Source organism: Sorghum bicolor, chromosome 10 (assembly GCF_000003195.3).
Source record: "Sorghum bicolor cultivar BTx623 chromosome 10, Sorghum_bicolor_NCBIv3, whole genome shotgun sequence".
Taxonomy (NCBI): domain Eukaryota; kingdom Viridiplantae; phylum Streptophyta; class Magnoliopsida; order Poales; family Poaceae; genus Sorghum; species Sorghum bicolor.
The window spans coordinates 12,166,285-12,238,028 of NC_012879.2; the positions used below are offsets into that span (position 1 = coordinate 12,166,285).

Genomic DNA, 71,744 nt, shown 5'->3' on the forward strand with positions numbered 1-71,744 from the left:
ACAAACACGATGCACAACCGCTAAGAAAGGAAAGCTTCCACAAGGTGATACTGTACCATCACTCTTCAAGTAAGGTAACATCTTAAGGTACGTGACTAACACTTTTATAAGCTCCTCCTTGGTTCTGGCGTTCACATAAATAAAGAGACAAACATGTATGATTTATAACTCCAAATTAACCAACTCAATTAATTCAACATGTTTAGTCCTTTAATCTTTGTTCTTAGTACTACCTTCATGACCCCACACTCCTAATCATATAAGCTAAAGTATTGCACATGCAATCTTTGGAAGATATAAACAAAACATAAATATAGATAGATTATCTTTCCATTAGGTTGAGCCATCTGATCTGACAAATGCTACACTCATGATCCTATCAACTTTGTCTTGCTCACTATGCTTAAGGTTAGAGAAGAACAAATACACTTTTGGTTCTGTTGGTGTTTTCCACCAACAGAGCCCATGCACTTGATCTCTACCTTGTCTCTATGAGCAGGAACACTTCGAGCATAATATGAAGGAGTTTTACAACTCCCAGATTCCACCAAGTGAAGAACCGGGATCTACGAGCACAAAACACAATGGAGATCGGACACTTAGTTTTCCAAAGGAAATATTGAAGAACCTCTGTGTCCGAGTTGGTACCTTGTACGCTCCAGCAAACTTCGTGGTGATAGAGACTGGTACTGAGGAGAGGACACCCATCATCTTAGGGAGGCCATTCCTAAACACTAGAGCTGTCATCTACGCTAATGCTGCCAAGATCAGTCTCTACATCAAGGGGAAGAAGGAGACTTTCCTTCAAGAACAAGACTACACAAACTTCAGAGCAACCCCGACATCAACCAAGGAAGAGGACCAACAGGAGGAACAGGAACAAGCAAATGTGGACCGAGTCAGCTAAGATGGTCACTGCAGCTCAAGGAGGTCAAGATCGTCGACTCAAGTCACCTTTCTTGATCAAAAAGGACGACCCTGGTGTTCCAAGAATCGAATGCACAAACAATAGATACTCTTTTCCGAAGACACTCTACGACACCGGATCTGACGTCAACATAATGGCCGTAGTCACTTATCAGCTCCTGCATGAAACCATGCCCCTACAACCAAGATACATTCAGCTTCAAACAATTTTCAGGTCATTAACATGGGAGAAGACAAGTATGATCCATCCACCATCCTTGGAAGACCGTTTCTAAACACTATCAAAGCCATTATCTATATTGGAACCGGAGAAGTCCACATGCGCTTCCCCTCTGAGAAAGGTACGCCACTACTTTAATGATTATATAGTTGAAGATTCTAAGCAGGTCAGGACAAGAAGAAGACAACGCAACCGCAACCAGAGGAGGCAAATCATCAAGGACGGACGGGTAGACTACGAAGGAGAAGTGATAAGGACTGAAGACATACAGCTTGAACAGAACTATCCTGAGGAGACCGTAGCACCGAGTCACATGTGGAAAGAGAAGATAGTTATACACAAAGAGGAGGCGCCGCCGGAATCACCGACTACGCCATCCAGCGAATCCCAGGACGACTGAGAAAATGGAGAGTCCCGTTCGGAGGACTTAAAACACCGAACGCCTTGCCAAGAGGTAAACTTGGTAGTTATCCTTTCCCTTTTAATTATTTCAAATAGTTTATTTAGTTAATCATGTTCGTATTATCCTAGAAAGAAAATAAAAATGTAAGCCCCATGTGAGTAGACGAGTGGCATGAAACCTATAAGTACATTCACTATGGTGGCATAAAAATAAAATAAATATTTTTCTGCTTTATAAAAACAAAAATATAAAAACAGGGAGTAGTATTTATTAAGGAGTCTCAACATGATAAAGGCTAGATATTTATGCTAACACTTAACCAGTTCCACAAAGCTTTGTTGTCTATTTGAGCTCCACAGAATTCAATGATCAAAGAACACTAGCAGACGGAGGACATCCTAATCGCTGTCACGGTGCTGCCAACGTTCCAAAAACACCTCCATCACCTGCTAGCTACATCAGAAGAAATTACGTCAAAATTCAGCTTGGGGGAGAGCACCCCCATTTATCCAGCTAAGTGTTTCTACTCGCGTTTATACTTTACTCAAATAATAAAAGATGCATAATCATGAAAACACAAATAAAGATTTTGTGCTTTTATATATTTTTGCTGAGTTTGCTAAATAAATAAATAAATAAAGTTTGCTATGAACCCTCATGATAAACTCTCACATGGAAATGATGAATAGTTGCTCTACCATGACTAGTTCTTAAAATTGAAATCTCTCTCAAGTTTAGGCATGACTGTTATGAAGTAAGATTTGCTCTACACCTGAACTTGTGGGAAGAGTACTTGATCTAAAGTCTAAGTCGTTAACGGATATGATATGGGAAGGTTGAGCTGCTGTTTATCTGTTCCTAGAGATGCTAGAATTCTGGAGAATTTTATCTTTGAAAAAATCTTTAAAATAACACATGATGAGTTCCTATATGATGAGAGTTTAAATTCCTACCACAGCCATATATACATGCTTATTAGACTGTGAACCATATATTTACTTTTTACTGCTTATGAGCATTGAGTGTGGTCAAGCTGTGTAGACCCTTAGGAGCTTGTCATGTGGTTAAAATCAAGATTCACTTGCACGTTCACTCATACATGCTACTTCTACTCCGGAAGTACCATCCACATATATCCACTCATTTCCATCTCCAGATTCACCCAAAATTATTCTACTCCTAATCCAGGAGAGAATAGCCAAAAATATTTTCCTATCTATGTTATTCCCTGTGAAATAAATGCTCGAGTTATCTTGGTTACTACCACTTGCTACATTCTTTCAGGAGATGAGTGCTCTAAAAAAAGAAAAAAAATAATAATACGAGGAAAAATACGAGGAAATAAAAAGGGGCAAGTGCCCGGAACCTCGAAAGAAAAGAAAAAGTGAGACGAGAGGTAAAAATGGACAAGTGTCCGGCAGTAAAATTAGGGGTACAAGATACCCACCTGAGAGGAAAGAAAAAGAAAATATAGAGCATCTCATTCTCCCCAAAAAAGCTTCAAAGTGCAAGAAAGGTATGTATCCCCTCAAAAGAGCAAAAGTAGAATTAGACTTTCACCATCATTATCACCATCATCACCATACACCATTCATTCGCCACACATGCACATCTTGATTTGACTTATTGACTTGTTTCTCTGGATCCATGGTTTGACTATGCAATAAATGTCTTGTAAGTATGTATTAGCTGTCTCCCACCTATGAGCTCCACATATCAGAACCTTATTAGAGTAGGGTGAGAGAGAAGGCAATATCACTATGCATTATACCAAAAATACCACATACTTTGAGAGAAGGCATATACCATTACTGCCTTGGTAAGGATCCAGAAATACCACAAAAGAGAGATTTGAGAGAATCATATAAGGAAACTCTGAGTTTTATTTGAAAATCTGCAAAAACTCCAGAGCTATAGCTGATCAAGAATAAGAGACATGGCGCTTGACTTGACCGTTCTATCTTTCAACTGCTCAAGACACAAGTGACGGTTACAAGCCCCATGGTGAAAGGTAAAGTAAGTAAGTTTTAAGTCTTGACAGTTTACTCTAACTCAGAGATGAGACCTCATTTAAAAGCATGTGTACCATCAATTTTTAAAGATATTGCAACAACTTATGATCCATAGCTGAGTCTATCCTTGCTCAGGGACGAGCAAGAGGTAAGCTTGGGGGAGTTTGTTGACGGTCCTTAAGTATCAAATTTAATTATCAAATAAACAAAGAAAAGGATCCAAATGAAATCAACATCGAGACTTAGGGTTTTATCTGACAGAATTCCACGAGTTTTGGTGTTTGTTTATTTCTGCAGGGGGTTATCAGGAAATAAGGAAGAAAGGCCCACATGTCAGGATTACATAGAGATATCAACCCACCGCGCAATTTTCTACCATCTAGAAGACTCCAGAAGCCACGGGAAGGAAGCGGAGCCCGAAAGGGGCCAGGCCCAGGGCGCCCGCCCTGAGGACCTGGGCGCCCGCCCCCCTCTGGACTCCGTTCCGGACTCTCTTCGCACACGACGTTCCACCGACCTATTGGATCCAGAATAACATAGTACCACCTCGCCTATCGACCCAAAAATGCATAGAAGGGGAGGACTATATAAGGAGACCCCCTCTGGCCCTGGAGGAGACAAGAAATTATCATAGAGATTGAGGGGTGCCCTCGAAGGAAAACCTCTTCTCTAAATAATATTTCTTTTTAGGCTTAGCATCCAATGTAAAGTAGAAATAGATCTTCTAGTTTCTACTAGATTGAGAGAGATAGAGTGGAGGTGTGGATCGGAGGAAGGCCGGCCTGTCGGTGTCTACTCCGAGTTGTACCTACGGGATCAAGTCTCCTAACCCGAGGCTTGCTTCTAAGATTCTTCAGTAATTCGACTTCTAATACTAGTAAGTTCTTGTTTTATTGTTCTTTGGTTTATGAGTTTACTTTAATCCTCTTCCGGTTGAGTATTAGAGTAATCACTTGTTAGCGTAAACGTGGTGTTTAGGCTAGGGTACTCATAGATATCCCCTGACTAGCTGGACCGTGGTAGTAGCGAGGAACGTGACATTTCCGAGTTACCTTTGTAGATCACATCTCGTTAGCAGGACGGGTAGGTTTATAGGTGCGGGTCGAACATCCTTTGTGTTGTCTAGATTCCGTGAGCCTCCCCAATAGAACAATAGATCATCCTTACCAAGGTTAGAACGAGACTACGGTTGCAGTCTTCTTTATACATCACTCACATCGAGAGACATTCTTTGTAGCCTAAAGGGGTAGTAGCAATAGATTTGGTTAGTCAGATGCACCCTTTCTCCCAGTGGTAAAAATATAAATACGATAACTCTGGATAACCTCCCGGGTGAAATGCTCACCGATATCCGTGCGCTTGCGGATCATTTCCTTATTGCGTTACCAAATATCAACAGACGGCACCTATCGATCAAAGCTGTCAATGCCGCTGGGTTGAAAGGTGGAGTACCGCGACGGCACACACGAGCGACTGCAGCAAGGTTGGCCCTCTTCAAAAGGGGCGTGTACCTCTCGTCGTACACCATGCTTGTAGCAGCCTCGTGGGTCATGGGTCTCAAACAGTGGAGCACCTGCAATGAAAACAACAAACAGAAACATACGAAAGTTATTCAAATGAAAAATGGATCAAAACAAGTAATAAGTAATACAAGTAATACAAGTGGTAAAAGAAGGGTACCTCTCCATCCTCGATCCTCCGAGCTCGATGTTTCTCATCGAACCTCGAGTCAAGCAGGGTTCGATCCATACTGTAACATAAGTGAGAACAAAAAGTTAGTATGAAAGTAACATTACATAAATAAGACATATTATGTAAATTAAAAAAAGGAAACCTAAACAATTGTATAACACATGTAAAAGTACCTCCTCTCTTATCAATTGTGGACATTTCCTTCTATTATGACCCGGCTTGTGGCACTTAGAGCAATGAGATTTTTGGGTGTCTTCTACAAAATGAGTGCCAACCTTACTACTAGTGGACCGACCTTTGGTAGCTCGGTCCATGTCCATCTTAAACCGCTTCCGTCTCCTCGGGCCTCTACTCTTCCATAGTAACCCTAAATCAGCCACGTACTTGGGTCCATCATAAGTGGGCCATTGGCTCTCGTCTAGAAATGGCTCAAATTGAGGGTGCCATGTACTTCTTAGATTTGTCAATGAGAACTCCACGGCCATACGGGGAGGAATCTCAGCGTCGACATGCCTAAGACGACAAGCTGTGATCATATGAGAGCAAGGCCTGTGGTATATTCTTGGTTTCCCATAGGTGCATCTATTTTCATTGATTATGACCTTATGTTTTCGAGCGCCTCGATCCTCTCCACCAATGTTGGTTCCTCCTCCCTTAAGAATCTCATAGCCATGTCTTATTGGATCAAAACATGAACCCTTCTATCGCTTTGATTTTCTCTTAGAGAAAGCTAGTTGCTCGGTGGCTAGAAGTGGCCAAGTTTTCCCTTGCAACCATAGGGATCTAGCATGTTTCTTCCACACAACGAACCGAGAGTTGAGCTTGTACAAAGTGAATGAGGCAATAGCGGTAACAAGCAGCCCACGACAACCTCTAAGAAGACTATTAAACATCTCTGCCATGTTACTTGTCATGAAACCCCATCTCCAACCACATGTGTCGTATGCTAAGGTCCATTTCTCCTTTGAAGGCATCAAGTCACTCAAAAATTGTCTACCATCATCATTTGTAGCTAACTTAAGAGCTTCTAGCTTCTCATTGAATAGCTTAACCTCTTGCTGCCTACAAACCTCCTCGAATAACTTGAAGTTGTCTTTTGTGTGGTCACATCGTATAAGATTCTGAGCAAGGTGTCTTGTGCACCAACGATGATGTATTTGCCCATAACCAGGGATCACCTCGTCTACAGCATTCAGAATCCCAGCATGTCTGTCGGATATCACTCAAACATCACGTCCAGGGCCGATTACAACTTGTCTAACGAGTCTAAGGAACCAGCACCAACTATCGGTGTCCTCCTTCCGAACAATGGCAAAGGCTAACGGCACAAGCTGGTCTTCGGCATCTGTCCCAATACATATAAGCATTGTGCCCTCGAACTTCCCTGTAAGAAATGTGCCATCAATTGATACAACGGGCCTACAATGCTTGAATGCTTCAATGCTCTGACCGAAAACCTAGAAAGCCCTACCAAACACCTCCCAGCCGTTCCTTGTTTCACCTTCCTTAGGCACATACTCAAAGTGTGTCCCGGGATTTGCCGCTTTCATTGCGTTCAACATTACCGGTAGGCGCTCATACGCTTCTTCCCAATTACCAAATATTATTTCCAATGCACGCTGCTTTGCTCTCCATGCTTTTCCATACTTCATGTAGTAGTTGTATAGTTGGAAGATTGTCTCAACCAACGCGGACACTGTTATGGTTGGCATATGCTTCACAATAGGGCACAATTGCCTTGCAGTGAACCTAGAGTTGAGCTGCAAATGAGTGTCTTCTGCGTCAGCACTAGCACAAGTATGTGGTTGATTAACTGAGGTAATCTTCCATTTGCCTGCCCTTGTTTTCCTAGCACATACTCTCCATTGACACAATTGTTCCTCACAAGCCACGGTGTACCTCTTCTCCTTATATGAATTGATCACCCGAAATGGACGGTGGTGGAGAATTGAGTACTCTTGCAACCATGATTTCAACTCATCCATTGTGGCAAACAATAAACCCTTGCGTATGATGGGACAAACACTAACATCAGGGATGCTGCTCTCGTTTAGCCCACCATCAGCAAAAGCCCTATGAGCATGGCTAAGGTCCTCGAAATCACCAATTGAAGGCTCTCTATCAGGCAACACCCTGCTCAAAATCTCTATTTCCCTTTCAGTGAGACGACGAATGGGGCGATCGTCATCGGAGTCAACATCCGCCACATCCTCAAATATCTCATCATCTCCATCTACTTCGATATCTAATCGATTGGTGGACCGAGCATCGCCAAATTCTTCTTCACCACTAAGATCATCCTCATCACTAAGGTCATCATCAATGGAATCATCACCACTAGTGTCATCTAAACCCTTTTCTAAGTCACCTATTACATATGAGTCATCATTGTCCTCATTGTCAGTGTTGCCCTGGACATCTCTATGCTCCATTGTATTGTCTTCAGCATATCTATCGTCCTCAGCCCATCCAACACCATGCTCGGGAAAACCTAGCCCTTCAGCACCACCATATTCATCATGCTCCTGTGATACTAACACTTGGCTATCACCATAGCATGGTTGTGTGACAAATAATTCCTCTTCCAAAGAAGGACCGACATCTACACGAGCGGGGGACGGTCGGCATTCTACTCTTACAGATTATTCCTTGCTAACAACTAAATCCAAAGAACGCACTTCAGAGGCCAAAACAACCGCCTTGTAATGAGTCCATTCTAAGTCACTTGATATTGGCAACAAACGCTTGATACGTGGACCATTTGCCGACCCAACATCTATCACGCCTTGAATCTGAACAAAATCCACATCATTCCAACCTAACTTTATTTTCACTTCCTCTAACAATAGGGTCAATGTGGGCGATTCACCAAAAATCAACAATTGCTCACTCATTTTATCTAATTTGACACTATCATCTCTTGTCCCAACAACACGGCCTCCATGATGCAACCTCACTAATTTATCCATCTAAAACCATCACACATCGAAATATTGTCATATATATATATCATCATATAAATATCTACATTAAAAACATATATCAAAAAGTAAGAAACCCTAACACTACGCTATAAGCCATACCAATTAAGATTTCAACATAACAATATACTAATTAATGTTCTCCACAACACCAAAACATGTACATTTCAATCAAACTCATACAAGAAGGAGGAATGACCAAATGAACAAAAACCACCTTCATCCTAGGGTTTCCAACGAAAACAAGCAATGCAGCAAAATCTAAACGGATAGAATGAAAGAGGGGAAGGAGTATTACCTCGGGAGCAAGTTGAAGGGGTTGATTTGCGCCCCTAGCCACTCCCTAGTGGCTAGGGTTTGAAGGGGCGGCGGGGTAAGGAGAGAGAGAGAGGCGCTGGGAGGAGGGAAAGACTGATTGGAGGGAGGAGGAAGAAGGCCGCGCGTGGTCTGTATAGCCCAGACCTCGGCGTCACACGACTCAACGCCGAGGTCTGGGGCTCGGCGGTAAAGGGTAGCGCGCCGAGGTTTGCGGCTTGGCTTCAGCTCATTTGACGCCGAGGTCCTAGCCACGTGTATCCGACGACAGTGGCGGAGGAAGGAATTGAATTGAGGTGTGGCGGAAAGCCAAACTATAGAATAACGCTACTTAGGTAGCCTAAGATTAATACTAATATTGCTTTATATACATGTAAAATTTAACGATTTTCATTCATCTAAGCAAGAATTATACAAAATATATATATATATATAATATATAGAAGAAATATAAGATCAAAGAAGAATACTAAAATTTACAAGTGAAATGAAGAAACAAACCGAGTGAGAATGAAGCTTTAGTTGCGCCTTGGAGATATAGGTAATTGCACTTTCCTATCTTTCTTCTTCTGGAATGCTTTCTTAATTTTGTCGAGTTCAATTCCTTTAAATATCTCTCGCTCGATGTAGCACACCATTAAATCATTAAGCCAAGCATCAGACATCTTGTTCCGTAATTCCGTTTTGATAATCTTCATTGCTGAAAATGCCCTTTCAACCGATGTTGTCGACACTGGTAGTAGCAATCCTAGTTCAATTAGACGATAAACCAATGGAAATATAGTATGCCTATCAAGTTCAACCATTTTTTCTGCTAGGCTTGCAAGATCTTGACAATCTCTAAATTCCTCGATTCTTCTCACATGCATAATAAATTGTTCAAGTTGTTCTTTTATATCATCCGGATTTGAAGAGGAGAAATCATCACTATATAGCTCTGTAAGCCGAGCAAGCTTGTCCACATCAAATTTAGAGAAGGAGTCTCTTGGGTCAAGACAAGAAAAGCAAACCAATAATTCTGAAGACACCTCATTAAACCGATGATCAAACTCAGTGGTAATTGAATCTATAGCAGCATAGAAGGTATCAACTCGGAAGTAATGATCTGAAGTGATGTTGTTTCACCCCCCTTTTCTTGATCTACCAAACCTTGGTACTGAACCATTCATATTTGGTACTGGAATATCATTTTCATTACAAAATTTTGTGACTTCTTCGAATAATGGCTCCCATCCATTGTTCCTCAAATTTATCAAACGAGTTTTGACATCTATAAGCAAAGACATTGCCTGAACAATATTTTGATCCTTCCTTTGCAGGATAATAGATAGATCATTTGTGATGCGTAGAATTTTCAACATCATCTTCATCGTGAACACAAAGCTAAAAGACTCCATAATTTCCACTAAACCTCTTGCTCGACTTGGATTACGCCCCTCTTCATGAACAATTTCTAGAACTTCAATGATTGGATCCCACATTGACTCGATACGAAGTAAAGTCTTGTAATGAAAACCCCATCTTGTATCTCTAGGTCTAGCCAGAGATGTTTCCTGATGCTTACCCCTTCCCGAGGAAATCTGCCTGCTATTTAATTTATCCAAAAGAATCTTGCGCTGCTTATCTAGCAATAAATCCTTCCTCTTGCAAGATGTAGTGGTGTTGTTCACAATCAAGGCAACATAATCAAAGAAATCCTCAAGAGATCCACAACATCTTACGACAGAAACAACTACCAATTGCAATTGATGTGCAAAGCAATGGATATAATAAGCAGATGGGTTCTCATCACGAATCAACTTTTGAAGGCCATTAAATTCTCCTCTCATATTAGAAGCCCCATCATACCCCTGTCCTCTTAGGTTTTTGACATATAGCCCATGATCACCAAGAACTTCAACCAATGCTACCTTTAATGCTTCCGAGGATGTCTCCTTGACATGTTTGATTCCCAAAAATCTTTCGGTTACTTTTCCTTTTTTGTTCACAAACCTAGAACACAAAGGATAGTATGATATAATTAGTTAATTAGATCACTGGTAAATTTGTCAATAAAATATGATAAATAAAATAATCTTAGATAATTAATTACTTACCTCACAATCACGGCCATCTGTTCTTTTACAGATATATCACGAGATTCATCAATAAGAACGGTGAAGAGACAACCTGACATCTCTTCCTTTATTGCTTTGCTGACTTCCGCTGCACAACATTCTGCAAGTTCTTTCTGAATTGTTGGAGAAGTCATTTGGGCATTTTTAGGACATGCCTCATCAAATGCAAGCTTCACTTCTTCATTTCTATCTTTGTACCATTCAAGAAACTCACAAAAATTGCCCCTATTTAAAGAAGTACATGACTCATCGTGTCCACGAAATGGTTCACCTTGCAATGTGAGCCAACTCACAATTCTTAAAGATGTATCCAGACGAGTTTCATACTTCTTTTGTGCATCTTTTGTATAGGTTGCAACCTTATGCTTTACACTAGTTCTTTGATTATCAAAATCAAAATATACCGTCCTACATTGATTATGGATTCTTCCATCATGTTTTGGAAGTGCCAAGTATGCATTTTTCCAAGTGTCAAACCCAAATGTTGTAAAGGCATCATAACCAAATTTGTCATCCATGCGATCTTGCTTAAAAAGATAGCAATAAAAACAATAAGCCTTATCCTTTTCCACACTGTATGCAAGCCAAGGATGCTTCTTGGACCAATTTTGGTGAAAGCGTCTATTTTCACTTGTTTTAGGGAAATTAAAACCAATTGGTTGAGTTGGCCCCTTTGCTATGTAAGCCCTCCTAACATCACTTCTAATGTCCACATGAAATTGATCAATTGGTATACGAAGTCCCGGATCAGTGATAATATGATCTGGGTTGAACTCAGTTATAATACCTTCAGGCTGTGCATCAGATTCCACCATCTCAGCTTCTATTTGATTTTCAATCTCCTCTTCTGATTGTACGGTTGCCCCACCCCTATTATTTTCCATCTCGTCTTCCATTGCATACACAGCTCGTTCAAACTCATCATCAGAGCCATAGTCATCTGCCCCTTCTCCTTGGTCTTAGACATTTTGAATATTTGGCGCTGCAGCTTCACAGGTATAAAAGCAACCCAGATCTGCATTCGATCACACCAATCGGCAATCATCACCCAGACTAAAATCTCCTCAAATTTGCAGTATAGCATATAGTATGTACATGTACCTTTTGTTTTGAGCCTTTTGTTATTGCCTTTGCCTTTTCCTTTTCGATCCATCCTTAAATAATCAAGGAGCAGGACGTGCAACGCAGGAGGCCAGGACGCCGGCGGCCGGCGGGTGGAGCGCAGAGCAATCAAGGCAGGCAAAGACTAGGGCGGAGGGCCTGGCGATGCGATGGCGGCCGGGAATAGGAAACGTTTGGAATTGCATCTGATCTGCTCCCCGTCCTAGTTACTGGGTGCTTGTACGCCATGTTAATTGGGCCATACCCAAGCCACGTAAGCCCACGGGCCTTCTGGCTGCAGCCTAGATATATATAAAATGAAGACATCGGTTCAGTTTTTAAGTACTGTTCTTCTTCTTCAGACAACAGAACAGCAGTTCACGAACTCTTCCAAGCATAGATGGTAGAAGGTGTGATTTGGAGGTATGAGTTCCAGGAAAATTGAGGTATGGCAAGCGCCATACCTTGCCATATGGGAAGCTCCGCCCCTGTTCGACGACCATGGTCGTCGATGACGTGTCACTACCTAGGCGTCAAATGATAAAACGCCGACATGCGGACCCTGGGCGCGCTGTTACATGACGCCGAAAATCGGTCTATTTTTAAAAATTGTTTCGCCAAAGGTCTTTTTGTAAAAAATATTTCGAAAAAGGGCTAAAATGCAAAAATTTCACACTCGCCGGAGCTCGCATGTAGTGTTGGCCGCGCGCGGCTGGAACTGCAGTGGCGCTCAGGTATCCTGGCATTCGCGAGCGGCGAGCCCAAGCACCCCGGCACCCGCGTGGCCCACGTCCATGTCGGCCGCACGCATGGCTCCATGGAACCGCCCTGGAGCGGTGCTCCGGCGTTTCGGCGGTTGCGAGCGGCAAGTTCAAGTGCCATGGTGCCTGCGTGGCCCGTGTCCGCGTTGGCCGCAAAACAGTCAAAAATGTTTTTTGCATAATAAAAAATCATATAAATGAAAATAAAATTGTTCTTCAAAAACATCCAGAACTTTTTGTGGGTGAAGAACAACTTAAATACAATCTAATTTAACTTATTTCACTTAAAAATAATTCTGAAAATGATAGTTGAGGGCAAAGAACCAGAATCATGTGAAACCAATTAACCTTGCTAGGCATAAAACAAGAAACAATTTTAGTGATTTCCGAATGAAATGCTTTTCTTTTTTTTACCTATTTGAAGTGAATCTACTCATTCTCAAGAGAAAATTTCAAATGCACTTTTGCTACAATGCCAGTGGTTTTGTATTTTTCAAAGAACTAGAATCTATTTTGTATTTTTCTTTTTTACTTATTTTGGCGGAATCTTTGAAAAATCATAGTAAATCACAGAAAAATTATAGTAAATCTCAGAAAAATCATAAAATGGAAAATCTAATTTTGTTGGACTCCACATGAGTAGATCTACACAATAAACATATAATATGATATGCTTTAGTACAAAATTTTTTCTTTGAAGGTTTTATCTTTTTCCCTTTTTTTAAATTTATTTGGCAGATTCTTTGAAGAAATCATAGAAAATAGAATAATTTAATTTGTTGGACTCTACATGAGTAGTATACACAGTGAACATATAATAAGGTATGCTTTAGTCCAATAAAATAATTATAGAAGTTACACCTATGAATTATTTCAATTGATTATAGAACAAGCTACAGCAAAAAATTTATACTAAAGCATACCATATTATATGTTCACTTTGTAGATATGTTCATGCAGAGTCTAAAAAAATTGATTTTCTATTTTTTGATTTTTCTGTAATTTACTATAATTTTTCATAAATTTAGCCAAAATAAATAAAAAAGAAAAGACAAAACCTTCATAACAAAAAATTTGTACCAAAGCATACCATATTATATGTTCACTATATAGATCTACTCATGTGGAGTCCAACAAAATTAGATTTTCCATTTTATGATTTTTTTGATTTACTATGATTTTTTAAAGACTTAGCCAAAATAAGTAAAAAAAAAAAGAAAAAAGATAAAACCATCATCACTGCAGCAAAACCACTATTCACTGTAGCAAAACCGCCTTTAAAACCGCTTCAGGGAGGTAAAATACACGTTTTGAAAAGTTGAAGGAGGTGGTTTTGTCCGGTTTCAAAGTTAAAGAAAAAAAAGGCGGACTGTTGCGAAAGTTAGGGGAGAAAAAGTAGATTTTTTCCTTGTCAAAAAGGAAAAAGTCTACTTTCCCTCATAGAATTTTCACCAAAGTCTGTTTTTCCTTCTTCAAAGGCAAACCACCTCTCTCAACTATGCTTTTACCTCACTAGAGTGGTTTTAAAGGCGGTTTAATACAGTGAATGATTATTTTTTTGCTACAGCGACAGTGGTTTTGTCTTTTTTATTTATTTATTTTAGCTAAATCTTTGAAAAATCGTAGAAAATCATAGAAGAATCATAAAATAGAAATCTATTTTTGTTAGACTCTACATGAGTAGATCTATATAGTGAACATATAATATGGTATGTTTCAGTACAAATTTTTTGTTGTGAAGGTTTTGTCTTTTCTTTTTTATTTATTTCAGATAAATCTTTGAAAAATCATGGTAAATTGTAGGAAAATTATAAAATATAAAATCTAATTTTGTTAAACTCCACATGAGCATTTTTACACAGTGAATATATAATATGGTATACTTTAGTATAATTTTTTATTGTAGTATTAGATCTATGCTTTTCTGTAATTAATTAAAATAATTTATAGCTGCAGCTTCTACAATTATTTTATTGGACTAAAGCATACAATATTATATATTTATTGTATATATCTACTCATGTGAAGTCCAAAAAATTAAACTTTCTATTTTATAATTTTTCTGTGATTTACTATGATTTTTTAAAAAATTCATCCAAATAAATTAAAAAGAAAAATACAAAACCTTCATAACTAAAGCATACCAAATTATATGTTCACTGTGTAGATCTATTCATGTGAAGTCTAAAAAATTAGATTTTCTATTTTACCATCTTTTAGCGATTTACTATGATTTTTAAAGTTTCAGCCAAAATAATTTAAAAAAGAAAAAGACAAAACCACCGTCACTGTAGCAAAACCACCCTTCACTAGCAAAACTGTCTTCAAAATCACTTCATGACATAAAATGGAATGTTTGAAAAGTTGAGGAATATAATTTTTTGTCCAATTTTTTATACATGGCCGCCCGCGGCTCATTGTCCGGCCCATGGTCCAGTGATTTGACTCAGTCTGAGCACGTTATGATGGGTCGTGTCTGGGCCGCCACCCAGCCACACGATACAACACAAGCATAGCCGTTCCAATGGTTGGCCCGGTAAATATGAATAGTTGGTGTAGTTATGACTTGTATATATGTGCTGTCAATTTTTATACTCGTGAAAATGATAAACAATTGATGAAATTGATGAAATGTTTCAGCATTTGATGAAACTATTGATGAAAATGCCATTTGTCGGCTTAATGGGCTATGGCCCGATACGATACTGCGTGCTTGACAAGCCAGCACGGCACAAAAATTAGCTCACGGGCTGTGCCTTGGGCCGAATGTCACGCACGAAGTCCGTAGAGGCACGACCTGCTAGACACGATGGCCCGTAATGGCCCGACGACCTGTGACACGGCACAGTCCGTTGGACATATATACTGGTTTTGGAGTTGAAAGAGAAAAACAGACTTTCGTGAAAGTTAGGAAGGAAAAGTAAACTTTTTGTTTCAAAAAATCAGACATGTTTTTGCCAAACGGAAAGGCCCCCAGCCCACTGGCAACAGCGGCCCATAGCCCGTGTCGCACCACACCTAGTAGACCCTATTAAATGGTTCTTTATTAAAAAAAAAAAAGCTAGAGCCTAAAAATCAGCGACGCCGAGCGGATCTGCAGCCACCTCAGTCACCGGCGGCGATGGCGAGTTCCAACTCCGGCATCCCTATCAAGGTAAGTGACAATCCCTCCGCTAATCGGTGAGCTTAAACCCTGATTTCACCAGAACGAGAGCTCTCATGTGCCAAGGTTAGATATGGGCTCGCCTCCTGTAGTGCCCGGACGTCCATGTCTGCACCGTGTCCGGCATGCCGCAGGTCATAGACCACGCGCTCCCTCGCTAGGACTCTAGAGTTGTAAGGAATTGGATTATGCTTGGGTGTAGGGCTCGGATTTGAATTTGTGGGGATCAAACTCATGAATAGGAGAGAGAAATTTGAGAGGGTGGCTGACCGGAATGAAGTTTGTGCATCCAGAATGCTCTCACCGTCATGCCCAACTGCAAGAGAGACCAGAGTAGGAGATGGGCTGGGAGGGTGCTTTTGATATATTTGCCCTCTGGTTCTTCCCCTTGAGATTGTGCTCATTTCAGCTCTTGTCAATTGCAGGCAGAACAAGATTCGGATGGCTCGGCACAAAGCACAGCTGATATGACTGCTTTTGTAAGTAGCAACTATTACCCCGCTGTTTGCATCTGGTTGTCTTGATTACATTGGACTATATATTTCCTCTGTTGAACCTACTGTGCACTTATGGCTAATGGTTTATCCATGCCCACTGTTTTCAGGTGCAAAACCTTCTAGTGCAGATGGTAAGTTCCTAGTTTTATTTGGCGTCAGTCTTGTGCATGCCCCTCTCTCTTCGGGGGAAAAAAATTTGAATCTGATTACCTTGCAGCAAACCAGGTTCCAAACTATGTCGGAGAACATCATTTCAAAGAATATCCTCAAATCATTTCTCTTGCTCATTTACTTCTTTTATGTATTCAAGATTTTTAATATGCAAAGTATTTGGCATTCTAACTATTTTATTTTAGGTTCTAGAAATATCAATATTATTAACAGTGTCACTGCAGCTTTTACCATAGTATGCCAATATGTTTTTGTGTGAATGATAATAGTGCCAAACTGCTAGTTAAAAGTTCAGAGGTTTGGGAGTTGCAAAAAGAAGATTGATTAGGGAAGTTTCCACTCTGATGGAAGTACTTGTGTACGAACTGTTTAATGTTTGTAAGGGTCTGGAAAGTAATGTTACACATAACCTGGCAGTTGCGATTTCACCACCAGCCTGGATTTCTTGGTTTGCCTTGGAAAGTATCATAAGCTTGATATGGTACTTCTCTGTTGTTCGGCAGATAGGCAGAATCAGGAAATACAGAGGTCCAGTTTGGTCCTACTAGGGACCAAACCATCTCCATTAACAGTTATCATCATTTACATCATTTGTCTAGCTTCAAAAGACCCTCTTATTCATATTTCCCTGGGGTACTGTCTGCATATCTGTCTCACCTTTGTTGTAAATACAAATCCTTAACAAACGTTCACTAGATGAAATGGGTGCTAGAATTGATGAATTGGAACAGAGTATCAATGACCTCAAGGCTGAGATGGGCAATGAAGGCATGGCGACGCCATCTAAGATAAAGGAAGAGTCAAAACCTTCAGACAGCTCTGCATGAGTGCAGCAAAAACAGCATGATTCATTTGAGACATCATTGCTGTATCTTGGGCGTTCATCACTAACAAATATACCCTGTTATGAGGTTTCATTTGAGCAAAGATTGTAACTCATGCTACTAGTGTTTTGCTGAATGGTTTGCTATAAATTGTATCCGTCTTCGTTCTCTGTAGACATACTTGTGCTTATGAGCAGAGCATGTACATTCGTGTCATGACAGCTGCTAGAGTGCTAGCACGTAGAGATCTAATCTGGCATCTGTGAATGATCACCGCAATTTTTCTTTTGTCTGACATCAGATCAATAGTAGAATGAGATTTTTGCAATTTTGTATCTGGAAGAGCGCACCAAGGTACTAAGAAATCAGGTTCGCAAGCATAATTTACTTTGCTTCTGTGTTAGTTTTATCACTTTTTCGTAGCAGTGTACAGGTTTAATTGCTTTACCTATGTTTTAGTATTTGCTTGCTCATTGGAAAGGTTTACGTATTAAAATTTGGTATGGAGCCTCTCCAAAGCGGTTAGACCATTTGATTTAAATAGTTCTGACAAGGAACCAAATCAGTTTTTCCTGTGACCCTTTGAAACAGCTTGAGAAACTGTACCGTTGAGCTTGTGGCTCTTGCGTTTCAGCAGCCAAGCATAGCGTAGCTTAATCTCCAGGGTTTGTTTGGGTGTGTATGTATCTACTTAATTCATGTGTGTTTGACACATATTTAAATTTTACACCAAATCACTTCAAACATAGATATATAGGCATCCAAACAAGACGAGTTGTTAAAGTAGGGAACAAGGGGACAATGCATGATGGTTGATGGCAGAAAGTATCCATCTGCTCGTACACCGCAGTCAAGGTAATATTTTCTAGAGTAAAATACACTGACGGTCCTTTAGCTTGTAACTTGTCAGTCTGTGCCACTTTGGTCCATGAACTTGCAAACCCGAAAAAGTGACCTCTAAACTTGTCCGCCTGTGCCACTTTGGTCTATGAACTTGCAAACGCAAAACAGTGGCCCCTGAACTTGTCGGAACTTGTCGGCCTGTGCCACTTTGGTCCATGCGTGTAAAGGCTCTTTCAATGCGTCAACAAATATTTGTTTATTTCATAACTAATTATTAGTGAAATGCTAAATTCATGAAATGTTTTGTGTAGCCTCTTCATGATGTACTTTGCCTAGGAAAAATATGAAACATAGAAAACGAATAATTTTTTCTTATTTTAAAATTATCTCTTTTAATTAATAAATGCAACGAATTGATATATTATTTGATATATTTGAGGCTATGAATAAAAATATATCAATTTCGTAAATTTAAAAAGAAATGCTGACATCATCGCTGATGTCAACACCATAAACGGTGCCATGCATGGCCTATCAGAGGCGGCCACGTGGCAGAACAGTGCCATGCAGTTGGTGTTATTTTCGTATTTACATGTTCATGGACCAAGGTGGCATAGGTCGACAAGTTCAGGGGGCACTTTTTCGCGTTTGCAAGTTCATGGACCAAAATGGCACAAGCAGACAAGTTCAGGGATCACTTTTTCGGGTTTGCAAGTTCATGGACCAAAGTGACACAAGCTGACAAATTAAAGGGCCGCCAGTGTATTTTACTCTATTTTCTACATGTAATTAGGTATTGTTTTGTTACACCTAAAATTCAAAAACTTTTCAAGATTCTCCGTCACGTCGAATCTTGCGGCACATGCATGAAGTATTAAATATAGATAAAAATGACTAATTGTATAATTTACATGTAATTTGCAAGACGAATATTTTGAGTCTAGGTAGTTCATGATTGGATAATAATTACAAAATACAAACAAAAGTACTACAGTAGCAAAAAACTTTTCACCTAGAAACTAAACAAGGCCTTAGTAGTTTTGTTTTTCCTTTGTTGACATGTGTCGTCCCTGCCATCCGGTTCGGTGCTCATGTTATTAGTGGCTGCTCTTGGGTGCAATTCACCGCCTTGAGTGTGTTGGTTTGCAGTCTATCTTCGTTGATATAGAGATTAAAGTTTAAAAGATGTCACATCAGATGTCATATCTTATATAGGATATATAAAAAAACAAACTACCGATTCTATCAGTAATCTACGAGACAAATTTACGTCATTAATCCGCAGGACAAATTTATTAAGACTAATTAATTTATCATTAGCATATGTTTAATTTAGCAATCATAGATTAATCTATTAGTAATTATAGACTAATTAGGTTTAAAAATTCGTCTCGTAAATTAGTTTTAATTTATATTAATTTTACAATTAGTCTAAATACTTCACACATGTATCTAAACATGACAGCGATTAAACTTTAAGCGGTGGAAACCAAATGGGCCGTTCGCCGTCGGTTTTTGCCTGGGTGTCCAGCGCACCCTCCTTTTTGCCTACTGCATCCTCAAGCTGTCGCTGTTTATAAGTTTATTTCAAGGTCTTCAACGCCATCGCTCAGGTTATCGTTTATCAACGCGAGCACCTTCCATTTCTCACTCTCATATGCACTTCGCTTGCATCCTCATAAAAAACTTCCGACAAAGGTGATGGGCTACGCTAATGACTCAATCCCACCCTTAAAGTATCTCCAACAATTTAATAAATTTTATTTCCTATATTATAAAGTTTGCCAATTTCCAAATTAATCTGTTTAGGTGAACAGCTTAGCAAATTTTATTTCCTATATCCACCAGTTACCACCACAGTGGAAGCCCAACCTGCCAAACACCACCGGCGGCAATTCCTACGGCACAAAGCTCGGTGACCTCGACACAGTCATTTAGTCTGTTTAGGCGAACAGTGGTTAGTGTTGGTTGTATGGTATTGCTTAGTATATCTGTATTATACCCTTTTTTCAAAGGTGTTCTTGTACCTTTTCCTTTATAAATATAATCAAATATTTTTAGGTTTCTTTCAAAAAAACCATGGTAGCACGACAACCTATGTAGCCGGAGGCACTTGGATTAATGATTTTCCCTATACAAAGTTGAGACAATACAAGCCTAGTATCGCCACCTTATCTTTTATATACATGAGCTTAAGGTACCGTCCAATAAAAAATACAATTCTATCTTAAGTTTAACCTGTTAAAAATAAAAATATCAAAATTTATGATATTAAATAAATATTATTGAATTAGTTACGAAATGTATTTTTATAATAAATTAATTTACAGTCATAAATATAAATATTATTTACTATAAATTTAGTTAAATTTGAATCACTTTAATTAGCACACAACTCTCTTTAATAAACATGAATCACTTTAATTAGCACGCAACTCTGTTCGCTTGAGTTTATCAGCCGAATCTAGCAGCAATTCAGCAGTGTTTTTCTCTCACAATAAATCAGCCAACAATTCACCATAGCCAAACGAACAATAAAGTGTTTGAGAGTGTTTCATGAGTAACAGGTACTATGCAAGTTTGGTTTAATTTAATACACGAAAGTTATATAAAATTTCTTCACCAAACAACGTTTTTTCAGGTTATTTTTTTTCCAACGGTTATTGTTTTTGTGAATATTTTTTTTTGGTTTAGCTAATGCATTTATTTTATTTTTATTCATCGTAGCAATTTATATATTAGTATGCAACAAGAATTTTTTTTCATTTACCAAAATCTGTACTGATGTCAGTAAAGTTGCGTTGTTGAGGTCAGCAAAGCCTCCTCGTCTGGAATCTTCTGGAGGGATCCATCAAACGCCAAAAGCCCAAAACCACCCTGAGCTGAGCCGCCTGAGCAGTTGCAATTTCGCGCGCCCGGGAAAACGCGAGGCCTACTCCAAACCTAAAATCGAATTCGAGTCGGAGTCGCTAGCGTAACTGCGTTCGAGAGCCACGCCACCGCCCACCGCCATCGCAGCTGTCCGATCGCGATCCCCTTCCCTCTCCTTCAATATCTAGTTCAATTGGCTTCTCCCAATCGCATCTTTCCATCTCGACTCGCAATTCGCACTCTCCAATCGTGTTTCCATCCCGCCTCCTCGCGTCCAGATTCCCCACCGCCTCTCCAATCTCGAGTTCAGATTCGCTCTCGCTGCTCTCAGCTCGTGTTTCGATCCCGTTTCCACGCGCCCAGATTGCAGGCACTCGCTTTTTTCTCTCTCCCAATCTCGAGCTCACCATGTCTTCGGCGGCGGCGGCGGTGGTGGCGCCGGCGGCCCGCAAGCGTCCGGCACCGGACCAAGAACCGCGCGCCGGTGACGCGAAAAAACGGCCGCGGTGCAAAAATTTCAGGAGCATCGAAGAGTTCGAGGTATTGGAGGTGCTCGGGGAGGGCGCCGAGGGCGTCGTGAGCAGGGCGCGCGACCGCCGCACCGGCAAGGAGGTCGCCCTCAAGTGGATCCGCGGCGATGGGCCCGACGGCCACGGGCCTCCCGACCGCCGCGCGCTCGCCATGGAGGCCGGCTGCCTCCGCGCCTGCCGCGGCCACCCGTCGATCATCGGGATCCATGGCGTCGCCGCCGACCCCAAGACTGGAGACGTGCATCTCATCCTCGAGTTGATCGAGGGCGGGTTGAGCCTCCGCGACTCCTTCTGGGAGACTTTGTCGGAGGATGCCATCCGCGGGATGATGAGGCAGCTTATCGGCGCTGCGAAGAAGGTACACGATCTCGACTTCATCCATCGTGATATAAAATCTGAAAACATACTTGTCTGCCCTTTGGGCGAGCTCAAATTGTGTGATTTTGGATCGGCGACGCGGAAGAAGTCTAATGGGAAGCCGCATCAGCCCTGTCCCGTCGGGACGCTGCAGTACAACGCGCCGGAGCTACTCGACGGCAATTGGTATTATGGCTCGGCTATTGACATGTGGGGGCTCGGGTGCGTTATGGCAGAGCTTCTCAGTGGTGAGAGACTGTTCCAGGCGGAGAGCGAGTATGAGATGACTGCTGAAATGTCTGAGTTGCGAGATAGGATGATTTCTGCTGCAGGAAAGCTTGATCCAGAGTGTCTAAAGGATTTGTCGGAGGATGGGCATGATCTGCTTAGAGGCCTGTTGACCTTCTGCCCGGAAAAGAGGCTAACCGCTGAGGAGGCGCTTGAGCATCGGTGGTTCAACAAGGAAGTCTTCAATTGATGATTTTGCTTCGCTAGTAGCTGATTCTTTATCTTTTATGACATTATTAGAGAAACTTAAGTACATCTGTTGTAGCCTAAATCATCTGCATGGTATTGTGTCTCCTTTGATCCACAGGGATGGAGAGTATGATTTTTAATAGGCATGGGTCATCGTGGCACTCTCGCTGCCCCAGTCAAGCAAACAAGTATACATGTTACTTCTGCTAGTTAGACCATGTTAAGATCATAATACTACATACACATTACAGCTTAATTTACATCATGAGCCAGGTTTAACATATCATAATACTTAGCACATGTTTTTGTTGGTTCTACCTTTCTTACGAGTCATCTAGGTATCTTAATCTAAAAACCAATTGCAAAATCCTGATACTTTTTTATTTTGATCGCTAGAGAAAAGATGGCTTACTGGAAGCAGCGAGGCGAAATAAGAGCAATTAAAGAAGGTGATGCTAATACAAAATTATTCCATGCTCTGATGCTCATGCCTTGATCAAGTATAGGTCCAGTCAGATCAAAGAAATTGAAGTGGACTGTGCAGTTGTCAGTGATCATGCTGCTAAGACCCAAGGTTTCGCCTCCTTGTACACTGAGCTGCTTGGTGCAGTAGTGGATACAAGATGGGATTTCAGTTTACAGGAAGTCTGTGGTGACCAAGCCCCTGTTGATGACTCCACCTTGTCAGCTCCCATCACAATCCAGGAGATCTGTGTTGTGTGGCATGGGCAGGAATAGCGCTTGACAGGTTTGGTGCTTCCTTCTATACTGCTGCTTGGGACTTTATCAAGCCAGAATTGGAACAACTTCTGTGTGCCCTCAACAACAATGAGGCAGAAATGGGGAGGATAAATAGAGCCTACATTGTGCTGCTGCCCAAAAAAGCCAGGTGTGATCTCACCTACATTGTCCTGCTGCCAAAAAAGCCAGGTGTGATCTCACCTGCAAAATCAAATTCAAAGTCTGGTAGCTCTTGACCAAACTGTATTTATGAAAGGGAGATCGATCTCTGAAAGTTTCATTCTTGCCACAGAACTGGTTCAGTGCTGCTATAAGAGGAAAATTCCTACCTTGGTAATTAAACTAGATTTTGTGAAGGCTTATGACTCAGTGAACTGGCAGAGCCTCATGGTGATTATATGGAGTGTTGAGGATTCTCAAAAAAATGGTGTTTGTGGATCAGGTCGCTTCTCAGGACGTCCATGTCAGCAGTATTAGTAAACGGAGTGCAAGGACCCACTGTGACGGGGGGACCTCATTTCCCTGTTCTTGCTTGTGGCTGATGTGCAAGGCTCTGATCAATCATGACGGCTCTATCTCCCATCCTCTTGCACCGGATAGGAGCTGCCCCATTCTTGTGGATGACACACTGCTACTTATCCCTGCAGAGCTAGCTGCAGTTCAGACACTCAAATCCCTCCTGGACCAATTCTCAGTTGCTGCAGGCCTGATGAAGATCAACTAACACAAAAGCACCTTGGTGCCACTGCACAGTTCTGAAGCAGAGTGCAGCCAGTTCAAAGCAGTTCTGCAGTGCAAAGTTGACAGTTTGCCTCATGTGTACCTGGGGCTCCCCCTGTCTGATGTCAAGCTCAATTTGCCAGCATTTACTCCATTGATTGCAAGAGCAGATAAACAGCTCGCGGGATGGCAAACAGTGTTCCTGAACCCCAAAGCAAGACAAGTTCTTGTTGTGGACAGTGCCATCTCTTACCTCATGGCTGTTATGCTTCTTCCTGCAGAAACTATTGAATCCTTAGACCAGAAAAGAAGAGCCTTTATTTGGTCAGGGAAGGACCACACCAATGGGGCTAGATGCATAGTTGCATGGAATCAGGTGTGCATGCCGAAAGAAAAAGGGGGGCTCAGAGTGAAGGACGTTGCCGTTCAAAACCAATGCTTGCTGCTGAAACTTCTCCATAGGCTGCATCACTCTGCCAACTCTGCTTGGGCTCAGTGGGCACGTGAAGAAATGGATTTGAGCATTTTGAAAGGTAAAAATGCTGTTGGTCCTCATTGGGAGGCGCTGTGATGGCCGAGCAACAGACTTTTGGAATGACTGCTGGACAGGGAAGGTGCCGCTACCTGCTTGCTCCTCTAACCTCTTCAGTCATGCAAAGGTTAAAGAAATTCAGCTTCTTTTTGAACATAAAGAAGAAGAAAAGAAATTCAGCTTCAAAAAGTGGTAGATAATGGAATTCATGAATTCTTGGTACCATGCCTTTCGAGAATGACTGCAGGAGAGTTGGAACAGGTGTTAGGTACTATCACTGAGATAGTGCTTGAAGACAGTCTGCCCATTTACTGCTGCTGATGGTGTGCTTCAGGCTGGACCTGTATACAAAGCTATCAAAACACATGGCATCAGCCAGAGCCTTCTCTTGCTAGCTTGGTCCAATTGTGCCCCCCCTCGGGTCCAGTTCTTTGCCTGGCTTTTGATCCAAGAAAGAATGCAGTGCTGAGCAAACCTGAAGAAGAAATCAATTGTAGAAGATGACAACTGCGAGCTGTGCAAGCAAGCATCAGAAAGTGTAGATCCCTTGATATTTAGGTGTCCCTTTGCTACAAATGTCTGGACAAAAATGGGGTTTTTCAGTGTTCAACACCTTGGTAGGACTAAGATGTGAGAAGACCAGAATCTATTCCTGTCAAACAGTATCATGTGTTTTTGCTGCTGCTGTCCTGGAAGATCTGGAGCATAGAAATGATCTGGTTTTTCAACATATGGAGCCATCCTTTGCTCGCCTTGGTGCGGCATTGAAAGAAGCTGCTGCCCTGTGGCAATTTCGCTTTCCTAGTGGTGATAGATATGTAGTCACATATTGGTGTAACACCTTTGTTTCCTTATGGCTTGAATCTGTTGAATATGTAATTCCTCCATGTAAAACCTCCTATCATGTTTGAACAGAAAGTGCTTTGCTGTTCCAGAGCAATATAGTAGGTGGGGAATAATCTTTTCCCTCTGCTTTCATTTTTTTTAAAAAGTCGCAGAACAATGCCCTTGGTGAGCCTCTTCACTCTTCAGATTGGGAGGGGGGCCAACTAGATTGTTTCATCAGGTTATTTCCTCAAGGTTTGTCCGGTAGGCTCCAGCTGAAAAAGAAAACTGAAAGCAGAGGATGATATTGTTCTTGCACATTTCACCTTGTTGGGATGGTGTTGCTTGTGTTTGCGTAAGTACTGGTAAATTCTAGGGGAGTGGGATGAAGATTCTGCTTATGTACTCAAATTAGCTTTTAGGTTTGTTGAAACATTATGATCAACTTTGTCTCATGCTTGCCGAGTTGATGTTATTCTTTTTTAGGATTACTTGATTGATGTTATTGATGGATTTCGATATCAAAACAGTATCAGATAGACTAGGCCCCTTGTATCAGACTATTATCTTATTTAATTAATGATAATTATTTTTGACCTTGTCATGCTATAAAATTTCGTGTGGAACTTGTACCTGGTTTCATAGCTATAATACTTCTCTTTGCCTCTAGAAGTCGAATTGCTTGCTATAGCAGTTGAAATACCTGTGGCAATGAAAAAAAATACTTATGAGAACGATGATTTTAGCAGACTGAATTTAAGTTTGTAGACTTGCACAAGCCAATGTGTTGGCATAGCCCTGACTGAATTCAGACATGTGAAGGCTGAAGCCGCAAGGCCTCTGAAATCAGAAGGTGAAGGAGTTGTCACTCCACATCTCACATATACTGCACTGGATATATGTGTTCCATTTGGATTCGAATATGTCATTGGACAGCTTCAGCTTCAGTGTTAGTTTCAGTTTTAAGTTCAAGTTTAAGACTAGGCTTTTGCTTCCTTTTCCTTTTCCTTTTTCTTTGTAATCTGTATTACTTTACTTGATCTTTAATAATTACTGCAGGGGTTTTTAACCCCTCCAGATTCTTCAAAAAAAAAAAAAATTCCGCACCCAGGAACTGCCCCAGGAAGACACAGCCAACTGGACGCCGCATGCCTGGTTTCAATTTGTCCTGAAACAGCATCGCTCAAGAAGGGGTGAGCCTTGAGGCTCTCGTTTTTTTTTTTTTTTGACGAAACGGCTCTCGTCTTTTTCCAAGTACTAAACTACTGTTTGCTAGATGCATTTTAAGGCTGGTTTAAAATGTTGGAATCCCTGATGAATAGCTTATGCTATCTATATTTCATTTAATTTATAGCGCACGGAGGTCCTGATGAAATTAGTTTAGTTATCACACTTTGCAATTGCAGAAATCTGTCTAGGGTGTACATGCATACGAGTAATTGTTCTATAGGAGAAGGTGTTTTTGGAATTGTACTACAATAAAAACTGCTTTTGAGTAAAAGCACATGTGGCTTTTGAGCCTTTTGGTTGACTTTTGGCTTTTGCAAAAGCAAAAGCATGTTAGAAAGTCCAGCTAAAGAGACCCTTTATAGGGCGAGGTCGTGATGAAAGTAGTTGCTTAGGGCGTCCGCAATGGTATTCAATTGCTAGCTATTTGATCTCTAGGAAGAATGTTATTGGCTCTCAATGACAATTTGCAAATAGCTAGCTTAGGCAGTCACTAGCTATTAGGAAGTTACTAGCTATTGTGGAGAGTATTGTGAGAGAGTTATTTCTAGAAGATCGTGCTAGATTAGTTATTTATGAGTCGCTAGCTATTAGGAAGTCGCTAGCTATTTGATCTCTCTCCTCGATAGCCAATGAGAGTGCTACTTTTTTATTATTTTTATACATCATCTCGCTAGCTATTTGTAAAGTGCTATTGAGAGCCAATAGAATTCCTTCTAGCTAGCTATTTGATAACCATTGGGGATGACCTTAGAGTAAATCTGTCTAGAGTGTGTGTGTGCATAAGAGAGTGTGGTAGAGCATAAATAGCATTCACAAGGGCTGCAAACAGAAAAAAAAAAGGAGAGGAAAACACTTGAATCGAAGCAATTCGTAAGTTTTGAAAGTCACGTGGTATTGATCAATGCAGAAGCTGGGATATTAGCATCCTTTGTTTAAAGAGAACATATGAATAGCATTGGGACTAAGCAAGGGTATACGATCAGGTCGAGGGAAGTCTATTGTATCTCTATCTATAGATACCTAATAATATTATTAAAGAGTCAAATTTTCATCCTATGTTTTTTATCCACCTCTCTAATTACCCAGACAGTGATTAGTTTCTTTTTTTCCTGGTTTTTTTTATTTGACTCATATTTATGACTCATACACAAATAAGTTAGAACAAGTAGTATCTAGCAATGATTGATACACGGTCTAATTCCAATTCAGATTGGATCGTAATCTCCATATCTCATACGCAACGCAAACTCATGACTCATTAGCTAATTATAACCAAACGTCCGTGGTGAGGAAGATGACATGGTGTCTCATTTTTATTTTTATTTTATAATGAGAACCTAAATCATTCAGAATCGGGAAACAGTTGTCAATAGATCAAAAACCAAGGATGTCGACATGAAGACTTTAAGATCCCTTTTCTGTTCCATAAATCAGCTAGCATTGCGGATACCATCAACATGGAAGTGAGGGATGGTCAAATTGTGGAGCTACATGATTTTCCTCTTTCACCAGACACCAGGAGTTAACTAACTAAAGGCCCAATTGCCTCGTATCCTAGGTCATATACTCATATACCACTTTTTTTTTCAAATCAATCCTAAAGCCAATTGATCAAATTTTGCTTCACCAGCACTTTGAATAACCAAAAGACCAAAAGACTAACTCCATCTAATTTGCCTAGCTTCAAGCGTGCCAACCTGTGTCCACCAGGCAAACATTCCATAAATAACATCTCAGTTGGCCACTGGAGCTTAACTAGTCCATACATGAATAAACTGATGAATAAAGCCAAGGAAACAAGGCCCCTCCGGAGAAATTCAACGTCAAGAACACCTGAAGCTGGGAATTCTTCAGGCATGAATACCCAACATCACCATACCCAATACAACAAAGACACATCTTGTAGATTTTAAATACAAAGAACATAAAGAAACCTACACTAACAAAACCTCACAACACCAGCTTCAGAGATGTATCAGGTTTTGCACCAATAAACATATAACAAGCATGAAAACCAGTACACAGCAATGCCTACAAGACTCGCTAACTAATATGAAATATATATCCCAAAAGATGCATAACGGGATCCCAATCATGTTAACTCTTCACCTCCTCAAAACCTGTTCAACAGCTGACCTCTGTGAATCCGATAGGCCCTGCAAAGGATTTATTAGAGGACAATGTTTATGTGGATCTGTTCATTTTACCTAGGCCATATTCACATCTGTTGAACGATTGATAATGCAGAGAAACCAGTCAAATGACATTTTACCTGGCAAAGATATTCAAACATTGGTCGATCATTCTCCCACAAGTTGGCAAAGATGTTTGTCAGGAAGTCCGCTAACTTCACCTGCACAGGAGATGGATTATTTGACTTTGACATCATCTAATTCAAATCGAAGATCTTTTCTGCAGTGAAAACAAACCTCATTAAGAGGATCGGTTTTTGTCAGATCATCATCATAACTATCATCATCATCCTGTAGTACAACTCCAGGTAAGTATGGCATAAATATGACAGAACTACCAAAGGAGCAAACCTGGTTGCTAACAAACCTCATCAAAAACTTTCGCCATTGCATTTAAATGTTCAACTGATGGATTAGCGATTGAAGGAACAGATGCTGAATGTATGATATCATCTGATATACTAGCGTCACCATTCTGCACTTCTTCCCAGTCACTATCCTAAAAGACAAAAAAAGTTGGAACTTTCGGATCAAACAAGCAGTGCAGTTAATAGTTTGAAATGACAAGATGTGTAGAAACCTCTTCGCAGTCATCGTCATCACCAGCACCAATTTGTTCCTGAATTTCAGCTAAAGTATCTGCTAGCAATGAGAAGATCTGCATAATACAAATTCAAGAATATTAAGCAGCAATAACTAAGAAAAGGCTACTTGATGATTGGTGTCACATTAAACATTAGTTAACACTGTTAACAGAATATATTAGACATATATTGGCTATTTGTTTGTATACTAACAAGGTTGTTATCATGTTTCACATTCTTGCCACACTTGTTTCAAATTAAGCGACTTTGGCTACCTCAAGAGAATCCTGCCACATTTTTCTATTTTGCTGGGTGCTGAACAAGAATCTTGTCACATGTGTGGAAAAATTGGGCAATGCATGGCTACATACCAAATACAGAGTGCTTCCCACCTAGATTTGAAACGTTGAGGGGAATGGAAATGTGAATAATCAACTGTTACCTTAGCTGGAAGTGGAATCTTGGTCCATTGATCAGGAGTCACTCGAGCTTTTGAACGTGTCGTTATACCTGCACTAGTCTGCTGTTTCTGGGTCAGGCTCCGATTAAACTTTTATCAGGCAAGATACTAGCTGTAGAACACCAAGTCTTACCAACAGTACCTTAATAAGATGCCCTTGAACTTCAACCTTGGATAGCTCAGGATGACGAGTTGATATGAGAAGAGCTAATGCAGTCGTTGTTACCTTTATCTGGTAGGCTCCCTGAATTTCACCTATAAAGGATATTTAACATGGAAGCATATTCAGTGAAACAGGTGAGAAGGCAAATTAATTTCAGAATTCAATATATGATGATATGATCCTGTCAACACTTGCCTTGTAGTTGTGACCATTCTGACATAATATAAACAAGTGAATTGCCATACCCCTGTGCAGGGATAGAAAGCAATAGATTGATGAACCCATCAACATTTGGTGCACTCATATGTACCTGCAGGCAGAGTGAACTGAGGACACATCTTGGACAAGCTCAAGTAATTAGAGTAATCTTTCACCACAAATGCCAGAGAGTTAACAGTTAAGACACCTTAGGAGAGAGAGAGAGAGAGAGAGAGAGAGAGAGAGAGAGAGAGAGAGACTTACTAATCTGGCTATTATAACAATAAGCGAGCTTTTCAATCCTGTGATGCTGCTTGTTTGCATACGTCTCACAATAGCAGCAATAAGATCCGGTATGTGGGGAGACAGGTGTAGAGGTATTTGTAAAATGAGTTGCAAGACAAAGCTTCCAACAAAGAGTGATACTGAACTTTCTAGCGCTGGATCTAAAAGCCTGCACAACCATTAAGAACCATGAAAGCAGTAAACAGACAAAAAAAGAACACTTAGAACATCTGGATAAGGTGTAGGCTGGTCCATTGTATAGAAGAAATGTACTCCATTCCAAATTGTAAGTTGTTGTCTTTTCAAGATATACATAGCTTTACTAGTTGTGTGGCAAAAATTATGTACCTAGAAAAGCCAAAACAACTACAATTTGGAATGGAAGGAGTATTTAAACACAGAAGGCACAGAGGATGTGCAGATTCTGGTGGATCTTTTTAATCCACCACAAAGCATTATTCTTCAGTTTCAACAGAAAATACCATTTCAATAATATAGTTTGCTGTTGCAATTAGATTTACACTGCAGACGAAACAGATATGAGTTCCCAGCATTGAATCAAGATGGGTCCAGCATTGTGTTCCTTTTGGATATTTCTCAGGTCACTAAGATGGTCATCTAGGATTGGAGGTACTGTGGTATCTTCTATAAGACTGATTCTGACATTACCTTGAAGCTGCATCAAGTAGCATCTTGAGTGTGTGTCCTTGTTCACCACCCCAGACAAGCAACTCCTGCTGGCCACCTGATATGAATGCTGCCAAGCATTCTGTCGCATTCTAGTTAAGAATAGCTACTATTAGGGATACATTTCAAAACAAAGTAGGTTAGCAACACCCTCTGTTTCACAATTTTCATCTGGTACATACACCTAGAGGCTAGAGGTAACAGCTGAGTAAAACTTTACAGAATTGGATCATTCTTGACCTTATAGATATGCGCATACAAGTAACCTTAGCTGGTAAGTACAAGTTCAGTGCAATTATTTTAAATATTACTCAATAATATGCCTCGTACATATGTGGACTAGACAACTATTGTGATACAGATGTTTAACCCGAATGTGCAAATTGTTAGCACAGCAACCCTGCACCGAGGTGAGCAGCACCTGCTCTCCTCCCCTCTCCCTCTCCCCTGCTCCAAGGTAGAAGAAAAGCCCTGAGCTACTACTGCACACGCACACAGCACACACAGTTTCAGACTTGAACTGAAACTGGAACTGAATGAGTGGCAATGAACTTGCTGCTGCTTCCATTGCATTGGGCTGGTTTATATACACCAATACATGTACCTTCTAAGGTACAGTTCTACCAACTACATACACCTAGGGTACAAGGCTGAAAACAGCCAACAACTACACTAGTACCAGCCATACAGCTGGTGTACTTCTACTAGTACAAGTATGGCCTATTGCCTTATACTCTACAGGACCAAGGACTTGACCAGCCATGAGATGATCTGATCCACTACCATGTCTTTGTCCTGGTCAGCAAGAAGAAAGAAAGGGGGCAGCAGATTATGTCTTACAATCTTCCCCTAATCTTTGCTGCCCTCATTTGACTTCCACCATGCCAATCATCTTCCTCAGTTCCTGAAACCGAAGCTTCCCGAGTGACTTGGTGAGGATGTCAGCGAGTTGTCGACCGGTTTCGACGAACTCGATGACCAGCTGCCCTCCATCGACGCAATCACGAAGAAAGTGAAACTTCACATCAATGTGTTTGCTTCGGTCGTGGAGAACTGGGTTCTTTGCCAATGCTATGGCCGGCTGATTGTCCATCTTTAGTGCTGGTGCCTGAGCTTTACTTCCTGTGAGCTCACTCAGCAACCGCCGGAGCCACACCACCTGGCATGCCGCCGTCGCTGCCGCGACATACTCCGCTTCACAAGTGGACAGAGCCACCATTTTCTGCTTCAGTGATTGCCAGGCAACCGGCGCAGTCCCGAGGAAAACAAGCACCCCAGAAGTGCTCCTCCGTCCATCCACGTCCCCGGCCATGTCCGCGTCACTGTAAGCCACCAGCTCTGCTTCCCCTGTCCTGGGTGGCGCCTCGCTGAAAACAGACAGTCGAAGCCCGCCGCGCTTGGGGAAGATGAGCCCATCTCCGCTGACCCCTGGACGTAACGCAGCAAGCGCTTCACTGCCGCCCAGTGATCTTCCCGCGGATCCTCCATGAAGCGGCTCACATAGCCGACGGCGAACGCAATGTCTGGCCGGGTATGCGTGAGCCACCTCAAACCACCGACGATGCTCCGGTACAAGGTGTCATCCACCTTCTCCGCCGCGCTCTGTTTGGAGAGCTTCACGCGCTCCTCCATTGGTGTAGCCACTGGCTTGCAGCCCACCATGCCTGCCCTTTCCAGTAGCTTGAGCGCGTACGCCCGCTGGCCAAGCTTGATGGAGTCCGCCCCCTGCCTCACCTCGATCCCGAGGTAGTAAGATAGTGATCCGAGATCACTCATCTTGAACTGGCTGGCCATCTCCTCCTTGAACCGAGCGATGTCGCTCGCCCGCGCGCCGGTGATGATCAAATCATCGACGTACACCCCGACGATGAGGTGCTCCTTCCCCCGTCGTCGGGTGTACAAAGCATGCTCGCTGGCGCACCGTGTGAATCCAAGCTCCGTCATGGTGGCGTCGAGCTTGGCATTCCAGGCGCGCGGAGCTTGACGCAGTCCATACAGCGCCTTCCAGAGCCGCAACACTTTCCGCTCCTGCCCCGCCTGCATGAATCCTGGCGGCTGCTTGACGAAGACCACCTCCGCCAAGTCGCCATTGAGGAAGGCAGACTTGACGTCGAGGTGGTGGACCTGCCAGTCCTTGGCTGCCGCGAGCGCAAGCAGGAGCCGCACCGACTCCATGCGCGCCACTGGTGCGAAGACCTCCTCGAAATCAACCCCTTCCCTCTGCACGAATCCGCGGGCGACGAGTCGTGCCTTGTGCTTCACGATGGCGCCCCGCTCGTCGCGCTTGACCTTGTACACCCATTTGAGCCCGATCGGCCGGCATCCCGCCGGCGGATCGACAAGCTCCCAGGTGCGGTTGTCCTCAATGGACTTCATCTCCTCGAGCATCGCACGCCGCCATGCTCCATCGCGCTCCGCAGCTGCAAACGTGCCCGGCTCCTCTGTGCTCATCAAGAGCAAAGTGTGGGCACCGTCGTCGAGCAACCGTTCGGCCAGTCCTGGCACGGCTGCCCCCTCGACAACGTTGTCCACCCGCCGGAACCGCACCTCCTCCCCTTCATGGAAAGCATCCACAAACTCAGAGACATTGGACGGCGGCGAGGCATACTCAACCGTGGCCGCCGTCGGCGTCCTCTACGCAGGCGAGACAGGGGATCCATCCCCCATCGATCCTGGCACGCCCATGCTCCCAGCCCCGCCCGGGCTAGGAGGCTCCTCTGCTTCGACCGCAGCTGGCGGCTCAGTGCTTGCCGCCCCGTCGGGCACTTCCCCGGTCACCGGCTGCCCTGCTGTCTCGCCGTGGCCATGGATCACCAGGTGCTCCACGGTGAAGGAGTCCCGGATCCCTCCGTCGCCTCGTCCTCCTCCGGCCTCGGCCTCCTCCCATCTCCAGGCTGCAGCTTCGTCGAAGACGACGTCCCTGGATACCAGCACCTTACCCCGAACCGGGTCATAGAGCCGGTAAGCCTTCGTCCCCGGCTCATAGCCGAGAAACACCGCCTTGACGCTCCTGTCGTCGAGTTTAGCCTGTCCAGGCTTCACCTTCTTGACGTGCCCGATGCAGCCGAACGTCTTCAGGTATGAGACATTAGGCTTGCGCCCATGCCATGCCCCGTACGGTGTCACTCCCTTCAGTGCCTTCGTTGGTGACCGGTTCAGGATGAACACGGCCGTGGTGACCGCCTCCCCCCAGAACTCCGGCGGCATGCTCTTGGCCTTCATCATCGATCAGGCCATGCCCACAATCGTCTGATACCGCCGCTCCACCACACCGTTCTGTTGTGGCGAGTATGGCGCAGTGAGATGGCGCTCAACTCCCTCGCCTGCGCAGTACTCGGCGAACTGCACCGCCGTGAACTCGCCGCCGCGATCGGTACGCAGCACCCGAAGCTTTTTCCTGGACTCCGCCTCTGCGCTTTCCTTGACGGCCTTGATGCCGTCCGCTGCCTCGTCCTTGCTTGACAGCAATCGGAGCCACATGTACCTGCTGCTGTCGTCCACAAGCAGCAGGAAGTATCGCCGGCCTCCGTGCGTCGCCGGCGTAATGGGCCCGCAAAGGTCCCCGTGGACCAGCTCGAGCCGTTCCGCCGCGCGATACTTGGCCATCTTGGTGAACGCCATCCTCCTCTGCTTCCCGGCGAGGCAGCTATCGCATAGCTCCCCGGCGTGCTTGATGCTTGGCATGCCGGTCACCATCTTCCCGAGCCGCCCCAGTGCGTCGAAGTTGAGGTGGCCGAGCCGGCCGTGCCACAACCAGGGCTCCTCCGCGCACGCCGCCGCCAGACACACCGGCTGCTCAACCTTCAGATCAAGGAGGTAGAGACGGTTACGCGTTCTCTGTACCTTCGCCAGGAGTCGGCCATCCTGGTCCTTGATTCTGAGCACGCCGTTGCGGATGAGGACCTCCGCTCCGTGCTCGTCCATCTGCCCAAGGCTGATGATGCTCGAACGAAGCTCCGAGATGAAGTACATGTCCGTGAGCATGCGGTGTTCGCCGTCCTTACACCGGAACAGCACCGTGCCGCGCCCACGAATCTGAACCCGCGAGCCGTTGCCGAACTTGACACTCCCTGTGTGTCCTTCGTCCAGCTCAGAGAAGGCCGCCCGGACAGTCATGTGGTTGCTGGCGCCGGAGTCCAGGTACCACCGCTGCTCCGACTCTTCCCCGGCGACTCCCAGATGAGCCTGCCCCTGCACGCGGGGCTCCTCGAGCTGATGGATGACCGGCGAGCCACTTCTCCGCTCCATCACCTCCAGCTCTGCTTCACCGCACATCCCTGCGCAGTATACACCCATCAGGAGTGCGTGATCGCCGTCACTGTCGTCCTGAGCCAGGTGCGCCTCATCCTTCTTCTCCTTGCGCTCCGGGCACTCCCGCGCCCAGTGCCCAACCTTGCCGCACTTGCGGCAGGCGTTCGGGTCGGAGAACTTCTTCCCCTTCTTCTTGTCCGCCAGCCCCTTGCTCTGCTGCTTACCGCCGCCGCGATCGCCGCCACCACGGCTAGAGCCTTCCCCGGACCGCCTCTTCTCCTTCATGCGTGCTGACCACTTCTCCTCGGTCAGCAGGAGCTTGGGCTTCTCCTTCTCCGGCGCCGGTGTGGTGCGGCTCTCTGCTACCCGCAGCCGCCCGGCCACGTCCTTCAGAGACAGCGTGGAGATGTCCAGCATGGTCTCGATGGACATGGCGAGCTGCGAGTATCTTGCCGGCACGGTGCACAGCAACTTGGTGACGAGGTCCTCGTCGTCCACCTTCTTGCCGTAGGTGGCCAGTTGCGTGGCCAGGGACTGGAGGCGAAGAGTGAAGTCCTCCACCGACTCCCCGGGCTTGAACTTGATGTCGTTCAGCTCCCTGCACAGCTGCTGAATCCTCGCCCTCTTGGCTCGATCCGAGCCAATGCGCAGGGACTCCAGCATCTCCCAGGCCTGCTTCGCGGTGTCCTTGGCGCCCAGTGCCTCATGGTACTCCGCCGGCGTCGAGGCCATGAGCGCCTCCATGACTCCCACCTGGGCGTCCTCGGTGCGGTCATCCTCCTCGATCGCCCGCCACCACTTGCGCGCGCGAAGCTTCCACTTCATCTGCGTCGCCCACTCACCGTAGTTGGTGCGGGTGAGCATGGGCCAGGAGCCGCTGCCTCCGAACTCCTTCACCACGCGCACCTCAACCTGCGGTGGCGCCGGCTGGAGCTGTCGCTCACCACCCTCCCCGCCACCGTTCCGGCCCGCACTCTCCGCCATTGCTGGTCAGTGGACCTGGCTACGGCTTGCACAACTTTGATACCACTTGTTAGCACAGCAACCCTGCACCGAGGTGAGGAGCACCTGCTCTCCTCCCCTCTCCCTCTCCCCTGCTCCAAGGTAGAAGAAAAGCCCTGAGCTACTACTGCACACGCACACAGCACACACACAGTTTCAGACTTGAACTGAAACTGGAACTGAATGAGTGGCAATGAACTTGCTGCTGCTTCCATTGCATTGGGCTGGTTTATATACACCAATACATGTACCTTCTAAGGTACAGTTCTACCAACTACATACACCTAGGGTACAAGGCTGAAAACAGCCAACTACACTAGTACCAGCCATACAGCTGGTGTACTTCTACTAGTACAAGTATGGCCTATTGCCTTATACTCTACAGGACCAAGGACTTGACCAGCCATGAGATGATCTGATCCACTACCATGTCTTTGTCCTGGTCAGCAAGAAGAAAGAAAGGGGGCAGCAGATTATGTCTTACACAAATGAACCGTGTTTTAGCATGTACCTGCATCTCTCCATGGTCATCACTTTCAAGAACAATTTGAACAGTAGAAACAAAGCATGTGTCGAAGACTGCTTTAACCACAGCAGCTGGAGCATTCTGAAATATGCAGAGCAGCATTAGAAATAACCACTTTAAAAGAAATGTTTTGCATTGAACTTCATAGAACTTCCAAGATATACAAGACATACTTTGAGTACCATCGTCAAAAGGTCCAGTGAACCTGCAACCAGTCCATCTGGCTGGACCTTGGGCTAGCAAGTAGCAAATCAACCAGAAATTAAAATTGCATAATGTTGGCAGACGTAGAAAGAAAGAACAATGACTGTGGTGTGTAAACTGGCATTAACATCTTACTTTCGCTAAAATGGATCCAATTGTTGGGAGGATTCGAGAAACAAGTGGCTGTAAGCATCCAGGAGAATTCTTGATGGCCTAAAAACTAAGGAATTATGTTAAATGTAACTTTAAGGAGCTCAAAAGCCAGAAAGAAAAACAATTTTTGCTTTCTGCTAACAAATGATAACAGGTGCACAGGGAAATGTTATAGAATGACATAAAATACTGCATAGAGAAACAAACCACATAACCATCATGGAAGTAAAGGATTTGCTTTGAGGCGGTACTAAAATGCTCATAGATGGCATTAAGTGCTTCGAAAAAAAGTATATCACTACCAAATATACATTAACGTTAATTCACCTAACAATTCTTCTTCTAGTCAGCTCCCTAATGCAATAAAAAAGAATTCTGTACATACAGGTTCTCAAAAAAACTATGTATATGTACAGCACTGGAGCTTTCCAGTTCTAACGAAAACATACCTCTAACACTTCGACAGCATCAATGCTGATGAACGGGTCAGCAATGTGTTGTGCCCAAACATCCAGTATGATGGGGGAAATGACAGGCTCAATTAAAGTTGATTGTTCTCCACCTACATTATCATATGAAAAAAAACAGCACACAATTCTAGTGTCGATACTGTATATATAACATCTTTTTGCTACAAAGTGAATACACAAACGTACCAGATTTAATTGCTGATTGCAGGGTTTCTAGAACAAGATGCAGCGTTTCATCAGATGCCTGTTAAAACTCCACATTAGTTATGTCATTTTGAGTCAAAAAAGTCAAGAAAGGCAACATTTGCAATAATAACTACCTGCCGCAGAAGATCAACAAGAGATGAGAGTATGCCCATAATGTTTGGTTGAATCAGATTCTGATTAGACTCTGGTAAAAGTTGGGCCAGTGCCCTACAAGCACCAACTTTAACTGGGGGCGGCCTGCGACATAAATAATTCACAGATAAATGCAACATTCTCCTTGTGCATTTAGAAAGAAAATTACAAGACAAGAATATAGGTCTTACACATCTGAGGCAATTGCATGAGCCGCATTGCATAGATATTGTTCACTGATCCCTTTACTTATCTGTCATGTTTTTTGAATTAAGTTTGCTAAAAATAAAGGAAAACAAAATCAGGAAAAAAAGGAAACTTACCACCGTAGAAAACTTAGCCACATTAGAAAATGCACGCGCATGGAGAAATGGGTACTGATGCACCCCTAAAAATCACAAGATTAGTCATAAAACAGGCCACATGAAGAATTCTCCACCCTAGAGTAGAGAAATATACCTGTTCCCATAATGTCAATTAGCATTTGCTCAAGTAAATCCCGCACATTGTATTTTGTCAAACCAGAATCCTAAACAACAAAAGGCACATTATAAATAAGAGCACAACTTCTATAGTTTATTTTCGTCATTTCAAAAGAAAATAAAATCATAATGAACGACTACTACTTTGCCTCTTAGAGTAATACACCGCTTCATTTACAACAAAAAAAACACTTATTACATCGTACATTATTGAAGATGTCAGGCAATTCCTTCAGCTTTACAGACAGAGAGTTGGGCATTTGGGCAGTTGGCATGAACTGTTACATCTGCCAACTGCAATGCCCATGCAAGATAATAATATAACATAATTGACATATGTTAAGAGCAACTCCAGCAGGAGCCCTCAAAATCAAGGTCCCTTTTTTATTTGAGGGCTCCCCCTACTTTTGAGGTCCTTTTTTTGTTGCATCTGCTCCAACACGAGCCCTTAAATCCATTCCAATAGAAACTGACATATAGGACCCACTCGTCATTCCCTGTTCTTCCTCGCTCCTCAAATCCGTTTGAATATAAACTGACATATAGGACCCACTTGTCATTCCCTATTCTTCCTCCTCACTCTATCTACTGAGCTAGATGCAGACAAGACAGACTACCCTTGCTAGGAGGAGGACAAGGATCCGCTGAAGGTAGCCCAGACGGAACCTGTCCCACGCAGGGAGGAGGACGACGAGGATCCGCCGTGGCTCATCGGGGGAGGACAAGGATCCATCATGGCTCATCAGGGAGGAGGAGGGTAGCCTGGACAAGGAAGAGGCCACCGATCTACTGTGGCTACTGGCTAGTCAGGTAGGGGGAGTGGGGGAGGTCAGTCAAGGCATCTTTGGAGGTGGGGAAGGGCAGTGCTGGACTTGGTCCAGGCACCAGAACTGAGAAAAAGTGCGTGTGTGGGGTGGAAACCTGTCAACTAGTGTATGGAAGGCAGTGGAGACACCTGCAGGAACGAGGGCCATGGAGGTAGATTTGAGGGCCTGCTCATTTTGAGGGCTCAAATAAGGGCCATGTTAGACATGTGTTTTTAACATGGGCCCTCAAATTTTAGTTTAGGGGCCTGTTTAAGGGCCCTAATGGAGTTTTTCTAACAAAAGAACAAAAAAAAAATACATACTCATACGCTGAGATCCCCAGGTTCCCAGCTATGCCCTGTATCCATAACTGTCATATAACCATCTCAAAAACACATATTCCCCATTCCCTTAGTCCCTACCATATCCATTGTTTTAAACCCAACAATCCCATCACTAGGTCATGCACAGAAATGGGAATCTCTCACAAGGCCATCGCAAGTTGAACCATGGTGAGTCCCAGGTGCCTAGCTGTGCAGACTGCAGCAACACAACATCAAGGCTGCTAAACAAGTAGTATGAGGCTTTCCACATTCAAAGTCACATATGTTCAAATGCTACTCCTAGTCAACAAAAAAAACACCACAGTAGGCACATGGGGTCAACAGTTAAATCAAGTTATTTTTGTCGTTGCTTAATGATATATGGGCAAATTATATCAGCCAATTCTCTGTCAAAAAAATCATGCCATCATTATTTTGTTCTGTGTCAAAAATATATCACAATTAAAATTAATAGTCGAACTTGTATGCAGGTTAAGAAAAACTTAAAAAGGGTTCAAAAAGACTTTTCCCTAAACAAGGGGAGTAAAATCTTGCACTACATACCAATAGAAAATCAGTTGATGTAACAAACTGCTCAGCAGAAGCAAAACAAGTATATACCAACCTGCGCTTCAGACAACTGTTCTGACAGTGAACCTAGAGCAAAAAGTGATGCTTCATGCAGCTGCCACAAAGAAAATGTTGCATTAGATAAGACCAGAAACCATCATGAACATAATATCAGCAAAGTTAAATAGAATGTTTGGGGTGATACTAATTATAAAATTTAAAGTTTAAATATGGGTTAATGCTAAACAATACTTAGACTTAGCAAAAGCGATGAATATGATAAGCAATGAAACATCATTCGTAAGAGGTAAGAAGAAACTCAAGCTCCTTTATATCTAATATAACAAAACCAAAAAACTCACTCTCCACCAGTCAGCAGAACCCGCTTCCTTCAATTCTCGTGATTCATGAAAACGCATTTGTGAAGCTTCCAAAATTGAGTCAATTCCATAATCTTCATAAGCCGTTACTACCTCTTCCAGCAAAAGAGACCCTGAAAACCAGTAAGTGAGGAAGTATCGCAACCAAGTGATTGACAAGTTCAAATTCAAGTGTAGATTACAAGGGTCTCTCTTATAAACAAAAGCAGAACTCAAATAAAGACATCTTTGAACTCTTAGGCTTCAAGGCAGTCAGTTACAGTAGTAGCAGAAATTTAGTTCATTAATACTAGCTTCTGCGGTTCTGCCAAAATTTTATGGTTCTTAGAGAAAAAGCAATACACTGGTAAACAGAATTGTGCTGGGTTGCGTGTGTTTACTGGTTTACTCGTTTTTTCTTTTAGTTTTGGTGCTGTGTGGGGTTTTTGGGATTGGTCTCTCAACCCTCCCTTTGTATCATTCTGGTGGGGGCTTCAGGATTGGTCTTTGACCTCTCCCTTGTAGCCCCCTTTTTCTTCTTCTTAATGAAATGACACACAGCTCGAGAAAAAAACAGAATTGCGCTCTTAATAAGCCTACCAAGTAAACAAAAAAAACATCAGTACTGAAGTTTGTACCAGACACACGGCAGCTATAGGTTAGGTCATCCTCATCAGCTACATACTGGTTAGCATCACGAGACCAGCTTTGCACCTAGAAAAAAAAACAATAATGCATAACCATTACATGGATAACAAATAAAAATAAAAAAGAACCGTGAAGAGTGACTAATAGACAAACTATTTGCAAAAGGTAATTCCATTTGCTTTCTTAAATGGCATGTCAAGAAGAAATATAACTCTAAATCGACTCTTAACTTGTTGGCTGTGCTCTGCATTGTACAATTCCACCAATTAAGTGGGGACACCAAAACATAGCTGTGGAAGCCATAATTTAATGTGTGTGTGGTTCACTTCTGTTATACTTAATTAAGTGCAGAACTGCAGAAGTCCAAAGAATGATTCAAAAAGAACAAAGGAAGCATCACATGTGTACAGTTATAGTGTTTCAGCCAGTTCATACCTGTTCTTCAGTTATTTGTTGCAAGGCTATAGTATAGTATGCTAGCTCCTTAATGTTCCCCCCAATGACCTAGTGGAACACCATCGAAAATCAATAAAAACACATGATGCACTAAACAATCATTAGAAAGACAAACCTTTGCTAATCTAGAATTCCCCACAATTGTTGTCCATAGCTCAAATAACTGCAAAAAATGAGAATATAAAGAAATAGTGGCAAATGGAGTGAGGTATAGAAGTTAAAAGGACAAAAAAAATAGTAAAGAAATATCAGTAAAAGGGGAAAGAAAGAACTACCTGAATCTCAAAGGACTCAAGACTTCTTTCACTGCCATCAGAATCATAACTAACAGAATCCAAATCATCTGCACCTTGAATGTATGACAGGTGATAGGTCTTGAAAGACGAAACAAATGTCTGCCACAGTGCAGGAAGAATGGCTGCACAAATTCTCAAATTTATCAGAAATTCAAAGGTCTAAGATCAAGCTAATGCTTAAAATATGATGTATCTATACTTGCCAGAAATTTTAGCTTCAGGCAGTCTAGGAAAGTTCTGGACAAGCTGAAGTAAACATTTGAGCACCTGAGGATAAGACAAGCATAAGAATCACTACTAAATATAAGTGATGCATGCATTCAGACACAACATAGGTTGTATGATGTATATACCTCCATCTGCATGCTCCAGTCATCAGGATTTTGGGACTGCACCGGGGAATTTAGAACTATGGAGAATTGCTCTATTAGTGGATCAAGCATCGAAGTTATCAAACTAGCTGTATCTCTCTGCATCAAAAGTCTCATCAGTTCCCACAATGTGAAGAACAGCAAAAGGAACTCAATAGTAAACAAACAGTTAATCTACCTTATAGACACCACTCATTGATCCAAGCATGGAAATACATGAATGGACTATTGCGAAAGCCTTTGCGCGAAGAGAATTTTCATACAGCTGTTTTCATGGGCAAAAGCAAATGAAATTGTCTTATCAATTTGTCATGAAAACGTTGGACAACAGGAACACAGAAATACTAAAAGAACTCATCTGAACATACATGGGGAGATGATATTATTCTATACAGTGATGGGAATAGCTCTGGCACTAGCTTTGGAACACACGTATCATCTAGATCATCCGATAGAAGGGCTAGGCATCTTAATGCTCCACGAACTGCAAAACGGAAGTTCGATTGTAACATGAAATACTTTTAACTCATTCTTGCTTCAAGAAATGAGATTAGTATAAAATCCAATAATAATTATTATCATATACTCCCTCCATCCCTATATAAATCAACTTCTTGCTATGTATCTAGACAAGTGCTTGTCTAGATACATAGCCAGAAGTTGATTTATTTTGGGACGGAGGGAGTATGCAGTTATAAACACAGTGCTTGAACCATGAGACCATCCTAAGATGAATCTATTCAGATTTGGGGTGCACTGATGGAAAGCAAAGGTATCAGGAGGTAAACCAGTCAGTAAAAACAAGGTGTCCAAATTGGTCAAGCTCTTCAAGAAACTTGCTCAGGATGGACTGATGACACAGATACTTGCCCATTTATCTGTTAACATAATAGGAAATATCAATCATCCATGAACTTGTTATGCAACCCAAGCAACTCTGAGAGCACTGCCACAGATGATCCAAGTCAACGAATAATCCCACTTCCCAGAATAGCTCTACACCGGTCCACACCAACAAAATAACTCCCATCATTCCAGCCTTCCTTGCATCACCATAGGGATACCTGTGCTTCAAAGATGACCAGAAACACCAACAAATGGACTAAGCATCGAGGGCAAACAACTGAGGAGAAGCTCTTGGAGCGCATGGGCTCCCGCAGAGTACCAAAGGATACTTTCATTTGCCACTGCTTGAAAGACCCACCAGAACATTAGGATTGACTCCATTTAAGAAGCACTGGTGCTTCCAAAGTTCCCAAGCCACAAGGATTATCAAGGAGTTCAGGCCATCTTGCTGATCTTTAGGATTTGGCACCGCGAACTCGAAAAATGGGTTGCTGAAGTTTAGTGGAGACAAATTAACCAAGCCCAACTTCTGAAATATGAGCTTCCAGACTTTCTGAGCGAATAAGCAAGAGACAAGTAAAATGCTCAATCATTTCATTGGCTTGGTCACATATGGGACAGCCTCACAGGCACAAGGATCTGGCAGACCCCATTTGGCAAGACGGTTGACGATCAAACATCGATTGTTCACAGCTACCATAAGGAAAACTTGCATTGCAGTGGTGCCCATGTTTTTCCAAACTCTCTTCCAAGGCACAAATTTGATTGATCCAAAGAAATATCTGTTGTATGACTTACAGGAGTAGCAAACCGACCTTGTGAGTTTCTAGACAAGCTTATCAGGGACATCATGCTGCAATATCAAACCATCAAAAGTCCCAAATTTGCAGGCATTCTACTATGGCCTGAATAGTGAGAACTCTGATATCTTGCACTATGGTCCCGGGAATTATTACAGAAACAACTCAACTGGAGGACCTTATGTTATTGGGAGATTGACAGGATCGAGTTTAAGCTCCAGGACCATTAATAAACCCCTAAAACAGCTGCATATCTGTACGTCAATATAGCACGAAGCAAGAAAAGTTATTTACCTCCATTCCCATTGCTTTGATCACCAATTAACTTTAAGAGAACTGGAAGCAACTCAGGCCAGTCTTCAGGCCAGTCTTGCTGTCCAATAGCTGCTACAGCCATGCTAATAGCAGTGCGAATTTTCCCATTAGAATCATCCAATGAGGTAAGCAGGAGCTGCCGTATGACCACCTGAAGCAAAACAGCATTGGGAGGAATGTTAATTAGATACAACACAGGTATTTAACAATATAAAATTCAAGAATTCATGTGGTAGTCTATTGTTCTTGTAACATACATACAGCATAATGATGGTATTAATTACAATAACAGATGCCCAAGCGAGATCATAAAGACCTCTGGTCTGTTTGAATGTACAGGAAAACATCATCTTCACAAATGGACAGAAAGGAATGTAACAAGTTCAATCTCACTTCGCATAAAGAAAAAACATTGCTCAAGAAATCAACATAGAACAGCCTAGATGCCATCACCTCTATTTTCCTTCGGGCTCTAGTTGGGCTCATCTTTTTTATTTTATTACATTCAAAACTTATTTCCCTGCTCTTCTCATAGAAAACTACCATCAATTCAATAATCCAAGAATAAAACATCAAAATGAAATGTCCCCACATTAGAAAAAAGGAGAATGCTATATATCAGGCAATTGAGGGACCCTTTGGCACAGCTCCAAGCCCCAATTTCACTCACAGTTTCCGCAGAGCGCTGCCAAACACTTAAAATGCAACTGGATTCTGGTGGGGAGCTGACAAGAATCACTTCTCCATTTGCACTACAAGCTGGGAGCTAAAAAACCCACTTCCCGCTGCTCCCCATTCATTTGCCACAGGCATCACTTCAGAATTTATTCTCACCTGCTCCCCACCAGAATCAATCCTTCGGAGAATCAGGAAGTGAATACCAGAGTGGCCGTGAGATTTTGTTTTCCCTCAGGTGGCACTCCCAGCTGTCCATCTTGCATCAAATGACTTCAAGCTATGTTCGTTCATCTGTGTACTGCTGCTTCCTGAGATAAACACCACAATCCCCAGCACTCACCTCCACCCTCAGCAAATTGTGCCTTCCATGGCCTCTTGCGAGCCATTTGGCTGTCTGACGCGATCCGCCGCCAGCAGTGCTCCTACCACCTCACTGCACCAACCCCAGACATGCCACCACCATCAGCCGGCCTGCCTCCCCTGGAGCTTCCTCTAAGTCTGCAAGCCATGGGAGTTCTCTCCCCAGAAGCACAAATGATCTGACCAGGCCAGGTCCCACCAACATCCGCACCTGTCTAGCCCAGTGTAAAGACTAAAGAGGTGTTGGACAAACAATGATGAGTATAGGTTGTATCAGTTTTAAAATTTATTCCAAAAATTGGATACCATTCCCCATTCTTGCAGTTTTTCAAACCTGTAACTTTTTAAATCAATTTTTTATTAAAGATCAAAACGGCAAGCCAAGGAAGCAATGAAACAAAGGGCACATTCTAACTCGAGTCCTATTTTGCTGGTACCTTTTCTGAAGCGGAAACAACAGGAGGCACAAAATTCTCTTCATCTTCCTGCCAATGCTGCTTGATGAACTGCTTTAGTAAGACAGCAGCCAGGTAGCAAGTTGTAAAGGAACAACAAAAAAAAGCAAAAGCTAGTCCAACTCATGAAAAAAGGAAATCTGAAAATAAGACAGTATTCAACCCAACATTTTGATAAAAAAACAATGTACATAAATGGCTGGAAGGATATCTGACGTAAACCAAATGGGATCTCTTTGTTGATGGTGACTTTTGTAAGGGCAGCTCCATATCCTGAGAAAAAACATTACAGAAAAAGAAAAGATAGGCTATTGTCAGTTGATGGCACTTCATGTGTCAAAGAATTGTGATGAACCCAAATCTAGCAAAAGGTTTCAACCTGATTGGCAAATAATTGACAGATATAACAGACCAAAATTGAATATGTGGATGTGAATGCTAAGTATGGTTACTAGTTGCAACAGCATGGTAATTCTATGACCACCTCAGTTAACAACAACACGAGGTCCTGTAGGAATGGTGCTCGGATCAATCACACTTTCAGTGCTAAAAAGAGTATGTGCCACTTCTAACAGAATGTAAGCAGCATCAATGAAGTTGCCATGCACTACAGTGGGGCCAGGTTCCCTGTTGTCAAGTTGCGCTGTGAACTGGATTAGTTAGTTACGATTTTGCCTCTAGAGACTTGGACATGGATAGAGACGTTGTTGCACAGATATTATCATATTAAAACGTATAGAAGTTGTGTTCCTGGGAAGGAGTGTACATAGAGCAAAGCAATCCCAATCAGCGGCCTTAGCAACCAGAGCAATGCTGCACTTACGTGCAGCACTCCCGAACAGGGCAATGCTGCGGCAGCAAACCAGGCTCAACCGATAAAACAATCATCATTCCTGAAGTCACTGCTCACACGCCTAGGGGATCCCATAAACTCTCAGCTCGCTCCTCAGCTCCAACAACTCTCAGCTCTCACTAGTAAATCCGTAGTATCTGCAGCCGAAATGTCACTAGAAAGCGGCCCAAAATTCGAGCAGAAAGCAGCTTCTGGCCAACGCGTGAAGCTGAATTGCTCGACTCTTCAGTTACAAGTCAATCGTCGACGAGAGAGAGGGGGGGAAAGGTGGGAGGTGGCGAACCAGGGAGAAGCGAGGCCTGGCGGAGCGACTCCTCGGCGAAGGCGCGGACGTCGCGCGCGGTGTCGAGCGTGGCCGTCAGGCACTCCACCAGCCACCGCTGGTCACCGTGCGCCTCCATCTGAACCGCTGGCGCCGCTAGGGTTCGGGCTCCGGGGAGCTCAGTACGAGCGCGCTCCTCCTTTTAGTTTCGAAATGGGATCACGCGGCACGGTGGTTGTGGCGAGAGGGATCCGGCGGGACTCGGGGGTTTTAGTCTAGGGTTTATATAACGAAGAGGGGAAAAGCAGGAGGAGACGGAAGAAGAGACGAGAGAGGTGGCGGCCGGGAAGGGGAAGAGGAAGAAGGTGGGATCGGGAGGAAATAGAGATGGGCCACCCGGAGGCGAGGGCGGGGATTTGGGAAGGGTTTGGTTGGGCCCGGTGTGAGCTCATGTTGGGCTGGCCCCACCTGCCAGCCTGGTTAGCTCCAACCAACCAAACGTTTCGCATTTTGAAGCTGCCGCGCTCCGGTTCTCGATGGCGGGAAAGGATGGCTCTATGTAAACTATTGATTGATGAATTAATAGAGAAAGAGAAAGGGACACATCTTGTTGATTAATGAACGCATGATGAGAAAAGGCACATGAGGGTTTCGCAAGGGCCTCTCGCGCGAGCCGAGAGGCGCCGCCGCTGCTGCCACTGGTTGCGGCCCCCGTTCCCTCGCCTCCGGCCTCGCTGCCGGTGGTAACATGGAGCGGGGGTCCATCTCGTTTGTAATTTCTCTGTCTTCATAGAGTCTTGGTCGAGTCCACCTAGGTCTAGGGTTTGCTTACCATCGATGTTCGGCGACGGAGTTAAGGTTTTTCTGGAGGAGTGTGACTCCTTTGCGGCTTGGTTTTCCTGGCGACGCTGGCGATGCGGAAGCGGCGGGGGCGCAGCGGAATAATTTTTTCCAGCTTTTTCCGTTCTCTGATGGCTATCTACTCCGACGTCATCGGAGAGGCTGGGAGACCTCTCTTGGAGTTGAGGGCCGGCGCATCGTTGTCTTCCTCAGATGATGATGTTGTTGATCCTGTTAATCTCAAGAAAGATGTTTGTTGGTGAAAACCTGAGCTTTGCTCGGGTTGCTGGCGATGGAATCGAAGGATGCGTTGTGGGTACAGGAGTTGGCCGATGCGCCTTGGAGGCAACGTCGGCTGATTCGCCTAGAAGTAAGTCCTCCTATGCGGCCTCCACCTTGTGGAGTGGGGCTCTAGTGCCCGACGACGACTGGGATGCGGCTTCGATGGCAGTGACAGATGGATCTCTGAAGGCTTCGAGGAAGATGAACAGGAGTTTTCAACTTTTTTGTAATTTTGCTTTTCTTTGGCATGTTATCTGTAAAAGGGTCGGTGTAATGCGTTAAGATCAATACATGTTCCTTCTAAAAAAACGAACGCATGATGAGCTGCAGTTTCAGATCAGCAAGAAACAATTTCTGTTCAATGGAGATCAACGTGTGCAGGAGATGGATGGACGGAGATCAGTGGAACTTGTTTAATCAGGATGAGTACTGCACGGTGAATTAAATGATTTGAGAGTATCTCCAAGAGATTAGTCAAATTATTTTGTAAAGTTAAATATAGCTAATATTAGGAAAAAAAATTCATCCCCAACAGATTTGCTATGTGATTTTGTAAAATAGCATACAAGTCATCCCTGATTTTTCGCTCGCCATTGAAAGCAAACTTCGGACGCTGGCTATCCAGAGAATTCCCTCGCGACTTGCCTGCCTGCGCGCCCATAATCTCCCTTCCTACGCATGTGAGATTCTTTTTGTGCGCACGTCGAAGATTCCCGCCGCCGCCGCTGTCGTCTCCCCCTCGGGTAGTAGCCTCTCCTAGGTCTTGTTTACTTCCAAAAAATTTCTGCAAAATATAAATAGTAGCACTTTCGTTTGTATTTGACAAATATTGTCCAATTATAGACTAACTAGGCTCAAAAGATTCATCTCGTCAATTCCGACCAAACTGTGCAATTAATTTTTATTTTTATCTATATTTAATACTTCATGCATACGTCTAAACATTTGATGTGATGGGGAATCTAAAAAATTTTGCAAAATTTTTGGGTAAGGCTTGGAGATGAAAATTTTTTTAGGTGTCACATCGGATGTGTCGGAATGATGTCGGGAGGAGTTTTTAAAAACTAATAAAAAAACAAATTACATAACTCGTCTGGAAACTTCAAGATAAATCTATTAAGCATAATTAATCTCTCATTAGCACATATGGATTACTGTAGCACTTAAGGCTAATCATGGACTATATAGGCTTAAAAGATTCATCTCGTGATTTTCAACCAAACTGTGTAATTAGTTTATTTTTTTATCTATATTTAATGTTTCGTGCTTTTGTCCAAAGATTCGATGGGATGGATGAAAAAATTTTAGGTGGGTAACTAAACAGGGTCTAGCTAAACAAGGCCCTAGTGTCTTGGAGTTGCTCTCACAACATGAAGAGTTGTTTTTGTTTTGGACAACAAGCATGTTGATATGAGGAGCTTTCAATAGAAGATAGAAGATATATGAGCTGCATATCGATCACTCATCAAGCTGCGTGACATTGTAAGGCACAAACATGCTTGCTAGAGTAAACTACTAGTACTAAACCACAGCTGCTTCAGCTTGCCGTCCACGTGCTTGACGAGAGACCTCGTCGATGAACGCCTGAACATGCCGGTCCGACGACCCTCCTGGCGTCACTGCGGCCCGCGCCGCCGCGCTCCAGGACTTAGCGTTGGCGAGCATGGCGTCAGCCTCTGGCCCTGTCGTTGCTGCATCCACAGCCTCGCGCACACCCTCCCGCCGCAGCGGGGCGCGGAGGTGGACGCCCATCCTAAGCTCGTCGACCAGGAACTTGGCGTCCGTGCACTGGTCGCCCCACTGTGGGAAAGCCAGCACGGGAACACCGGCGGCGACCGTCTCGAGCGTGGAGTTCCACCCGCAGTGCGTCAGGAAGCACGCCGTGGAGGCGTGCGCCAGCACGCGGTCCTGCGGGCTCCACGGCACGACCATGCCGCGACCGGCGACGGCGTCAAGGAACCCCTCGGGGAGCAAAGGGCGAGTGTCCGGCCGCACCACCCATAGGAAGGGCCGGCCGGTGGACGCGAGCCCGTGCGCCATCTCCGCGATCACCTCGGCGGAGAGCACTACCATGCTCCCGACCGACGCGTACACCACGGAGCGCGGCGCCTGCGCGTCCAGCCATCCGACGCAGTCGTCCGACGCCTTGATGAGGTCGCCGCGCAGCGGGACGTCGTCCTGGCCAGCGAGTTCGACGAGAGGGCCGACGGGGATCAGCTGCGGAGGGCGCGGCCTGACGCTCGGGAGCGCGGTGACCACATCGCGTTCCAGCTCGTCGAACGAGTTGACGAACACCCACGACGCCTTGCCCATGTTGCGGAACTGGTCCTGGATCGTGTCGCCGAGGACCTTGTACGGGTGCGACGCGAGCAGGAACGACGGCACATCGACGACGGACAGCGTCGGGAGGCCCGGGAGCGTGAACCGGGCTTCGAGGTCGTCCTCGTGCGGGAACTCCGCCAGCCCGTGCGCGAAGTGGTAGTAGATCGAGAACACCGCGCACGACTGCACCCACAGCACCGCCGAGGGGATGCCAGCGTCGGCCGCGACGTCGGTCACCCACGGCAGGAACGGGTTCCCGATGACGCACGCCACCGGCCGCCCTGCTTCCGCCTGGCGCCTGAGCAGGTCCGCCAAAGCCAGCCGCCCGTCGGTCTCAAGGCGCCGCAGGTAGCCTTTGAGGTCCGGCAGTGTCTTGTCGAAAGGGTCGCCCAGGAAATCGAACCGGATGCGGCCGGCGCCGAAGGGCACGCCGTCGCCGCCAGCCGACACCCCCGAGGCGGCGGCGAGATCGTCGCGGATGACGGAGGACGAGGAGCAGGTGACGAGGACGCCCTTGGCCGCGATGCGCTTGGCGAGGCGGAGCATGGGGTTGATGTGGCCTTGGCTCGGGTAGCAGATGAGGAGGACGTGGACGTGGGGCGTGACCTCCTCAGCCATGGCTGCGTACGTGTGCGAGCTCTCTTGCGACCTTGCGAGAGAAATAGAGAATGGAGCTGGCTAGTGTCTCTGGGTTTTCGTGCCTTCGCTCCGTCCATTCTCCTCGTCTACATTCATTTATAGTGCCTTCGCCCCGGCGATGATATGCCGTGCAAGTGCAACCCAATGTACGGGCACATATGTCATATGTGCAACTATTTTATTGCATCCGCGAAGTTGCAGGAGGCTTTCCAGTTGCTTTTTTTTTTCTTAATTTGTTCCTCAAGGAAGAGCCTGAGCGTTGAAGTCTTGAATGTGGAATTTTGACTGTGTTAGTAAGATATTGTGCTTTTTATGGTGGTGAGCATCTATCTCCTCTTCTATTCTATCTTAATTAAAAAGAACAAAAGTAAGACTATCAAATGATGCGATATTTTTTAGGGTCACCTCGAAGGGTGCAAAAACAAATAAAGAATAAGAAAAGATTTCTGATGTAAATATACAATAGAGAAACAATATATAAATATGGAGGTGGAAGGGCGAAATAAAAATAAAGAATAGAAAAAGATTTCCGATGTAAAATGGTCTTCTGTGGCCGTGCGACAATTTCGGCAACCTACAATTACGGCAACAAAAATCAACTACCCATAAAATCACCGTGATTATGGAGTGCTTTCCATAATTCCATCCTCACCAAAATCAATCAGGCACATGACCTCTTTCATCGCCATCTTGTTTATTCGGTGATGGTGTAGGGCGCAATCAAGGAGGATGCGTCGATGTGAGGTGCTGGCGGGCCTCCTCGGTCCCGCGGGGCACCAACGAACTGTGAACCAAGGACCATTGCCATGGCGTTGCCCCTGCAGGATGGCGCCACCGCCAAGCTCTGTGGCAATGCGCCGGCCACGCGGCCGCCGACGCAGGTCAGTGAACGGCTCTTGTCGTTGGGTCAAGACAGCGACGGTGGCCCTCACGCAGTAGACACGCATAATCCCTCCGGCCTCCGCACACTCGCAGCCACATCCGCATCTGATCCCGACTCCGCACCGCATGTGGCACCCCATGACCTACCCTCCTGCAGAACGAACGGCGGGCGGCCGGTGGTGACGCAGTCAGGCGGCGCCCCCTCCCAGCTCCAGGCCGGAAGGCGGTATGTTGGAGCAGGAGCTCTTGTAATCGTGTCAGGGACTATGTATCCATGTTAGTTGCATTAGTTTGTTGCTTAGGTGCATGAACATGTTTATGTAAGCGTAGAATCGCGGGCAGCGGTGGAGACATGCACACCCTGCGTCGTGACCGCACCAGGAGGCTCATCCCGCCGCCGATTGTTTGCCGGGCTTATCGCGAGGACGTTCCAAAAATAAGGGCGTATCTCGCAGCAACAAATCGGTGGCGGGGATCTTGATCGAGCCATATAAATAGATAAGAAATTGCATCTGGCAAGGCTGCGGTTTGGCAGCTAAACAAATCTTCCAAGTCTTGCTTTCCTATTTTGTTCACGAGCCCTAGCGCGCGGTCACCGCGCCGCCGGACATCGCCGGCGTTGAGCGATCAAAGGACGACGAGCCGTCGATCCTTACACTCTGGTATCAGAGCCGTGAGTTGAGAGATCAGGTGGATCCAGAGGTCCACCCAGAGAGAGATCGGAGAGGAAGAATACCAGCCGCGCCGCCAATCATCGGTTGGGCGCCATGGGCGAGACGTCGACCTAGTCCACCGTGAAGGAGAGCTCCTTGATGTGGCCGATGCTCACCAGCGATAACTACACGGAGTGGTCCATGCTGATGCAGTGCAATTACGAAGCGCTTGAGATCTGGGAAGTGATCGAGCCCGGTGACAAACCGAAGCGCGCACAAGATCGGCAGGCCATGAGCGCACTTCTGCGCTCGGTTCCGAAGGAGATGTGGCAAACGCTGGGTGGCAAGAAGTCTGTGAAGGAGGCGTGGGAGGCGGTGAAGCTGATGCGAGTAGGTGCAGATCGTGTGAAGGAAGTGAATGCCCAGAGGCTCTTGAAGGAGTTTGAGAACATCCAATTCAAGGAAGGGGAGTCCGTCGATGATTTCGGCATGAGAATAACGAATCTCGTTGGAAACCTCAAAACCCTGGGTGAGACGATCAGCGACGAACGCATCGTAAAGAAGTTTCTTCGCGTGGTACCACCTCGGTTCACGCAGATCGTAGTGTCCATAGAGATGTTTGTGGACCTCAAGAAGCTCACAGTTGAAGAACTGGTCGGCCGGCTCCGGGCGGCGGAGGAGCGTCTCGATGACAACTCCGAGCAAATAACCGACAAGATGGGGCGGCTGATGCTGGCGGAGGACGTGTGGCTAGAGAAGCACAAGCACCGGTTCCACTCTGGCAACAAGGCTGGAGGGAGCAGCGGTGGCAGTGGCTCCTCGAAGGGCAAGGCACCGGCGCGTCAAGATGGCGGTGCACCGAGCCAAGTCAAGTTGACGTCCATGGGGACGCCAGGGAGGAAAGGCCGATGTCACAATTGCGGCATCTATGGGCATTGGGCAGAAGACTGCAAGCGCCCAAAGAAAGATAAGAAGGAGGCGGTGCAACCCGAAGCCAATGTCGCCGTCAGTAGTGGTGACCACACCGGGGCACTGTTGCTGGCAACGTGTGAAATTGTACATGCGCCGCGACAGGAAGTGCACCTGGCTGAAAAGGTTGTGCCACTGGTTGTTCCTGATGGTGTCTGGGTGCTGGACACTGGTGCCAGCAATCATATGACCGGCACCAGGTCAGCCCTGACATAGCTCAATGAGAAAGTCCGAGGCACGGTGCGTTTTGGTGATGGGTCGTGCGTCAAGATCCAGGGGATCGGCTCAGTGGTGATGCAGGGTCGTCATCAACAGCATAAGGTACTGACCAATGTTTACTACATTCCTAAATTAAAGAGTAACATTGTCAGTCTGGGCCAATTAGAAGAAAATGGACTGAAATGCACTTTGGGAGATGGGAAGTTGTGTGTCTATGATGTTGATCAATCATTGTTGATAGCTCCTCCTAGAACTGCTAATAGGCTGTATACAGTGAAGTTTGAAGTTAGCTCACCAATCTGTCTATTAGCACATTCTGTTGAAAAAGATTGGCAGTGGCATGCTAGATATGGTCATCTGAATTTCAGAAGCTTAAGTGAATTAAGTGGGAGACAGATGGTGGAGGGGATGCCAGCTGTAAAAAAGGTGGAGCAAGTTTGTGATGGTTGTGTTCTAGGCAAGCAACACAGGAAACCTTTCCCAAAAGCTTCAGGTTTTAGAGTAGAAAAGTGTTTGGAGCTTGTTCATGCTGATTTGTGTGGGCACATCACACCTAAGACACTAGGTGGTGCCTCCTACTTCTTGTTGGTGGTGGATGATCACAGCAGGTATATGTGGGTGGAGTTGCTCAAGACAAAAGGTGAAGCCCTAGACTGTTTCAAGAAGATAAAGTTGAGGGCAGAAGCTGAATCTGATGGCAAGTTGAAAGCACTGAGAACAGATAGGGGAGAGAGTTTACTTCCCATCCGTTCTCTATGTTTTGCTCTGAAGGAGGGATCAAGCACTACACTACAACTCCTTATACTCCACAGCAGAATGGAGTGGTGGAGAGGAGGAATCAGACAGTAGTGGAAATGGCAAGGTGCTTATTAAAAACAATGCACAAGCCATCAGTCTTCTGGGGAGAAGCAGTTGCCACTGCAGTTTATCTGTTGAACAGGTCACCTACCAAGGCCCTGAACAATAGGACTCCTTTTGAGGCATGGCATGGCAAGAAACCGAGAGTTGATCACCTCAGAATTTTTGGCTGTGTTGGTTTTGTCAAACATGTTGGTCCTGGTCTGAAGAAGCTGTCTGACAGGTCTTCCAAAATGGTGTTTATTGGTTATGAATCAGGTACCAAGGGGTATAGGTTCTATGATCCATCTGCTGGTCGCTTGGTGATCAGTAGGGATGTTGTTTTTGATGAAGGACAACCCTGGAATTGGGAGGAGTCAACCAGTGAACAGATGCAGCAGCTTGCAGACAGTTTTGTCGTTCACTATGAACCTGACGAAAATCCGACAACAGAGCAAGTTGGTGATCAAGATGCAGCAGAAGCAGGAGGGGAATCACCTGTTGCACAAGAAGGTGTTGTGGCTCCAAATGAAGCAACACCATCACCCCAGAATGCAGTGCAAGCACCACATCCAAATTTTGTCTCACCTCCCAGCAATGCTTCAATAAACTCAGAAGAGAGAACACCTAGGTACAGGTCTCTCACTGATCTGTTTGAGGAAACTGAGGAGATACATGACTATGAGTATAGCGGCCTGTGTCTGTTGGCCGCAGATGAGCCTTTGGGTGTGGATGAAGCACTGGAAGAACAGTGTTGGGTTGATGCCATGGAAACTGAACTGCTGTCCATCAGAGAGAATGAAACATGGAGTTATGCTGATCTTCCAAAGGGACACAGGGCAATAGGTCTGAAGTGGGTCTATAAAGTCAAGAGGGATCCAGGAGGAAATATTGTGAAATATAAAGCAAGGTTAGTGGCAAAAGGATATGCTCAGAAGCAGGGGGTGGACTATGAGGAGGTCTTTGCTCTAGTTGCAAGGCTGGAAACAGTGAGGCTGATCCTAGCTCTAGCTACTCAAGGTGAATGGGAGGTGCATCACATGGATGTGAAATCTGCATTTCTCAATGGAGACTTGATGGAGGAGGTATATGTCCACCAGCCCCCAGGTTTTGTCAACCCCAAGTGTCCAGGCAAGGTGATGAAACTGAGAAAGGCCTTATATGGGCTAAAGCAGGCACCTAGGGCCTGGAATGCCAAGTTGGATCATGAATTGCACAAGATTGGTTTTGTCAGAAGTGAAGAAGAACATGCTGTGTACAAGAAGGGTAGTGATAGCTCACTATTGCGACTTGGTGTGTATGTAGATGATCTGGTCATTTGTGGCCCTGACAGAAACAGAATTGCTGAGTTCAAACAGCAAATGTGCAAAACATTCAGTATGAGTGATCTGGGCTTGTTAAGTTACTACTTGGGGATGGAGGTGAAGCAAAGTCCTGGGGAGATTACTATCTGTCAGAGAGCATATACTGCTAAAATTGTTGAGCAGTGTGGTATGGCTGGTTGCAATCCAGTAGAAACACCAATGGAACAAAATTGCAAGTTGCTTCCTGGAAAACCTGATCTTGTCAGAGATGCAACCAAGTACACAAGCATAGTTGGAAGTTTGAGATATCTAGTGAACACAAGACCTGACATAGCTTTTGCTGTGGGAATGGTAAGCAGGTTCATGGAGTCTCCAACCTCTGAACATTGGGCTGCTATAAAAAGAATTGTCAGATATGTAGCAGGCACTTTGGAGTATGGTTGCAAGTTCCAGAAGGGATCCATGTCAGGACTGAAACTGTTGGGGTGTTCTGACAGTGATCATGTTGGTGACCTTGAGAAGAGGAAGAGCACTTCCGGGGTTCTATTTTTTCTGAATGACAATATTGTCACATGGACTTCTCAGAAACAAAGGGTTGTCTCACTGTCAAGCTGTGAAGCTGAATATGTAGCAGCAGCGTCAGCAGCATGTCAAGGAGTCTGGCTGAGTCGGCTCATTGCAGATCTGACAGGGGAGAAGGTTCATAAGTTCAAGTTATTGATGGATAGTAAGTCAGCGATTGAGTTGAGCAAGAACCCAGTCTATCATGAGCGAAGCAAACACATTGACACACGTTATCATTTCATCCGAGAGTGTGTCAGTGATGGTATTGCAGAGGTGCAGCACATTGGCACTGACAGACAATTGGCAGATGTTTTGACTAAGCCTTTGGGGAGAGTTAAATTCATCGAGATGCGTCAGAAGCTAGGTGTTGTGAGTATCTGTCATGATTAGGGGGTGGAATGTTGGAGCAGGAGCTCTTGTAATCGTGTCAGGGACTATGTATCCATGTTAGTTGCATTAGTTTGTTGCTTAGGTGCATGAACATGTTTATGTAAGCGTAGAATCGCGGGCAGCGGTGGAGACATGCACACCCTGCGTCGTGACCGCACCAGGAGGCTCATCCCGCCGCCGATTGTTTGCCGGGCTTGTCGCGAGGACGTTCCAAAAATAAGGGCGTATCTCGCAGGAACAAATCGGTGGCGGGGATCTTGATCGAGCCATATAAATAGATAAGAAGTTGCATCTGGCAAGGCTGCGGTTTGGCAGCTAAACAAATCTTCCAAGTCTTGCTTTCCTGTTTTGTTCACGAGCCCTAGCGCGCGGTCACCGCGCCGCCGGACATCGCCGGCGTTGAGCGATCAAAGGACGACGAGCCGTCGATCCTTACACGGTAGATCTCTCACGGTTGGTAAGCTGCAGTTTGTGTTAGCCGTTTGCGCTATGCTCCTCCAATCTAAGGCCTTGACACTGTAGCACTTTTTAGCAATTATTGTCGAACTAACTAGACTAAAAAAATTACAGACATACTGTGTAATTAGGCCTTATTTAGATTCAAAAAGTTTTTGAATTTTGACACTGTAGTATTTTTATTTTTATTTAATAAACATTTTCCAATCATGGAGTAACTAGGCTTAAAAGATTCGTCTCGCGATTTACAGGCAAACTGTGCAATTAGTTTTTGTTTTCATTTATATTTAATGCTTCATACATGTGCCACAAGATTCGATGTGATGGGGAATGTTGAAAAGTTTTGGATTTTTAGGGTGAACTAAACAAGGCCTTAGTTATTTTTTTTCTATATTTAATACTCCATGCATGAGCCGTAAAATTCGATGTGACGGGGAATCTTAAAAAGTTTTTAGATTTTGGGGTGAACTAAATAAGGCCTAAGTCTCCAACATTGTGCTTTGATCTAAAATTTTGTTCTTTTTTATCTTTATTTGTTAGTACGAGTAGATGGCGCCGTGTGATGAACATGCTCCAATTGAAGTTGATAACCAACAAAAGAAGAAGAATCCAGTGTGGAAACATGTTGTGAACTTAAATTATGTATTATTTCATATTAAATCATGTGTTATTATTAAAAAAAAGTCTAGCCGATCCTGCGTTACTGTTTTTTAGAGAATAGTGTATCCACATATGTGATATGTATTGTATGAGATACTCGTATCTGTATCCTAGCATTCTGAGAACATCTCTAAAAGTATCTCATATCTTCTCTCCATCTATATTTGTTTTTGAAAAAATAAAAAAACTTATCTCCCAGAGTACCCTATATCCTTACCATCTATTGGAAATTGGCAGATGAGCTAGGCATTGCCGCGCATCGCTCTTCACCACACCGCCTTGTAAAGGTGGAAGAGTGTGAAAAAGAATGGATAATACGGATAGATTAATGATGCAAATATATAAGAGATAAAGAATATATAAAAGTGGTTACAATAATTTAGAAATAATATATGATTCCTAATGTAAAATCGACTTCTATTTTAGGAGTCAATTATCAGAAACCCTTGGAGATAGCCTTCTTTTTTTCTCCTAATATCCTTTTAGGAGTTGCAAAACTACATAATTTGAGGAGGAAAAAAATAAGATACTCTTGTAGATGCTCAACAGCTCCATCCTGAGTTCCTGACTCTTTTGTACTTCTCGTAATCCATGCTTTGTCGCCCCTTTCCTCCCACCATCAGTCGCAAATTGTAATCGACAAAGTCTCCCATGGCAGTACCTAGGTAGCTGGCCAGAGCGAAGGAGCCGGCCTTGTTGCCAAAGCCGAGTGGCATGGCATACCTCTGAGAACGGAGAGTGCCACTGCCACCACATTGATGTATTGTCATGACTGAATTCATCAACCAGCTGTGACTATTATACCTTTATTAGCACAAGCTTTATATGATCTAGAACGTTGTCAAATGTTGTTAGTGGTAGAGGATAGAAAAAATTTAGGTATGGCAAAATTAATCTCCTACAAGGCTACAACTAAAAAAATAAAGAATTTAGACTATTTTTTGGTGCGACAATCAGTTGGTACGTCGCTCTGCCCCGTGGTGCGTTTCCACAATACTTCCTATGGTGAAAGGGTATGAAATAAAATAAATAAAAAAAAAGAATTCCTGATTCCAATGTACAAGAGAGAGAATATATAAACATAAATATGGAAGGGTGCGAAAAGAAATAAAAAATAAGAAAAAATTTCTGATGCAAATGTACAAGAGAGAAATCTCCTCCATGCGTCGATTTTAAAAGGAAAGAGAAAAGTCATATTAATTATTAAATGCACGTAGACCGGTGCCGCGTGCACGTGCTCGGCAGGTGAGGCTCCACCGACATCAACCATTACAGCGTTGTGTGCCTTGGCTGCTACCGATGCCACCGTGTCCGTGCGGCACCGTGGCCGTGCGTCGCAGCAAGGTTGAAATGGTGGAGATGGTCTAGCAGGTGTCACCGAATTTCTACGAGCAGACGATGATATATCAGCAAGATGAACCTATCCTCGCCACGGCAGTGGCATTCGTGGCCAAGTGAAAGGAGATGTGTACCATTGCCTGCATCGCCCCGTGGTACAACCAATAATCCCATTTGTATCTACGTTACAAGCAAGAACTAACCACATCGTCGCTCTTGCATGCGCCACCTCACTGCATCCTCGGTGGCCGCTGAAGTATTGACTATTGCTATTTGCTAAAGGAAAAAAATGATTCAATTAGTATTGGCACTGAATGTGAACAATGTCTAGACATAGCTCTTTGTGTTTTCTAGAAAAGCAATGAAGAAAATTTGAAAATGTAATATCAGTAAGCTCTCTTAGGTATATACAGACAAATGGCCTTTGGTTTCTTATCTACGTAACCTGGTCCTAGATAATTAAAAACTAATGCTAGGGTGAACAAAAAACTAACAATTTGGCCTTTGGATGTGCTTTCTAAATTGCATGTTTAGACAATTCCTTGCATCACTAGAATCCATCTAAATCCACATCCTATAATTAATAGAGCTTGTTGCTAGGAAACAATTCATAGTTCTACACTAAATCAAATTTCCTCGTTGTAAACTATGAGAATTGAGCAAGTAACAAGCACATACACTACTATTGTTAATGCAATCAAATAAAAAATATATGAACAGATCCATATTGATCCATTCAACCATCCTACTTCCCTAAAATAATACACATGTTGACCCATATTTATTGGAACTCCGTACTTCCAAATTCACACATTATAGGTGGGCGGCTAGGGACATTAGACATGGTGCGGTGCAGACACGTATGTATCGTTGAGGAGCGAGGTGTGATCTTATTTTATTCTTTGAGCTTAGGAAAGACTGCTATGTGCAATACACGGAAATGTCTATACAGTAGAGTTGGTGAGCCTATGACACCGCTCTCTATGTGACTGTGTTAATTTTACAAAATTTATTTTTTAAATTAAATGTCACTTTAATGGTGAAATTTAATTTTACAGTATTATGTTATTTTATCATGTGATTCATGTGTTTTTAGTACAAAAGTTTAGTTATCCCGTTGCAACGCACTGGCATGCTACCTAGTGAGGCTAAAAATAAACAAAATTATGTTGCCCTCTTCCTTGAAATTAGGGCAATTTTATACTTAGAGAATCTCCAACAAAAACCGCTAAATCAAAGCCTCTAGTTTTGACTTAGAAGTTTTTCCTATTTTCAATGTTCCTTTATTTAAGTCTAGTAGAAGCGCAAAATTTAAACTGGTTCACCTTTTGGGCCACGGTGAGGGCAAGTGCCTGGTGGAGACTGTTGGAGAGGGTGCGACACACGCAGAGGAGGTCACCAAGAAGAGCGTGACAGCGAAGGAGCTAGCAGAGGATCAAGGGGGTCCCATCGCTGCTTTAGCTTGCCACATAGGGTAGGTGCATGTTCTGTGGAGGAGCCTTTAGAAGTTTTCCCTATTTTAAATTTTTTTACTTAAGTCCAATTGAAACCCCAAAATTAAAACTAGTTGACCTTGGGGGCTATCAGGAGGGTAGGTGCTCAGCGGAGACCGTCGGGGAGGGCACCACATGGAGGATCCGAGGCCGACAGGAAGTCAGCATGGTGGAGGTATGATATTGCTTGTAGAACATGGGGATCTGGACGAGTGAAAGGTTCTTGTTTGGTTTTGATAATTGAATGATGACCTTAGATAAATTAATATATATTTATGTAAGATACACAAGAGATTAGTCTATAGGTGAATATGTGATGATAGAGGAGTTTGTTGCATATGATATATGACACAGAGTCATATGACCAAGGTGGAGAAGATCAAAATGCGGCTTAGCTCGATGTACCAGTTGCAAGTGTGAAGGGCAAGCCGGAGGCTTTGAAGCGAGAGACCGCATGTGACGGTGAAGCTTGAGCAAGACTTGCCGCTAATAGACTGAGGCAACAGTAAAGAGTAAGTAAGGTCAAGATCAATGAACCAATATAGTCACGTGATGATATCACTACTACAGAATGAGGCATTGGTCGATGCCCAAAATGGTCAAAAACCTCGGCCTTATTGCGGATCAGGGTTAAAGGCCCCTTTAACACCGGTTCGTAACACGAACCGGTGCTAAAGGGTCCTGCCCAACGGCTATTGACAGGTGCTGTCGGGGCAGGGACCCTTTAGCACCGGTTCGTGTTACAAACCGGTGCTAAAGGGTCCCCTTTAGCACCGGCCAGTGCCACGGGCCGAGGCAAAGCCTTTAGCACCGGTTTGTAACACAAACCGGTGCTAAAGGGTGAACCTTTAGCACCGGTTTTTGCCCTGAACCGGTGCTAAAGGTCCGATTTATAGGCCGGCTCCCTCCTCCCCTCTGCCCATTTGAAACCGAGAGCACCATTGTTGTTCTTGGAGCTTCTTCTTGCTTGTTCTTCATTTGTTCTTCATCACCAACGCCCATCGTTGATCTTCTTCGACTCCGTCATCGTCTCTTCGTGCTTGGAGGTGACTAGCTTCAGCCTTTCTTGTCTTTTTCATGTTGTTTTTGGTTTGTGATGTTCCCATCATTTTTAGCTCAAATCCACTTTGTTATTTTGAATCATTCACATGAATTAGTATCCATATATTTATATATATCATATTTCATAGTTGACCTAGTATTAATGTAGTTTGCAAGAATGAATTATAGTATCTTTTTATGATCTTAGAAAGTAGGATAGTTCAAATTAATTGGTTTGTTAATATCACTTGATTTATTTTTATTACTACATAATGTCCATTGTATCATACATGTTTATTAGTAAATGTGGAATTTATAATTGTTTAAAAATTGAGTACGGATAGTAGATGGCAACCGTGACCGGGTCTTCGGTCTCTCAACGGGTTCAAAAGCGATACCGTCCGGAACTCCCTCTCATTACTTGTGGCAAGTGTGGGCAGAAGATTTTGATGGAGTACAAAGTGTCGAAAGAGGGAGTAAACAAGGGTCGTATATTCTACAAGTGTCCGGATCATAATGTGAGTTATTTCCAGACATTTGCTTATATATGTGCATATTTTTTTAAATGATATTAATTAAACTTTTGATTCTCTCTTTTAATTTCAGTGGGACGGTACCGGCGGATGTACAGGTTGGTACTGGGAGAAAGAATACATTGAACACATTAAGAAATGTTTTGCACAGGTGGTTGAGGCTGAAGATGATGAGGCAGTGAGCCGACGAAAGGAGTTCAATGATGTTGATCAAGCGAATGATCTATCTATTATAGTTGGGATCGGACGCGAACTAATTATGTTGCTTAAGTGCATTCTAGCTTTTGTTTTTTTAGTGCTAGTTGCGATTGTATTTGTTGTAGCCAAGCTTTCCTGAATTAATCAACTATGTATCTTAGACATGTGCAATAAGATGAGAAACTATATGTGTGCATGGTTTTCATAATATATATGTTATATTTAATGTAGATGGTAACACGTAATTGGATGTATAATGCCGATCGGCGCTCCGAAGAGTTCATTAATGGCGTGCACTATTTCTTAAGTGTGGCCGAGACAAATAAGAGGGACGGTTTCATGTGCTGTCCATGTGCCGTGTGCAAGAATTTGACGGAATATTCTAACTCAACAACTCTTCATTCACACTTATTAAAGTATGGTTTCGTACCAAACTATATTTGTTGGACCAAACATGGAGAAAGCGGGAATATAATGGATGAAGGTGAAGAAGAAGAAGAAGAATTGGACCATGCCAATATTATTGCTCAGTACGGTGGCTTCAATGATGTTGCAATGGGGGGAGATAATGAAGAAGAGGTAGCGGCAGAAGATGATCGGGGCGATGATGCTTTTGGTGATGCCATCCGTGATGCACAATGAGAATGTGAAAGTGATAAAGAGAAAGCCAAGTTCGAGCGCATGCTAGAGGACCACAGGAAATCGCTATATCCCACCGCTAAAGAGGGGCAAAAAAAGCTGGGTACCACACTGGAATTGCTGCAATGGAAGGCAAAGAATGGTACATTTGACAAGGCATTTGGGCAGTTATTGAAGATCATAAAAAAAGATACTTCCGAAAGGCAACGAATTTCCCACCACTACGTATGAAGCAAAACAGGTTGTCTGCCCTTTGAGATTAGAAATCCAGAAGATACACGCATGTCCTAATGACTGCATCCTCTACCGTGGGGAGGAATACGAGAATTTGGATGCATGTCCAGTATGTAAGGCATCACGGTATAAGATTAGACGAGATGATCCTGCGAATTTGAGGGTGAAGAACGTCATAGGAAGAAAATTCCTGCCAAGGTTATGTGGTATGCTCCTATAATACCACGATTAAAACGTCTAATCAGAAATAAGGACAATGCAAAGTTGTTGCGGTGGCATAAAGAAGACCGTAAGATAGACAATATGCTGAGACACCCTGCCGATGGATCCCAGTGGAGAGCGATAGACAGAGAATTCCCAGATTTTGCAGATGATGCTAGAAACTTGCGGTTCGCCTTAAGTACAGATAGTATGAATCCTTTCGGCGAGCAGAGCAGTAGTCACAGCACTTGGCCAGTTACTCTATGTATCTACAACCTTCCTCCATAGCTATGCATGAAGCGGAAGTTTATTATGATGCCGGTGCTTATCCAAGGACCGAAGCAACCTGGCAATGACATAGATGTCTACCTAAGGCCATTAGTTGAGGAACTTCAACTTTTATGGAGCAAACCAAGAGTTCGCATGTGGGATGAGTACAAACAAGAGCACTTTGACCTGCGAGCATTGCTGTTTGTAACAATCAATGATTGGCCAGCTCTGAGTAATCTTTCAGGCCAGTCAAACAAGGGATATAATGCATGCACACATTGTTATGAAGACCTTGACTGTGTATTTTTGAAAAAATGTCGAAAGGTCGTGTACCTTGGCCACCGTCGGTTTCTTCCTGTGAACCACCCAGTACGAAAGAAAGGCAAGCATTTTAAAGGCAAGGCAGACCACCGGACCAAACCTCTCAATCGAACCGGGGATGATGTACTCGAAATGGTCAAGGATATAAAAGTGGTATTTGGAAAGGGACGAGGCAGCGAACCTATTCTCAAGGATGCTAAGGGACACGTACCCATGTGGAAGAAGAAATCCATATTTTAGGAGCTACCTTACTGGAATGTCCTAGAGGTTCGCAACGCGATCGACGTGATGCATCTGACAAAGAATCTTTGTGTGAACTTGCTCAGATTCATGGGTGTCTACGGGAAGTCTAAGGATTCACTTGAAGCACGACAAGACTTGCAGCGCATGAAAGAACGAGACAACCTGCATCCAGAAAAGACAGATGATGGACGTCATTACTTAAGCCCTGCTAGCTACACTCTGAGCAAAGAAGAGAAGGAAAGCATGTTTGAATGTCTTAGCAGCATCAAGGTCCCATCTAGATTCTCCTCCAATATCAAGGGAATAATTAATGTGCCAGAGAAGAAATTCCTGAACTTGAAGTCCCATGACTGTCATGTTCTAATGACGCAATTGCTGCCGGTCGTTTTAAGAGGAATTTTACCTCCACACGTACGTCTAGCCACCGTAAAGCTATGTGCATTCCTCAATGCAATTTCTCAGAAGGCAATCAATCCAGAGCAACTAGCTACTCTGCAGAATGATGTCGTTTAATGTCTTGTCAGCTTTGAGTTGGTGTTCCCTCCATCCTTCTTCGATATCATGACACACCTCCAAGTTCATCTGGTCAAAGAGATTCGTATTCTCGGTCATGTGTTCCTACACAACATGTTCCCCTTCGAGAGATTCATGGGTGTCCTAAAGAAATATGTCCATAGTCGTTCCCGGCCAGAAGGAAGCATTGCCAAGGGCTACGGAACAGAGGAGGTCATAGAGTTCTGTGTTGACTTTATTCCAGACCTTGACCCAATTGGCATTCCTGAATCTCGACACGAGGGCAGACTCAGCGGAAAGGGAACACTTGGGAAGAAAACATATATTGGTACGGGAGATGATTACTTCAATAAAGCACACTACACAGTTCTCCAGAACTCCTCATTGGTGGAACCATATGTTGAGGTACACAAAGATTTCCTACGGTCCCAGTGACCCGGGAAGAATGAAGCTTGGATAATGCGTCAGCACATGGAAACTTTTGGTGATTGGTTGCACAAAAAATGTCAAGGTGATGAAAACATTGATGAGCAGCTTTATTTGTTGGCCAGGCAACCATCATGGCATGTCCTCACGTACAAAGGGTACAAGATAAATGGTAACACATTTTACACAGTTGGCCAAGATAAAAGGAACACCAACCAAAATAGTGGTGTACGCGTGGATGCCACGGATCCAAATGGGAACAGACAAACATATTATGGACGCATAGAAGACATATGGGAACTAGTCTATGCAGCTAATTTTAAAGTTCCTTTGTTCCGGTGTCAATGGGTGAAGATGACCGGAGGTGGGGTAACAGTCGACAAGGAGTATGGGATGACAACCGTGGACCTTAACAATAGTGGGTTCAAAGATGAACCATTCGTCCTTGCTGCAGACGTGAGTCAGGTGTTCTATGTCAAAGATATGTCTACGAAACCAAAGAGAGGAAAAAATGATGACCACTCAATCATCAATGAGCCAAAGCGCCACATTGTCCTTTTTGGGAAAAGAAACATTGTCGGAATTGAGGCCAAGTCAGACATGTCAGGCGATTACGAAAGGGATGATCGAATTCCGCCCTTCATAGTCAACAAAGACCCAAGCATTCTGTTAAACAATGAGGATACTCCATGGTTACGGCAGGATCATAACCAAGGGTCATACGTCAAGAAGAAGTTCACTGTTGTGTCGGCTTAACATAAAGTCATGTTTAATAGTATGTGTTGTAAAATGTACGAATTCTGAGAATTGTATGAAACTATATTTGAGAATTGTATGTGTCGGCCAAAGGGTGTTTTTGTAAAAACCAATGCTTTGACTTTGGTCAAACTTGATCAAATGGCCCATTTGATGACTTCAAATGAAAAAATTTTGAATACAAAGTTGTTAGAGATCATCAAGATCTACATTTTATATATTGTCCATTTTTCCATTTAGATAATTTTGAGCCAATCCTAATCACATTTCTATAAAATCCAAGACGGGTTTTGGTCAAATTTGGTCAAATGACAAACTAAATTAGTTAAAATGAAAAAATTTTGAATACCAAGTTGTTAGATATCATCAAGATCTAAACTTTTTATATACACAACTTTTCCATTTGAGAAAGTTTAAGTTAACAATACCCACCAATTCTTGAAACTCACACAAACTATATGAAACTATATGTGTCAATTGTGGATTTTCAACTACACCTTTCCAAAACTTTGTCAAATGCAAAAATAGTCTATATATGAAATGTAGATTTTGATGAGTGGAACAATATTGGTATTCATGACTTTTTCATTCGAGACCATCTAGGGTTCCGAAATCGCTGCGTGGCTATGAATTCTCTGAAAATTCAAAATTCAATGGTTCAAACTTTTCCAAATGAAAAGTTGACCATTAGACAAAATGTAGAACTTGATAAGTGTAGCAAACTTTGTATTCATGACTTTTGCATTTGGGACAATCTAGGGTTCGGTCAAAGGATGTGTTCATCAAGATATATATTTTTATATGATAAATAGATTTTTTATTTGATGAAAACAATACCCTACTAGCATTCCGATTAATAAATAATAAAAATAAAAATTTTTATGTCAATATGACGTGAAAATAAATTTCCAGTTCATTGGATATAGTTTTTGTAAATTTATTGAGATAATATATTTTTGCATTAACAAAATACTAAACATTTCTTACAAAATCATTGCAAATTATAAAAATACAATAAGATATTTAAGGTTAAAAATTTTCAAGTGTACATTAAAAAAGATTACAATATATGTCACTGTTTAAAAAATATTATGCAAAATATTTAATTTACTATACAATTTATAATATAAACTGTATATATAAACAATTAAAAAACCCTAAACTAAAAACAGGGTCTTTAGCACCGGCCCAAAGTGGGAACCGGTGCTAAAGGGTCGTGAAAATTTCAGGAGCCCGTCCTAGCGCGCGCAGGACCCTTTAACACCGGTCCGTGGCTGGAACCGGTACTAAAGGGTCCCTTTAGCACTAGCTGGTAACACGCGCCGGTGTTAAGTTAACACCGGCGCGTGTTACCAGCCGGTGTTAAAGACCCTTTAGCACCGGTTCCAGCCACGGACCGGTGCTAAAGGGTCCGCCCCTATATAAGCGCACAGGCGCCCTGGATCTAGGCAGTTCCCTTCGTCTTCGTCTTCGTCGAGCAGAGACCTCCGCCGCTGCCGTCCAGCGCCGCCCGTTCGTCTCCCCAGCGCCGTCGTTCGTCTCCAGCGCCGCCGCCGCCATCTCCAGCGCCGCCCGTTCGTCTCCCCCGCGCCGCCGTTCATCTCCAGCGCCGCTGCAGCGGCTATCTCCACCAGAGCCGGCCACTGCCATCATCGCCTTCGACGAACTCCGATCCCCGCCACGATCTTACGTATATTCATCGATATATATATATATATATATGCATGAATGCCAACAGTTTATATATATAGACTAAAATTGTATATATGAATTGTATATATATATATATGAATACCAAGTTTCGATGAATAATATGTTATATATATATATATATATCTTATGTATATATATATATATCTTATATATATATATATATCTTATATGTATGTATGTATGTATGTATGTATGTATGTATGTATGTATGTATGTACTATTATTCTTGTATCATTTTGTTCTTGTATCATTATTTTATACTATTATTTTGTATCATTATGTATATATACTATTATTTTATATGCACTTATGTACTATTATTTTGTATCATTATATATGCACTTATATTTTATACCAACAGTTTATATACTATTATTTTGTATCATTATGTATATATATGCACTTATATTATTCTTGTATCATTTTGTAGTAGTATTTTTTTTTTAGTACATTATTCTAGGTGCAAGTGTATTACTTGGCTTAAAACATATACTATTATTGTTTATACTATTATTATAGTATTATTTTTTAGTATTATTTTTTAGTATATTATTCTAGTATATTACTTGGCTTAAAAGACTTTTTAGTATGTTATTCTAGTATATTATGAATTATAGTGTTTTGAATTGTTATGAAATATATTGTGCTAGTATATTATTCTAGTGTTATTGTCCGTATTATTTTTTTAAGTATTATTTTTTAGTTTGGAGCACTCTAGCACTTATATTATTCTTGTATCATTTTGTAGTATTAATTTTTTTTAGTATATTATTCTAGGTGCAAGTGTTTTACTTGGCTTAAAACATATACTATTATTGTTTATACTTTTATTTTAGTATTATTTTTAGTATTATTTTTAGTATACTATTCTAAGTATATTACTTGGCTTAAAAGACTTTTTAGTATATTATTCTAGTATATTATGAATTGCAGTGTTTTGAATATATTGTGCTAGTATATTCTAGTGTATTTCTTATCTTATATAGCACTTATATTATTCTAGTGTTATTGTTCGTATTATTTTTTTAGTATTATTTTTTAGTTTGGAGCACTCTAGCACTTATATTATTCTAGTGTATTTCTTATCTTATATAGAATATATATATATATGTATGTATGTATGGTTGCAGACATAGAAATGTCTGACCGTCCTCATGATGATCCTAATTATATGGAAGCTGCCATTCAAAATATGATCGACGACGGTAGTCAGTACTTTATTGATTACCACGAGATCATGCAAGGCAATCCGACTAAGCAACAAGAGGGCAATGCCCCTGAGCAACAAGAGGGCAATGCGCCTGAGCAACAACTTGTCGTGCAACAAGAAGAAAATACTGGCGAGGTATATATAAATGTAAACATATATAATTAATGCATCTCTTACATTAGGTTTTAGACTTATTACTTGGTTATTAATTTAGTATTTTTGTTTCCATATCTACGTGTAGCCTTCTGGATCGACCTCTACGGGGAGAAGCGTACCTCCACGAGGGCCAAAGAAGCCGTTGGAGGGCCGCTATGTAATCTCTGAGTTTGAGATAGCTACAGGCAGACCACTTGGTGAACATGCAAATAAATATGTTAGTCACTGTGGATATCTTGTGAGAGATCAAATACCGATCAGTGCTCGTGAATGGAGAGAGAAGCGAGGTGCTCCTGAGATCAGTTTTGTCTCTGATCGTGACAAAGAGTTAGTTTGGAAAGCCGTCACAGATGTTTTCACCTTCGACACCAACGATGAAGAGTTGAAGGTGCGAATTTATGACTGGACTATGAAGAAGATGGCAGTACTCTTCCATAATTGGAAGAAGACTTTGTACAATAAATATGTCAAGAAAAACGAGACTCCAAATTTCAACCTCAAGCAATACGTAAAGCTGAGGGCCTTCTGGGATGACTTCGTGCAGTAGAAAACATCAGAAGAGGGCGAGGAACGAGCCATTAGAAACAAAGAGAATGCAAGTAAAAAGACATACCACCATCATATGGGATCAGGTGGTTATAAGAGTGCTGTTCCTAAGTGGGACCGAATGGAACAAGAGATGCTTGCTAGGGGGGTCACACCCGAGATAATAGCAAAGAATTGGAGCAAGCGCTCCAAGCATTAGTTCTACGGTCATGGGAGAAGCGTAGACCCAGACACCGGGGCGCTAGTTTGGGGCCAAGAAATCTCTAGAGCAGTAGAGAGACTAGTCCATGCACGAGAGGCGGTTCAGTCTGGTGAGTTCAGGCCTAACAGGGAGAAGGATGAACTCACCTATGCGCTTGAAAATCCTGAGCACGGTGGGCGTACGAGAGGCTATGGGGCAGTTCCGTGGCTGCAATCATTCCAAGCCGATCAAGATACCTACAGAAGCCGCCAGAGAAAGAAGGATGAGGAGGCAGAGCGGATCGGCCACCTAGAAGCTTTTGTTCTGCAGTCAGAAGAGCGCGAGAAAACTCGTGAAGAATGGATGCTGGCAGAGATTCAAAGGCAAGTGCAAGCAGCACTTAGTCAAATAACGAAATGCAAGGTACATCACAGCCTGAGGTCAATGTTAGCCCCCCAGGCCAGTTGAAAAGCAGTTGCGCATCCACGGAAGTACCAACTCCCCGTGGATGATGTCACAGAGGCTTTTACTACCTGTGAGCTGCATGTACCAGATGGGAATGCAAGCAAAAAGGTGGCTATCGCTGTTGTCAACCCTATCGACCGAACGAGAACTCCAAGAATCCATAATCGACCAGTACCTGGTGGATATGCTAGCATCTCGGTTGATAGGGTTGAGAAAGGTTGTGGCAATGTGCCTCTAGACATAGAAGGGGGAGACGGAGAGAAGACCTTAGGTGAAGCTGAGAAGACATTTATTTGTTGGCGCAAGCGCTTCATAATTATTCCTCAACATAGGTTTGTGTGTGATTTTACTTCTTATATTATTTATTATGTATTGAAATTAAAAAAAAGTTGGCTCACAAAACTTGTAATTGTTTTCTTTGCAGGGACTCCTCCAACCTAAGTCCAGTTCTCTCCCCAGCGCATCATAGTGCTGCAGGCGGTGACAATGCTAGATCTGCTCCAACACCTGCGGCGGCCACACCGACCCTGCCACCGCCTCCACCACGGTCTCCACCTCCTCCACCGAGGTCTCCAACTCCTCCACCGCGTTCTCTAACGCCGAAAAGATCGGCCCCACCACCTCCACCGCCTGCACCGCCCTCTCCAAAGAGTGCACGGTCGGTCCCCTCGCCTCTAAAGCGAGGTAGTCAGAAGCGGTCCACCCAAGAAGGACCGAAGTCATCGGTCCCACCTGCAAAGAAGGCTGCCTCAGCAAAGAGAGCTAAGACGCCAGAAAAATTACCTTACGAAAAGAGTGAAGAGGAGGTAATTGCTGCATCCAAAGCTAAGGTCAAACAATTTTTTGATAAATTGAAGGAGGATAGGAAAAAATGGCTTAACCCAGAAAAGCCGTACTTTTATGTAAAGCCATCGGAACTGAGGCAGAAGGTGGCGGACCATCAAAAGAAGCAACACGAAGCTCAGAAAAAGCCAGCACTTTCGGACTATGAGCGGTCTGTGGTCAAGTCTTCACAGCCTAAGAAGAGAGTAGGAAAGGGGGTCCCACAGCTCGGAGAAGTATCAAAACCGGTGCCCCCTTTGATTATGCCAAATCAATACGGCTCAAATGAAGACTTGATGCCAAAGAAATCCTTAGCGTTGTCTGAGCTAGACTCGCTTGAGCGTTACTTTGGACAGAGCGGTTTAAATATGGAAGAAATTGCCGCCATTCTTGGATGCCAAACATTTGAAAAAGCTGAGGTAGTTGATCAATGGAGGGCAAGATATGAACCGGGCAGGAGTCTATTTGACCCTAAGCGTTTACATGAGCTCGGCACACAAATGTTTACAATAAACAAATGGTGCATTGAGGTGTCTAAAAGGGGAGAAAATTGGATTTCTGTTCGTATTAGACAACATCACTACTTCCGTGGAGATGACCTCATATACGTGCAGTTCGAAGAATTGCACCAATTATGTCACCTCGACGCTCTCGACAAATCTCTTGTCAGCTGCTTTTGTCTGTAAGTATTTTTTCTTTTTATTATACTTCTAACTTCTTTAAT

At 43.5% G+C, this 71,744-nt stretch overlaps 4 protein-coding genes across 5 annotated transcripts; 2 read left to right on the forward strand and 2 right to left on the reverse strand.

Moving 5' to 3' along the window:
• LOC8076386 (heat shock factor-binding protein 1) lies at positions 15,536-17,512 on the forward strand. Its single transcript, XM_002436807.2, has 5 exons — positions 15,536-15,683; positions 16,118-16,171; positions 16,297-16,320; positions 16,407-16,449; positions 17,054-17,512. The coding sequence occupies exons 1-5, from the start codon at positions 15,651-15,653 to the stop codon at positions 17,185-17,187; spliced, it is 288 nt and encodes a 95-aa protein (XP_002436852.1). The 5' UTR covers positions 15,536-15,650; the 3' UTR covers positions 17,188-17,512.
• On the forward strand, positions 20,927-25,246 carry LOC8062094 (putative cyclin-dependent kinase F-2). The gene is made up of 2 exons (XM_021448640.1): positions 20,927-21,786; positions 22,659-25,246. The coding sequence occupies exons 1-2, from the start codon at positions 21,307-21,309 to the stop codon at positions 22,704-22,706; spliced, it is 528 nt and encodes a 175-aa protein (XP_021304315.1). The 5' UTR covers positions 20,927-21,306; the 3' UTR covers positions 22,707-25,246.
• On the reverse strand, positions 28,056-47,087 carry LOC8062095 (importin-9). Of its 2 annotated transcripts, XM_021449488.1 has the most exons (33): positions 46,726-47,087; positions 45,801-45,862; positions 45,572-45,664; positions 44,076-44,247; positions 42,504-42,619; positions 42,314-42,400; positions 42,118-42,234; positions 41,968-42,031; positions 41,744-41,886; positions 41,584-41,631; positions 41,448-41,516; positions 41,003-41,078; positions 40,368-40,498; positions 40,061-40,120; positions 38,284-38,353; positions 38,148-38,212; positions 38,016-38,077; positions 37,806-37,929; positions 37,672-37,729; positions 37,465-37,577; positions 36,998-37,075; positions 36,832-36,894; positions 36,644-36,739; positions 30,862-30,971; positions 30,172-30,361; positions 29,905-30,019; positions 29,689-29,801; positions 29,529-29,606; positions 29,083-29,160; positions 28,870-29,001; positions 28,740-28,793; positions 28,583-28,663; positions 28,056-28,466 (listed from the first exon to the last, which is right to left on the reverse strand). In XM_021449488.1, the coding sequence occupies exons 1-33, from the start codon at positions 46,841-46,843 to the stop codon at positions 28,416-28,418; spliced, it is 3,087 nt and encodes a 1,028-aa protein (XP_021305163.1). In that variant the 5' UTR covers positions 46,844-47,087; the 3' UTR covers positions 28,056-28,415. The 2 variants fall into 2 exon arrangements, with proteins under 2 accessions (XP_021305163.1, XP_021305164.1); XM_021449489.1 differs by lacking the exons at positions 45,572-45,664; positions 45,801-45,862; positions 46,726-47,087 and adding an exon at positions 44,550-45,322.
• On the reverse strand, positions 49,252-50,842 carry LOC8076387 (cinnamate beta-D-glucosyltransferase). The gene has a single exon (XM_002438187.2). It carries the CDS (start codon positions 50,764-50,766, stop codon positions 49,348-49,350), a length of 1,419 nt encoding a protein of 472 aa, XP_002438232.1. The 5' UTR covers positions 50,767-50,842; the 3' UTR covers positions 49,252-49,347.

Coding starts and splice junctions, on each gene's coding strand:
- LOC8076386 (XM_002436807.2), top strand. CDS start 15,651: ATGGCGAGTTCCAACTCCGGCATCCCTATCAAG. Junction 16,172..16,296: donor CAGCTGATATGACTGCTTTT/GTAAGTAGCAAC, acceptor CACTGTTTTCAG/GTGCAAAACCTTCTAGTGCA. Junction 16,450..17,053: donor GGAGAACATCATTTCAAAGA/ATATCCTCAAAT, acceptor ACAAACGTTCAC/TAGATGAAATGGGTGCTAGA.
- LOC8062094 (XM_021448640.1), top strand. CDS start 21,307: ATGTCTTCGGCGGCGGCGGCGGTGGTGGCGCCGGCGGCCCGCAAGCGT. Junction 21,787..22,658: donor TTATCGGCGCTGCGAAGAAG/GTACACGATCTC, acceptor TTTGATCGCTAG/AGAAAAGATGGCTTACTGGA.
- LOC8062095 (XM_021449488.1), bottom strand. CDS start 46,843: ATGGAGGCGCACGGTGACCAGCGGTGGCTGGTGGAGTGCCTGACGGCC. Junction 42,401..42,503: donor GAATAATATCATCTCCCCAT/GTATGTTCAGAT, acceptor CCATGAAAACAG/CTGTATGAAAATTCTCTTCG. Junction 38,354..40,060: donor AACAGTTGTCTGAAGCGCAG/GTTGGTATATAC, acceptor TTTGTTGTTTAG/GATTCTGGTTTGACAAAATA.
- LOC8076387 (XM_002438187.2), bottom strand. CDS start 50,766: ATGGCTGAGGAGGTCACGCCCCACGTCCACGTCCTCCTCATCTGCTAC.